Below are 72,089 nucleotides of genomic sequence, written 5' to 3'. Positions count from 1 at the left end.
CATATCATATTGACCCATCTATATATCTATCTTGGAACAACCATAGACACTCTATATGCAAATGACGGAATTAGCTATACAAGGTTGAGGTTGATCCCAAAATATATATAGTTTGAGTTGTGAGCAATACTGAGACCGGTACACGGGTCACGATACGTATTAATTAATTCGAATGTTATATATTAAACTATATATGAACTATTGGACTGTTAACTGTGGACTATCAATTGTGGACTATCAAGATTGGACAGTAAAAAAAATGAATTAAAATATTAATTATAACATATGAAACTAAACAATTCTTCAAGTTTGCCACTTGATTTTATCTTAAACCTCATTTGAATCTTGACGATTCCAATCCATGTTCAAATCTTTCATGATTCTTGAAAATACCTCGATCGAGAGGATGAAACAATCGCACTTCATCTATGGGAGAAAAGATCTATGCATATAGTTATGCACCCGAAAAGCTCTCGGAATCTGAGTAAATGTTTAACACATATCTGTGCTAGCTCCTTTGGCGTTATTATTACCCAAAATAACTTTGCAATTCCTTTCCAAATTAGCCAAATTTTATCACAGCTCCAGCAAGTTGATTTCGATATTTCGTTCAAAACAACCTTATTATAACCTCGGAATATATACGTGCTTATTTATTGTTACCAGAGAACCTTTTATATTCCACTATATTACCATTAGCGTTTAAACATCTAAAAAAAACAAAATTCTCTTAAAACCCCTCGGTTTGATAACCGATAACCCAGATCCGTTAACTTTGAAAATGCTGATGACGCAGCATGTTGTAGATGGTCTTAATGGCCAAAATTTGATGATAAAGAAGGAAGTGTTAGGAACGCTCGATAGAAAAATTGGTACTGAAAATCGGATTGAGCACACCATGAAGGAGACTAAGAACAAATACAAGGACCGAACTCTATAGTCAAAGAAACCAGGTAATTCTGGATCCGATGAAATCTTTAGAGAATATCTTGCTCCAAAGTTATGTTAAAATCTTGCGGAAAATTTTCTTCATCATCCTTTGATCTTAGAAATTCTAAGATATCATTGTATCTTTCGTTATAAACATCTTTGATATTTTTGAAGATACCTTCATAGATATCTTCGTCTGAAATTATCTATCTCCTCGTACTATCTATGCTACATCATAAAAGAAACTATTTTAGTTTCTATTCTTCTGTAAAAATGTGAGTTAAAATTATGAATGTTTTTGGAGAAGTGTAGGGAATTGAAGCATGAGTTAGTATAATATAATGACGCCAGGCCAACGTGGTTATATTACAGTAAGTCATGCTAAATTTCTAATGAAACGTGATGATGGTTCACAGATCTTACCCTCATTATGTGCCATGTTACACGACTCTTTCATTCTACTTAATTTCTAAGTATATCACGAAAATATTTCCTTGATATTTATGTTCTTTCGTAACTCTGACAATCTGCTAATAGATCGTGCGATTACATTTTCTTTCTGATTAGAAGATTTCTTGAAATTCCATGAATTCCGAAAATCTACCATGACTACGTCAAAAGTTAAGACGAAACTTTTCACTCTTTTGTAATAACTTCACTCGTGCGCTTCATTTAAGCAAATTGTTTTATCTATATTACTCGCTGATGATAAAACTCTATTTTTCAGCTTGTATACGTCATGAAAACATTCTTATGGTTATCCATGACAACCTCGATCAAATTTCGGGGACGAAATTTCTTTAACGGGTAGGTACTGTCACGACCCGGAAAATTTCAACTAATTTTAAACCAAACTCTCGATACGATAGTGTAATTTCAACACGATAAGCAAAGTCTGTTAGGTTGAATCTCAAAAAGTTGAACTGATTCATATATTCAATTACCCTTTGACTGTTCTCGACGATTCACGAACAACTATTTGTAAATAGATAACATATATATTTAAATAAGTATTTATAATTTGAAATATAATTTTGAATATTATATAATTTAATTATAAGAATTTATATTGTAAAATAAAATGAGATGTGATGAAAACTATATTTAAGAATATATAGATATAAATAAACATGTGTATAAATATTACTTGTAAATATATAAAGTTATATTAAAACTATTTGTTCAAAAATATATAATATATTTGTTTTGGTAATTAAACTTGCTATTTTTAAAACTGTTTATATATAGAAAGGGAATAAAGGATTTCGAGCTTAATTAGTAAACGTCAGTAACACGTAGTTGACGTTTTGTTAGTTTTAATATAGAGATAATACATGTTCATGAATGATTAAAATAAAAGTTGAACTGTAAATTAATTAAGAAGATTTTAGTTTTGACAAAAATATTTTTACCTTTTTAGTTTAAATTTTAGTACTCCGTACATAATAATTGGAACAGAAAAAAAATATAATTATAGAACCTTTTGATCAGGTTTCAAATAGTTAATGGGTGGAATAATTAATTATATTTAATCTAAAAGTTTGGAATTTTTAGGAACACTTTTATATTTTAATTGTTTAGCAATGGACACAATATAATATTTCGGGTTAAAAGTGTCGGTAAGGGACATAGTAGTTGAATCCCGTGATTTAATAACAGGATTACTGTATTTTAAAGTTTCCTTTTTACGTATTTTATTATGATTTTTTTTTTGGCACCATCTATCTTATCTCCATCTCATTCTTTATATATGTATTCTTTATGTATATCATATGCAGAGAATTAATCCATCACAAAACCCATCACCACCTTCACTCTTCTTCTACCCCTTCCATCATCACCAATCACCATGTGAGACCACCACCAATCCTCACCATGGTTCACTAGCTTCGTTTGTTGCAACTAGAGTCGACTACCATCACCTTGAAACCTTTCTTCAACCATCTTTCTCCACCGCCACCCTACAACTCAAACCGTCATCACCTATTACCACCATCAAGAACCATCGATAATCACCATCCTTCACCTTCCTCTCTCACCCGTCACCTTTTAATCACTACTCTCATTCTCGTTGATCACCTAGCCACCAATACCACCTTACTTCTTCTTCTGTTTGTCGAGTTACAATCACACACACACACACACACAATTTTCCTTCACCCCTTTGATCACCACTTTTGCACTCTCGAGCCACTCACAACAAAGTTCATCAAACAACACCAACCTTGAATAATTTCAGCTGCTACAGTCGAGTTTTCTGTTCAGAAACAACCCTTCTCCTTCACCATCTTCATAATTCATCATCTCTCTCTCGTCATACCTCTCTCCTTTCAATATCTTTCCAAAGATTATATATATATACGATACATATGCATATAGCAATATGTACACAAAACCCAATTCACAATCGTCATCACAAACCACCATATTATCGATGGGTGCTTTAACCTTATCACTGTTCCTGTTAAAGTGCAACCACCAATCGCCATTTCAAAAACAAAATCCACCTGCAACCCGCTTTATTTTTTTTTCTTTCCTGGTCGAATACAGCATATACTGCTGTGAAGGTTTCTGTTTCTTTTCGCTATTTTTATCAATCAAAATAACCTACAACTGAAAACCACTTAGATGAAGATGAATTGTGTTTAGTGATTATAATGTCAAGCAAGAGTGATACGTGGATAATGAGGCGTACAGTGTAACAAGAGGATGATGATGATATTAATTTAAACTACTTGCATGTTCCTCTTTGTATTGGTGGCCGACCACCCCCACTAAACACCCTACTTGTTGATCATTAAAGACAAAGAAATCGATATACAATTCCCTAGTTTATTTGAGCTGTTAAACGGGTCCCGATATTTAGCTGGCATTTGTTTTTGGTTGAGCTAACAAACACAAACAGCCAAAATTTTTATTAGACCTATATAATTGGAATTTGCAAGTTGAGCCGTGATTGTTGATGGGCCATTTAGTTTTTTTTAGGACTACTTGAAATTTTGGGCCGTGTTTTCTTATGTTGTTGGGCTGAATTAAATGCATATGGATAACGGGTTATGGAGTAAAAATGATGAAGGTAGATGTTAGGACGATATGATTATAATTATGATCATGGATTATGATAATCATGATGGTGATGTTAATGACTGAATGATGATAAATTAATGATGTTGTTATGATGATGGTGATATAATGATAAAAAGATTGATGATGAAGATATATTTGGGTTTTGTGATATAAAGATGAAAGCAGAAATATACGGGTTATATAGAATTTAGGATTATTATCGGGTTAGTGGGACGTCGCGGGTTCAAACCCGGACTTGGGCATTATTTTTAGGACAACTACCTTGAGGTAGTTATTTATTTATTTATTCTTATTATCATTATTATCATTATTATTAGTATTATTAAAATTATTATTAATAATATCATTAATATTATTATTAGTATCATTTTTATTAAAAACTATCAATTGTATTAAAAGTATCATTTTTATTATCATTATTAGAAAATTTTCATTTTTATCAAAATTATTATTAATATCATTATCAATATTATTATTATTATTCTGACATTAATATTATAAATTTTATATTATAATAATTAATATTATTATTATTATTAATACTAGTATCAATATTATTTTATCAAATAACTATTAGATATATAAAACCATATTTACTACATATAACATAATTTTATTAATACTTTTATAATAAATAATAATGAAAATAACTAATTTAGGTTATTAATAAAACACCTAATTAAAATAACAATTAAATCACTAATAATATATATAATTGTTTGATTATAAGTATATGTATTGATATATATATATATATATATATATATATATATATATATATATATATATATATATATATATATATATATATATATATATATATATATATATATATATATAATGATATAGGATCTTGGATCCGAGACCAACCCTATACTTATTCAATGGCTTCATATGTATTTTTACTACAAAATACAGTATGGTGAGTTTCATTTGCTCCCTTTTTAATTGCTTTTGCAATATATATTTTTGGGCTGAGAATACATGCGCTGCTTTTATAAATGTTTACGAAATAGACACAAGTACTTAAAAATATATTCTACGTTGAGTTGTACCACTGGCATACTTCCCTGTAGCTTGGTAACTACTATTTACATAGGTATTGTAAACGCGAATCCTGTTGATAGATCTATCGGGCCTGACAACCCCAACCGGACTGGACGACCAGTATTCAACGGTTGCACAGTACTTCGTTTTGTAGGCTACACTTGGTACGGTGTAGTAAGATTTCATAATAAAGGGAATATGCAACGTTGATTAATAGTTAAGTATGGTTACCAAGTGCTCAACCACTTAGAATGCTTTACATACACTTGCGAGTGTATTATGTTTATAATTATGAAATCTTGTGGTCTATTAATGTATTGAAATGATTGTTATGATAAACCTATGAACTCACCAACCTTTTGGTTGACACTTTAAAGCATGTTTATTCTCAGGTACGAATTAAGTCTTCCGCTGTGCATTTGCTCATTTTAAGGACATTACTTGGAGTCGATCATCGCAATGGAACCAAATGTTGATGACTTCGTCCAGGTGGATAAGGACGGGTTGTTTCAGGTGGTATCAGAGCGGTGGTCTTAGCGAACCAAGTCTTGCATTAGTGTGTCTAACTGATAGTTGTTTAGATGCATTAGTGGGTCTGGACTTTGACCGTGTCTGCATGTCAAAAGTTTTGCTTATCATTTAGTGTCGAAAATTATTTGCTTATCATCCTTAAAGTCTAGACACATCTTACTGCCTCTATTGTCTAGATAGTGTATAGACAAACTCATATCTTAGCATATCTGCTAATTCATATCTTAGCATATCTGTTACTGTTACCTTTGCCTGACAGCTTCCGTAGATTCCTCCGTAACTTATGGGATTTTAGTATTATATATGCATATGTAAATTATGTATTGCAGGGTACTAATCTACATCCTATAACCTATTTCTTATCGAAAATCCTTCATCTGATCGTACGAGATGAATCCCTCAACCAGTTCGAATTCCTCAGATTCCGACAGCTATTTCGATATGGATTTCCACTCGAACTCCGAAAGCAGTGTAACCGGAATGGAGCAACCAATCAGCCATCCCCAATTCATCTGACGAGTTCGTAGTCGACTAAATCAATGGAGACGAGAAGAAGGCGATCCTTTTCATCAACCAAATTTCCCTCTTGGTGAAGAACCTGAAGCACTTACCGGTGAACCTGTTCGAGATACTATTTTCTCACTCATTTCCAGAATATCTCGCCACGATTATATACTATTTCAAAATTTTAAAACTTTATTCATTCGCTCGTTCCTACCGACAATCATTCTGGAGTAATAATTCAACGAGCTTCGAGCCCGAGTTGTAGTCTTGGAAAATATGGTGCAAAACGTACTAGCTTCAGCAACATCACCGGCACCAGTAGTACCATCAATAATAGCATCAGTACCATCAACAATCCATACCTCAACATCTCATTCTGTACCTCGAGTATAATCATCGTTCTACGTATCGTTCTACATCGATTATCTTCGTTCTTCATGACAATTAAGTAACCTCTAAATGTTTTAGAGATTATGTATTCTAGTTCTAACGGTAAACCAAATGAGTTTAATATTATATTAATCCAATGAATCCATGATTACATCTGAAGAAAATATATATGTATATATGTTTTCATAAAGATTGTAATTAAAAAAAATTCTTTTGTACAAACTGTTAATGGTGAAAATATTTTAACGGGTAGGTAATACCCGAGGAATATTCAGATTTCACATTAATAAGTATACTGTACATTCTTCCAAATCTAATTCAATAGTCATTTATTATCTTACTTACATCCACAGATATACGTATCCGTTCACCGCAGAACAACCATTTTCATTCAATTTCATATTTGGATTTTGATCTATTAGAATCCAACAAGTGGCATAATGAAAAAAAAAACATCGGACAAAGTAAAATTTGTAAGAAACAAACGAACTAACTAATTGAAATATTGTTAAGAATCCACGCTAACTGTTCCAGCTAACTGTTCCTAGCTAACTGATTACATTTTATTTATCGCAATTTAATTATCGCAATTTATATTATCGCAATTTTATTTATTGTCATTTAATTTCTGTTATTTATTTTACGTACTTTAAATAACGGGACACGTATACAAGGTTTCGACATATCATATTGACCCATCTATATATCTATCTTGGAACAATCATAGAGACTCTATATGTAAATGACGGAGTTAGCTATACATGGTTGAGGTTGATCCCAAAATATATATATAGTTTGAGTTGTGAGCAATACTGAGACCGGTACACGGGTCACGATACGTATTAATTAATTCGAATGTTATATATTAAACTATATATGAACTATTGGACTGTTAACTGTGGACTATCGATTGTGGACTATCAAGATTGGACAGTAAAAAAATGAATTAAAATATTAATTATAACATATGAAACTAAACAATTCTTCAAGTTTGCCACTTGATTTTATCTTAAACCTCATTTGAATCTTGGCGATTCCAATCCATGTTCAAATCTTTCATGATTCTTGAAAATACCTCGATCGAGAGGATGAAACAACCGCACTTCATCTATGGGAGAAAAGATCTATGCATATAGTTATGCACCCGAAAAGCTCTCGGAACCTGAGTAAATGTTTAACACATATCTGTGCTAGCTCCTTTGGCGTTATTATTACCCAAATTAACTTTGCAATTCATTTCCAAATTAGCCAAATTTTATCACAGCTCCAGCAAGTTGATTTCGATATTTCGTTCAAAACAACCTTATTATAACCTCGGAATATATACGTGCTTATTTATTGTTACCAGAGAACCTTTTATATTCCACTATATTACCATTAGCGTTTAAACATCTAAAAAAACACAATTCTCTTAAAACCCCTCGGTTTGATAACCGATAAACCAGATCCGTTAACTTTGAAAATGCTGATGACGCAGCATGTTGTAGATGGTCTTAATGGCCAAAATTTGATGATAAAGAAGGAAGTTAGGAACGCTCGATAGAAAAATTGGTACTGAAAATCGGATTGTGCACACCATGAAGGAGACTAAGAACAAATACAAGGACCGAACTCTATAGTCAAAGAAACCAGGTAATTCTGGATCCGATGAAATCTTTAGAGAATATCTTGCTCCAAAGTTATGTTAAAATCTTGCGGAAAATTTTCTTCATCATCCTTTGATCTTAGAAATTCTAAGATATCATTGTATCTTTCGTTATAAACATCTTTGATATTTTTGAAGATACCTTCATAGATATCTTCGTCTGAAATTATCTATCTCCTCGTACTATCTATGCTACATCATAAAAGAAACTATTTTAGTTTCTATTCTTCTGTAAAAATGTGAGTTAAAATTATGAATGTTTTTGGAGAAGTGTAGGGAATTGAAGCATGAGTTAGTATAATATAATGACGCCAGGCCAACGTGGTTATATTACAGTAAGTCATGCTAAATTTCTAATGAAACATGATGATGGTTCACAGATCTTACCCTCATTATGTGCCATGTTACACGAATCTTTCATTCTACTTAATTTCTAAGTATATCACGAAAATATTTCCTTGATATTTATGTTCTTTCGTAACTCTGACAATCTGCTAATAGATCGTGCGATTACATTTTCTTTCTGATTAGAAGATTTCTTGAAATTCCATGAATTCCGAAAATCTACCATGACTACGTCAAAAGTTAAGACGAAACTTTTCACTCTTTTGTAATAACTTCACTCGTGCGCTTCATTTAAGCAAATTGTTTTATCTATATTACTCGCTGATGATAAAACTCTATTTTTCAGCTTGTATACGTCATGAAAACATTCTTATGGTTATCCATGACAACCTCGATCAAATTTCGGGGACGAAATTTCTTTAACGGGTAGGTACTGTCACGACCCGGAAAATTTCAACTAATTTTAAACCAAACTCTCGATACGATAGTGTAATTTCAACACGATAAGCAAAGTCTGTTAGGTTGAATCTCAAAAAGTTGAACTGATTCATATATTCAATTACCCTTTGACTGTTCTCGACGATTCACGAACAACTATTTGTAAATAGATAACATATATATTTAAATAAGTATTTATAATTTGAAATATAATTTTGAATATTATATAATTTAATTATAAGAATTTATATTGTAAAATAAAATGAGATGTGATGAAAACTATATTTAAGAATATATAGATATAAATAAACATGTGTATAAATATTACTTGTAAATATATAAAGTTATATTAAAACTATTTGTTCAAAAATATATAATATATTTGTTTTGGTAATTAAACTTGCTATTTTTAAAACTGTTTATATATAGAAAGGGAATAAAGGATTTCGAGCTTAATTAGTAAACGTCAGTAACACGTAGTTGACGTTTTGTTAGTTTTAATATAGAGATAATACATGTTCATGAATGATTAAAATAAAAGTTGAACTGTAAATTAATTAAGAAGATTTTAGTTTTGACAAAAATATTTTTACCTTTTTAGTTTAAATTTTAGTACTCCGTACATAATAATTGGAACAGAAAAAAAATATAATTATAGAACCTTTTGATCAGGTTTCAAATAGTTAATGGGTGGAATAATTAATTATATTTAATCTAAAAGTTTGGGATTTTTAGGAACACTTTTATATTTTAATTGTTTAGCAATGGACACAATATAATATTTCGGGTTAAAAGTGTCGGTAAGGGACATAGTAGTTGAATCCCGTGATTTAATAACAGGATTACTGTATTTTAAAGTTTCCTTTTTACGTATTTTATTATGATTTTTTTTTGGCACCATCTATCTTATCTCCATCTCATTCTTTATATATGTATTCTTTATGTATATCATATGCAGAGAATTAATCCATCACAAAACCCATCACCACCTTCACTCTTCTTCTACCCCTTCCATCATCACCAATCACCATGTGAGACCACCACCAATCCTCACCATGGTTCACTAGCTTCGTTTATTGCAACTAGAGTCGACTACCATCACCTTGAAACCTTTCTTCAACCATCTTTCTCCACCGCCACCCTACAACTCAAACCGTCATCACCTATTACCACCATCAAGAACCATCGATAATCACCATCCTTCACCTTCCTCTCTCACCCGTCACCTTTTAATCACTACTCTCATTCTCGTTGATCACCTAGCCACCAATACCACCTTACTTCTTCTTCTGTTTGTCGAGTTACAATCACACACACACACACAATTTTCCTTCACCCCTTTGATCACCACTTTTGCACTCTCGAGCCACTCACAACAAAGTTCATCAAACAACACCAACCTTGAATAATTTCAGCTGCTACAGTCGAGTTTTCTGTTCAGAAACAACCCTTCTCCTTCACCATCTTCATAATTCATCATCTCTCTCTCGTCATACCTCTCTCCTTTCGATATCTCTCCAAAGATTATATATATATATACGATACATATGCATATAGCAATATGTACACAAAACCCAATTCACAATCGTCATCACAAACCACCATATTATCGATGGGTGCTTTAACCTTATCACTGTTCCTGTTAAAGTGCAACCACCAATCGCCATTTCAAAAACAAAATCCACCTGCAACCCGCTTTATTTTTTTTTCTTTCCTGGTCGAATACAGCATCTACTGCTGTGAAGGTTTCTGTTTCTTTTCGCTATTTTTATCAATCAAAATAACCTACAACTGAAAACCACTTAGATGAAGATGAATTGTGTTTAGTGATTATAATGTCAAGCAAGAGTGATACGTGGATAATGAGGCGTACAGTGTAACAAGAGGATGATGATGATATTAATTTAAACTACTAGCATGTTCCTTTTTGTATTGGTGGCCGACCACCCCCACTAAACACGCCACTTGTTGATCATTAAAGACAAAGAAATCGATATACAATTCCCTAGTTTATTTGAGCTGTTAAACGGGTCCCGACATTTAGCTGGCATTTGTTTTCGGTTGAGCTAACAAACACAAACAGCCAAAATTTTTATTGGACCTATATAATTGGAATTTGCAAGTGGAGCCGTGATTGTTGATGGGCCATTTAGTTTTTTTTAGGACTACTTGAAATTTTGGGCCGGGTTTTCTTATGTTGTTGGGCTGAATTAAATGCATATGGATAACGGGTTATGGAGTAAAAATGATGAAGGTAGATGTTAGGACGATATGATTATAATTATGATCATGGATTATGATAATCATGATGGTGATGTTAATGACTGAATGATGATAAATTAATGATGTTGTTATGATGATGGTGATATAATGATAAAAAGATTGATGATGAAGATATATTTGGGTTTTGTGATATAAAGATGAAAGCAGAAATATACGGGTTATATAGAATTTAAGATTATTATCGGGTTAGTGGGACGTCGCGGGTTCAAACCCGGACTTGGGCATTATTTTTAGGACAACTTCCTTGAGGTAGTTATTTATTTATTTATTCTTATTATCATTATTATCATTATTATTAGTATTATTAAAATTATTATTAATAATATCATTAATATTATTATTAGTATCATTTTTATTAAAAACTATCAATTGTATTAAAAGTATCATTTTTATTATCATTATTAGAAAATTTTAATTTTTATCAAAATTATTATTAATATTATTATCAATATTATTATTATTATTCTGACATTAATATTATAAATTTTATATTATAATAATTAATATTATTATTATTATTATTAATACTAGTATCAATATTATTTTATCAAATAACTATTAGATATATAAAACCATATTTACTACATATAACATAATTTTATTAATACTTTTATAATAAATAATAATGAAAATAACTAATTTAGGTTATTTATAAAACACCTAATTAAAATAACAATTAAATCACTAATAATATATATAATTGTTTGATTACAAGTATATGTATTGATATATATATAAATGATATAGGATCTTGGATCCGAGACCAACCCTATACTTATTCAATGGCGTCATATGTATTTTTACTACAAAATACAGTATGGTGAGTTTCATTTGCTCCCTTTTTAATTGCTTTTGCAATATATATTTTTGGGCTGAGAATACATGCGCTGCTTTTATAAATGTTTACGAAATAGATACAAGTACTTAAAAATATATTCTACGTTGAGTTGTACCACTGGCATACTTCCCTGTAGTTTGGTAACTACTATTTACATAGGTATTGTAAACGCGAATCCTGTTGATAGATCTATCGGCCTAACAACCCCAACCGGACTGGACGACCAGTATTCAACGGTTACACAGTACTTCGTTTTGTAGGCTACACTTGGTACGGTGTAGTAAGATTTCATAATAAAGGGAATATGCGACGTTGATTAATAGTTAAGTATGGTTACCAAGTGCTCAACCACTTAGAATGCTTTACATACACTTACGAGTGTATTATGTTTATAATTATGAAATCTTGTGGTCTATTAATGTATTGAAATGATTGTTATGATAAACCTATGAACTCACCAACCTTTTGGTTGACACTTTAAAGCATGTTTATTCTCAGGTACGAATTAAGTCTTCCGCTGTGCATTTGCTCATTTTAAGGACATTACTTGGAGTCGATCATCGCAATGGAACCAAATGTTGATGACTTCGTCCAGGTGGATAAGGACGGGTCGTTTCATAGATGTACAGAAATAAAGCAATATATATTATCTCGAATCAATCCACGACCTCGTGTATACAAGTCTCAGGCTAGATCACAACTCAAAGTTTATATAATATTTTGGAATCAACCTCAACCCTGTATAGCTAACTCCAACATTACTGCATATAGAGTGTCTATGGTTGTTCCGAAATATATATATAGATGGGTCGATATGATATGTCAAAACATTGTTTTCGTGTCTATGGTATCCCAAGATTACATAATATATGTTAGAATACATGTATAATACAATATAAGTTAGTTAAGTTAGGATTTGTATAGATTTGTTACAAATTTCACGTAGCTACAACAAGCAAAATTATCCAATCTTGTTTTACCCATAATTTCTTCTTTTTAAATCTGTTTTGAGTGATTTAAGTTGCTATGGTTTCATATTGAACTTAAGTTTATGAATCTAAACAGAAAAAGTATAAGTTTATAGTTGGAAATACAGATTACAAGTCGTTTTTGTAAAGGTAGTCATTTCAGTCGAAAGAACGACGTCTAGATGACCATTTTGGAAACATACTTCCACTTTGAGTTTAACCATGATTTTTGGATATAGTTTCATGTTCATAAGAAAAATCATTTTTCTAGAAGAACAACTTTTAAATCAAAGTTTATCCTAGTTTTTAATTATCAAACCCAAAACAGCCCGCGGTGTTACTACAACGGCGTATGTCCGGTTTTACGGTGTTTTTCGTGTTTCCAGGTTTTAAATCATTAAGTTAGAATATCATATAGATATAGAACATGTGTCTAGTTGATTTTAAAAGTCAATTTAGAAGGATTAACTTTTATTTGCGAACAAGTTTAGAATTAACTAAACTATGTTCTAGTGATTACAAGTTCAAACCTTCGAATAAGATAGTTTTATATATATGAATTAAATGATGTTATGAACATCATTACTACCTCAAGTTTTGTGGATAAACCTACTGGAAATGAGAAAAATAGATCTAGCTTCAAAGGATTCTTGGATGGCTTGAAAGTTCTTGAAGTAGAATCATGACACGAAAACAAGTTCAAGTAAGGTTTCCACTTGAAATACGATTGTTATAGTTATAGAAATTGAATCAAAGTTTGAGTATGAGTATTACCTTGAATTAGAGAGATATCTTACTGTAAATAAGAAAGATTTATTGAGGTTGGATGATTACTTAAAATGGATTTGCAAGATTGAAAGTAAGCTAGCAAACTTGAAAGTGTTGTTGGTGTGTTCTTGAGCACTTGTTTTGTAACTTGGTTTATGTATGGATTTATGAACTAGATTGAGCTATATTTTGATGAAGATGATGAAGAACACTTAGAACACCAAGAGATAACTTGAGAGAGAGTAGTTTGATGCATAAAAATTGGAATTGAAATGTGTTTATGGTTGATGAGTGTTCACGTGAATGAGGCTTGACATATAGCCTCCATTAGTTTGTAATTTTGTGAGATATTTCATACTAGATGTTAAATGATGGTTCCCACATGGTAAGGAGACTCACAAGGGCTGCTAAGAGCTGATCATTGAAGTGTATATACCAATAGTAAATACATTTAGAAGCTGGGTATTGTACGAGTACGAATACGGGTGCATACGAGTAGAATTGTTGATGAAAATCAATGAGGATGTAATTGTAAGCATTTTTGTTAAGTACAAGTACTTTGATAAGTGTCGTGAAGTATTTCAAAAGTATATGAATACATATTAAAACACTACATGTATATACATTTTAACTGAGTCGTTAAGTCATCGTTAGTCGTTACATGTAAGTGTTGTTTTGAAACCTTTAAGTTAACGATCTTGTTAAATGTTGTTAACCCATTGTTTATTATATCTAATGAGATGTTAAATTATTACATTATCATGATAATATTATGTATTAATATATCTTAATATGATATATATACATTTAAATGTCGTTACAACGATAATCATTACATATATGTCTCGTTTTGAAACCCTTAAGTTAGTAATCTTGTTTTTACATATGTAGTTCATTGTTAATACACTTAATGATATGTTTACTTATCGTTTATCATATTTAAACATGGTGTAACAATATCTTAATATGATTCATATGTATTTAGTAAGACGTTGTTATAACGATAATCGTTATATATATCGTTTCGAGTTTCTTAATTCAATAAACTCATTTTTATGTATATCACTCATTGTTAATATACTTAGTGAGATACTTACTTATCATAATCTCATGTTAACCATATATATATAGTTTTTACAAGTTTTAACGTTCGTGAATCGCCGGTCAACTTGGGTGGTTAATTATCTACATGAAACTCATTTCAATTAATCAAGTTCTAACAAGTTTGATTGCTTAACATGTTGAAAACATTTAATCATGTAAATATTAATTTCATTTAATATATAAATATATAAACATGAAAAAATTCGGGTCACTACAGCACTCCGCCCACGGCTCCGCCCAAGAAGCCGCCCAACACCCCGTCTCCCTTTTCGTGCATTCTTGTCATATTTGAGGTCGTGAGGACGAGTTTGAATTTCCCTTTTTTTCGAATTTATTAATTTATTTGAAGCAAAATCTATAAGGTTTATGTAAGTAGATCTATGGAGGTTAAGTGAATTTGTGATGGGTTGAAGATGAAGATAAAAAGTGATATTTTTAATTGTGGGTCCACAAAGTTTGTGGCTAGAATTGTTTTGCTAAGACCGCTCCTATCGGTACACTGTTGAAACCGCCCCTTGATAAAAAGTGATATTAGCACGGCCGTCGTTGGCCGCCCTCCTAGCACCACCCTTGATTTTGCTTAGTTTTGACAATTTGGATCACGAACTCAAAACAATATAACGACTATTTTTTTATACTAAATGGCTATTACAACTACGATCTTATTTAAACACATACATCTATCTCATTTAAACACCTTCATCTATCTCATTTTCACCAACATTCAACTCTCATTCTCATCTACTTCTATCACCTTCATCTTCACTTTAATCTCCATCAACCTCAACATGTCGTCCAACAAAAAAAATCAAAAACAAAAACAACAACAACAACAATAACAACTTCATCTCGTTGATGAAGATATGTGGCAGTCGGTCCTTCAAAACACGCTTCATCAAACTCATCAAAATCCCCATCAAACTCACATGAATATGCAATATCCCCAATATCATCAACTAAATAATTGTGTTGTGAATCCATATTCCATACCTCATTACCTCACTAATCCCCACTATCAAACATCTCAATATAACCAACCACAAACAAGTCAACATAACCAACCACAAACACCTCAAAACAACCAACCTCAAAGCCCTTACATACCTATGTTTGACACATCACTCGAAGAAGACGAACCCGAGGAAGTGCAAGAAACACAAACCGATATTGAGGAGGTCGAAGAAACACAAGAAACTGCCGCCTCCAAAAAAGGAAAAAGGATAAAGGTTATGTGGTCGGACGAGGAAAGTAGGATTTAGGCGGAGTGTTGGATGTGCGCTACTCTAAATCCCAATATTGGAAATTCCCAAACACATAATTCATTTTGGGGGACCGTCCGACAAGATTACAACTCTAAAATAAGGGAACAAAAGCGTATAGATCAAATATCGGGCAAGTGGACCAAGATGGCCAAAAATATCAAGCTATATGTCGCACTTTATGAAAAAACTTGTTAAGCATTGGCCTAGTGAAGCCAACGACAACGATATTATGGTGTCAGTTAATAAGGCATTTTGTGAGCAACAAAAGAAAGCCTTCGCGTACGAAGATGCGTGGAGGGTTGTTAGAGATTGCCCCCTATTTCAAGTGTATGAAACTGTGGTGACCGCCAAACGTCGTGCAACCGAGCCTGACCCTTTCAATTTAGGAGATGCCAATCAGACACCGACTTTGACTAATAGCCCAACAATCCACCAAACCGCCGTCCACCGGGTCGTGCAAAGAGTCAAAAGAGTTCTTGTTCGTTGGATGCGGCATCTCGTTGTTCTTCGGAGGATGCTAGAGCCGCGGTTTATGAAACTGCAAATGCTACACGTGAAACCATGAGGGCGATCAAGGAGGAAGCTGAAAAATGGACGAGAAAGTCAGAGGAGCAAGTCGACACTCATGTGATGTTGGAGAGTTTGAAGCTTCTAACGCAACCGGTGTCTTCCAACATTCCACCCGACCAATACGACTTGTTGTTGCGAGCTAGGAGTGACATAACGAAGAAGTATTCGGCAAGTTTCCGAGTCAAAATTAGTGTTTATTGTTTGTAATGTTTATTTTATTACTTTTAGGAATTTGTAATGGTTTTTTTATTTTTAGGAATTTGTAATTTTTTTTTCTATTTTTAGGAATTTGTTTTTTTTTTTTTAGGAATTTGTAATGGTTTTTTTTTTGGAGTTTGTAATTATTTTTTTTATTAATAAAATTTTAATTTTTAGGATTTTAAATGTCATATATAAGTTAATAATATATAAGTTTAATATTAAAAAATAGAGGTGGGACCAAGTGATGAGTACGTCATGGATGTTAGCAGTTTAGTAGTTGGTTAGTGATGGGAAGTAAGTGCTGATGTAACGCTAATGTGGCAGTCAGTGATCCCATGACGGACCGTCATGGTTAAGAGTGGTCTAAGTAGATGAATTTTATTTTTAACTTTTAATTTTAATTTTAATTTTAATTTTAATCTGCATTTTTATTTATTTGTTTAATTAAATTGTTATTTTATTGTATCTAATCAAATTAATTTTAAGTTTTAATTAAAAGTAATACAGTAATTAATAATTCTTTTAATATTATTAATAATAAAAATATTTTTAGTTTAATTAAAACAATTAAATGTGGGTCCCAATTGTTGTGTGGAAGGAGTGTCATTGTTGGAAGTATTTAATCATGAGTTTAGTGTAGTGACCCAAACTTTTCCATGATTATTTATTAAATGAAAACTATATTTGCATGATTAAATGTTTCCAACATGTTAAGCAATCAAACTTGTTAAGACTTGATTATTTAAAATGAGTTTCATATAGACAATTGACCACCCAAGTTGACCAGCGATTCACGAACGTTAAAAACTTGTAAAAACTACATGATGTTATATAAATGGATATATATATGGTTAACATGAGATTATGATAAGTAAGTATCTCCATAAATATGTTAACAATGAGTTATATATAAACAAATGAGATTATTGATTTAAGAAACTCGAAAATGATATATATAACGATTATCGTTATAACAACGTCTTACTAAATACATATGTATCATATTAAGATATTGTTACACTATATTTAACTTAAGTAAATCATTAAGTGTGTTAACAATGAATTACATATGTAAAAACAAGACAACTAACTTAAGGATTTCGAAACGAGACATATATGTAACGATTATCGTTGTAATAGTATTTTAACATATATATATATATATGATGTTAAGATATATTTATACACCATGTTATTATGATAACATAACAATTTAACATCTTATTTAAGTATTATAACAATGGATTAATTATATTTAACAAGATCGTTAACTTAAAAGTTTCAAAACAACACTTACATGTAACGACTAACGGTGACTTAACGACTCAGTTAAAATGTATATACATGTAGTGTATTAATATGTATTAGTACACTTTTGAAAGACTTCAAGACACATATCAAAGTACTTCTACTTATCAAAAATGCTCACAATTACATTCTCATTCATTTTCATCAACAATTCTACTCGTATGTACCTGTATTCGTACTCGTACAATACACAACTTCTAGATGTATATACTATTGGTATATACACTTCAATGATCAGCTCCTTAGCAGCCCATGTGAGTCATTAAATATGTGAGAACCATCATTTGGCAACTAGCATGAAATATCTCACAAATTACAAAAAATATTATAAATCATTCATGAATTATTTACATGAAAACAAACTTACACATCCTTTATATCTAATCCATATACCAACGACCAAAAACACCTGCAAACACTTTCATTCTTCAATTTTATTCATCTAATTGATCTCTTTCAAGTTCTATCTTTAAGTTCTAAGTGTTCTTCATAAATTCTATAAGTTCTAGTTTCATAAAATCAAGAACACTTTCAAGTTTGCAAGTCTACTACCAAGCTTTCTAATCCATTCCAAGTAATCATCTAAGATCAAGAAACCTTTGTTACTTACAGTAGGTTATCTTTCTAATTCAAGGTAATACTCATATTCAAACTTTGATTCAATTTCTATAACTATAAACTATCTTAATTCGAGTAAAAATCTTACTTGAACTTGTTTTCGTGTCATGATTCTACTTCAAGAACTTTCAAGCCATCCAAGATCCTTTAAAGCTAGATCATTTCTTGTCACTTCCAGTAGGTTTACCTACTAAACTTGAGGTAGTAATGATATTCATAACATCATTCGATTCATATATATATATATATATATATATATATATATATATATATATATATATATATATATATATATATATATATATATATATATATAACTATCTTATTCGAAGATTTTAACTTGTAATCACTAGAACATAGTTTAGTTAATTCTAAACTTGTTTGCAAACAAAGTTAATCCTTCTAACTTGACTTTTAAAATCAACTAAACACATATTCTATATCTATATGATATGCTAACTTAATGATTTAAAACCTGAAAACACGAAGAACACCGTAAAACCAGACATACGCCGTCGTAGTGAAACCGGGGGCTGTTTTGGGTTAGAAAAATAAAAACTATCTTAATCTTTGAATTGGAAGTTTGTTTTCTGGAAAAATTTTATTACATATGAACATGATACTATATCCAAAAATCATGGTTAAACACAAAGTGGAAGTATGTTTTTCAAAATGGTCATCAAGATGTCGTTCTTTCGACGGAAATGACTACCTCTTTAAAAAATGACTTGTAACCTGTATTTTTGACTATAAACTTATACTTTTTCTGTTTAGTTTCATAAATTTCAGTTCATTATGAAACCATAGCAACTTGAATCACTCAAAACGGATTTGAAACGAAGAAATGACGGGTAAAACAAAATTGGATAAATTTGCTAGTTTTAGCTACGAAAATTTTGTAACAAATCTAGACTAAACATATCCTAACTAATTTATATTGTATTATACATATTATGTAATATTGGGATACCATAGACACGTATGCAATGTTTTGACATATCATATTGACCCATCTATATATATATTTCGGAACAACCATAGACACTCTATATGCAGTAATGTTTGAGTTAGCTATACAGGGTTGAGGTTGATTCCAAAATAATATATATACTTTGAGTTGTGATCTAGCCTGAGACTTGAATACACTGGGTCGTGGATTGATTCGAGATAATATATATTGATTTGTCTAACTGTGGACAACTAGTTGTAGGTTACTAACGAGGACTGCTAACTTAACAAACTTAAATCATAAAAACGTAATAAAAAATATTGTGAATATATTTAAATCATACTTTGATATATATATGTACATATTTGTTATAGGTTCGTGAATCGACCAGTGGCCAAGTCTTATTTCCAACGAAGGAAAAATCTGTGAAAGTGAGTTATAGTCCCACTTTTAAAATCTATTATTTTTGGGATGAGAATACATGCAGTTTTATAAATGTTTTACAAAATAGACACAAGTGATCAAAATTACATTCTATGTTGAATTATCGAACTGAATATGCCCCTTTTTAGCTTGGTAGCCTAAGAATTGGTGTTTATTATAATTGCCACCAATTGACGCGAATCCTAAAGATAGATCTATTTGGTCCAACAAGCCTCATCCGAGTTACGGATGCTTTAGTACTTCAATTTATCATGTCCGATGAGAGTCTCGGAATGAAGGGGATATTCTATATGCATCCTGTTAGGGTCGGTTACTAGGTGTTCATCATATGAATGATTTTTATGCAGATTGCATGTTGTTTATGAGAAATGAAAATATGAAATCTTGTGGTCTATTATTACGATTTGATAAATATATAGGTTAAACCTATAACTCACCAACATTTTTATTGACGTTCAACGCATGTTTATTCTCAGATGATTATTAAGAGCTTCCGCTTGAAATGTCCCGTTCATATTGATTATAAACGTTCCATATTAATTGATTTCGTCGCGAGGTTTTGACCTCTATATGAGACTTTTTCAAAGACTGCATTCATTTTTAAAACAACCATAACCTTTATTTTATCGATAAAGGTTTAAAAAGCATTACGTAGATTATCAAATAATGATAATCTAAAATATACCGTTTACACACGACCATTACATAATGGTTTACAATAAGAATATATTACATCAAAAATAAGTTTCTTGAATGCAGATTTTACATAATATCATACAAGCATGGACTCCAAATCTTGTCCTTATTTTAGTATGCAACAGCGGAAGCTCTTAATAATCACCTGAGAATAAACATGCTTAAAACGTCAACAAAAATGTTGGTGAGTTATAGGTTTAACCTATATATTATCAAATCATAATAATAGACCACAAGATTTCATATTTCAATATACATCCCATACATAAGAGATAAAATTCATTCATATGGTGAACACCTGGTAACCGACATTAACAAGATGCATATAAGAATATCCCCTATCATTCCGGGAAATCCTTCGGACATGATAAAAACTAATTCGAAGTACTAAAGCATCCGGTACTTTGGATGGGGTTCGTTAGGCCCAATAGATCTATCTTTAGGATTCGCGTTAATTAGTAGATCGGTTTACTAATTCTTAGGCTACCAAGCAAAAAGGGGCATATTCGGCTTCGATCATTCACCCATATAATGTAGTTTCATTTACTTGTGTCTATTTCGTAAAACATTTATAAAACTGCATGTATTCTCATCCCAAAATATTAGATTTTAAAAGTGGGACTATAACTCACTTTCACAGATTTTTACTTTGTCGGGAAGTAAGACTTGGCCACTGGTCGATTCACGAACCTATAACAAATATGTACATATATATATCAAAGTATGTTCAAAATATATTTACAACATTTTTAATACGTTTTACTGTTTTAAGTTCATTAAGTCAGCTGTCCTTGTTAGTAACCTACAACTAGTTGTCCATAATTAGATGTACAGAAATAAATCGATATATATTATCTTGAATCAATCCACGACCCAGTGTATACACGTCTCAGGCTAGATCACAACTCAAACTATATATATTTTTGGAATCAACCTCAACCCTGTATAGCTAACTCCAACATTACTGCATATAGAGTATCTATGGTTGTTCCAAATAATATATATAGATGGGTCGATATGATATGTCAAAACATTTGCATACATGTCTATGATATCCCAAGATTACATAATATATTAGAATACATGTATAATACAATATAAGTTAGCTAGGATATGATTAATATAGATTTGTTACCAATTTTCACGTAGCTACAACAAGCAAAAATAACCAATCTTGTTTTACCCATAACTTCTTCGTTTTAAATCCGTTTTGAGTGAATCCAATTGCTATGGTTTCATATTGAACTTAACTTTATGAATCTATACAGAAAAAAGTTTATAGTCGGAATTATAGGTTACAAGTCGTTTTTGTAAAGGTAGTCATTTCAGTCGAAAGAACGACGTCTAGATGACCATTTTGGAAAACATACTTCCACTTTGAGTTTAACTATGATTTTTGGATATAGTTTCATGTTCATAAGAAAAATCATTTTCCCAGAAGAACAACTTTTAAATCAAAGTTTATCATAGTTTTTAATTAACTAACCCAAAACAGCCCGCGGTGTTACTACAACGGCGTATATCCGATTTTACGGTGTTTTTCGTGTTTTTCGATTTTAAATCATTAAGTTAGCATATCATATAGATATAGAACATGTGTTTAGTTGATTTTAAAAGTCAAGTTAGAAGGATTAACTTTTATTTGCGAACAAGTTTAGAATTAACTAAACTATGTTCTAGTGATTTCAAGTTTAAACCTTCGAATAAGGTAGTTTTATATATATGAATCGAATGATGTTATGAACATCATTACTACCTCAGATTTTGTGGATAAACCTACTGGAAATGAGAAAAATAGATCTAGCTTCAAAGGATCCTTGGATGGCTTGAAAGTTCTTGAAGCAGAATCATGACACGAAAACAAGTTTAAGTAAGATTTTCACTCGAAATAAGATTGTTATAGTTATAGAAATTGAATCAAAGTTTGAATATGAGTATTACCTTGTATTAGAAAGATATCTTACTGTAAATAAGAAATATTTCTTGAAGTTGGATGATCAATTTACAAGATTGGAAGTAAGCTAGCAAACTTGGAAGTATTCTTGATTTTATGAAACTAGAACTTATAGAATTTATGAAGAACACTTAGAACTTGAAGATATAACTTGAGAGAGATCACTTAGATGAAGAAAATTGAAGAATGAAAGTGTTTGTAGGTGTTTTTGGTCGTTGGTATATGGATTAGATATATAGGATGTGTAATTTTGTTTTCATGTAAATAAGTCATGAATGATTACTCATATTTTTGTAATTTTATGAGATATTTCATGCTAGTTGCCAAATGATGGTTCCCACATGTGTTAGGTGACTCACATAGGCTGCTAAGAGCTGATCATTGGAGTGTATATACCAATAGTACATACATCTAAAAGCTGTGTATTGTACGAGTACGAATACGGGTGCATACGAGTAGAATTGTTGATGAAACTGGATGAGGATGTAATTGTAAGCATTTTTATTAAGTAGAAGTATTTTGATAAGTGTCTTGAAGTCTTTCAAAAGTGTATGAATACATATTAAAACACTACATGTATATACATTTTAACTGAGTCGTTAAGTCATCGTTAGTCGTTACATGTAAATGTTGATTTGAAACCTTTAAGTTAACGATCTTGTTAAATGTTGTTAACCCAATGTTTATTATATCTAATGAGATGTTAAATTATTATATTATCATGATATTATGATATATTAATATATCTTCATATGATATATATATATATATATATATATATATATATATATATATATATATATATATATATATATATATATATATATATATATATATATATACATTTAAATGTCGTTACAACGATAATCGTTACATATATGTCTCGTTTCGAAATCCTTAAGTTAGTAGTCTTATTTTTACATATGTAGTTCATTGTTAATATACATAATGAGATGTTTACTTATCATTTATCATGATTAAACATAGTGTAACAATATCTTAATATGATTCATATGTAATTAGTAAGACGTTGTTATAACGATAATCGTTATATATATCGTTTCGAGTTTCTTAATTCAATAAACACAATTTTATGTATATAACCCATTGTTAAAATACCTAATGAGATACTTAATTATCATAATATCATGTTAACTATATATATAATCATATATATGTCATCATATAGTTTTTACAAGTTTTAACGTTCATGAATCACCGATCAACTTGGGTGGTCAATTGTCTATATGAAACCTATTTCAATTAATCAAGTCTTAACAAGTTTGATTGCTTAACATGTTGGAAACACTTAATCATGTAAATATCAATTTCATTTAATATATATAAACATGGAAAAGTTCGGGTCACTACACCGCTGTTGCATGCTAATTTATGGACAAGAGTTGGAGTCAGCATGCTTGTATAATATTGTTTAAAAACTGCATTCGAAGACTTAAATTGATGTGTAATATTATTGTAAACCATTATGTAATAATCGTGTGAAAACGCTATATTTTAGATTATCATTATTTGATAATCGCCGTAATATTTTTAAACCTTTATCGATAAAATAAAGGTTATGGTTTGTTTTAAAATCGAATGCAGTCTTTGAAAAACGTCTCATATAGAGGTCAAAACCGCGCAACGAAATCAATTAATATGGAACGTTTATAAATCGATATGAACGGGACATTTCATTTAGTCTTGGAAAAGAAGTGCTGATGTGATTGATGTGGCAGGTAGTCCCGGAAGACTAAGTTGTCACCATTGAGAGCACTATAATATAATACATAACACAAAATTACATAACAAATGAGTATATGATCGTTGTTTTCGTCAATCATCCAATAATACATAACACACGAAATATTGTAAGCCAAATTTGAGAAAAAAAATTCATAAGTAAAACTGAACCATTATTTTTGGGCTAGAGGTACGTTTCTAAAATACAATTTTATTAGATTGATGATATCGGAACGATAACATCTATGTTTCTTCAAATTCAAAGAAAAGAGATTTGTTTGATCACATTAGACTTTATTCTTTTTCTTGGTTAGATGTTAGATATAATCAAACCTTTCATTGTAATCGGATTTTATGACTAAGCCATTGCTTGTAATTTTTTACTAGCTCCTCGTTAATCCTTTCTATAAAATTTTAGTCGTTAAAAAAACGATGTAATAGTTCAATGTGATAAATAAAATTTTTTATTAACGACAACTTTAAGGATTATCGTTAGTAAAATCCTAAATTGTTAATTTATAACCACTATAAAGTCGATATGTATTTATTTACAATTTTTTAATGCACATTAATAGTAATGCAGTTTTATGGCTCTCATTAGATCATTACAATCCATGACATCCTTCATCACATGACATAAAATCACATTAACGTCACATCAGCTTTCTCTCTCTATATTTCCTTCTCATTTTCTCTCCATCACACACCACTAACATAAATGACATACTCCACATACATCTCATACCTCACAAAATTAATTAAATAAATTAAAGTACAAGTTTTTAAGCTATAAATACAATATAAACAAACTTTTTATCTCTCCTAGCTCGTCCTCACTTGTGCGTATATATGAAATTTTTCGAGGCGAAGTTGGAGAAAGAGTTTGAGAGCTAGGTGGGGTACATGAATGATATCGGCGCCCTCGAGGGCTAAGGTGAGAACACATCTCTGAGAGCGTATCGATAGAAATGGTCTTAGTAAAATTCTAAATTGTTTATATATTTTTTTTTATCTCCCGAATGTAATTTTTGCAAGTGTGAAAGCATATATATTGAGTGACCCCACCAACCCAACACAAAAACCACCGTAGCCGTTAATGATGGCCTAGACCCGTAATTTACTCGGTATTACAAAAGACGAGATTACAAAATCATCCCAAAACACCATAAGTCCAAAAAACCACATCAAACACTTAAACGCCACTTATTACACCAAAATCTACTTCACCTAATTATTCATTATATCAACCGCTCATTTTTTTAATTATTACCCAAATAGCAACAAAGTTCCAATATTTTCAGCACCCATTTATTTATCCTTTTTAATTACAGTATATTTCTATTTCTATTTCTATTTCTATTTTTCTTTACTTTTTAGTTGAAAAGCAAAATTATACTATTTCTATTTCTACCCCCATATCACAAGAAAGATATTACTATTAAATAAATAAATTAATTTTCTTTTTTTCCCTTTTTCTTCTCCGACCATCAGTTTCTTCAATTTGTTGATCTGCTTTTTGTTTTTGGTGAGAAACAGCAAGCCACTGTTGATCATCGGTCACTGATGTATAAGCTCACGTGTTCCAATTTTTCATTTTTCAATAAAATTTAGGAAAAAGATTCAATCTTTGTATAATTTTGTATGTACAGAACACGATATTAAAAGGGTATATAAACCCATTAGATATAATTTGTGGGTTTGTTTTATTTTTGGCATGGGTGGGTGTTTTCCATGCTTTGGTTCATCAAACAAAGATGGAAATGGTGTAAAAGAAGTGTCCAAGAAAGATATTGGGAAAGATGGTTCAGCTACTCATCAACCTCATCATGTCAGTAGGGTTAGTTCAGGTAATTTACACTTTTTACATCTTAAATTTCAAATTTTTATTCTGAATTTTATATGGGTATGTAAGTTACTTCAATTTTTAGTCTGATCTGTTAAGAAAGATAGTTTCTTGATTTGATGAAGTGGGTGTGTGCAAATTTGTGAATTTGTTTGAAATAATGTGGTGGGTTAAGAATGTAGCTTGAAGATCTATTTTGAGTTTTGACACGAGAATTTTACATTTGCTATGATATTGTTTTTAGGTTTTTGTGTGGTTTATTAAACTTTGATAATTTTTATAGGGAAATCGAAATCTCGTGTTAGTTTGGATCCTAAGAAAGAACAGATGGCTGCAAAAGATGGACAAACTGCAAACATTGCAGCGCAGACGTTTACGTTTCGTGAGCTCGCTGCTGCAACCAAGAATTTTCGGCCTGAATGTTTGTTAGGTGAAGGTGGTTTTGGGCGTGTTTATAAAGGTCGGCTGGAAAGCACGGGACAGGTGATTACATTTGATCATTCATGTATTTTTTTTTTTTTTTCATGCTGAAATGTCGATAATTGATAATGCTACATTAGCAGTGAACTTTTTTTTTTTTGAAAAGCAAACAATATATTAAACTCGAAACATATACAAGGTTTGAGCCAAAACGGCCCAAGCAATTTACAATCCCGACAAGTTGCAAAGTGAGCAACCAAAATCTAAACTAAGCACATTCTACGTTCACGACAAAACCAACTAATTAAGATAAGTGTTGGGATTACATAACCAAGTCAACCAATCTATTTTCCGACCTCTAACTCGATGGGAAATCCACTCAAAAGCCTTTACTTGAATCTCGTTTATTGCCACCGGAATGCACCAACCTTTTCCTCGAAAAACAACATTATTCCTATTTACCCAAATAAGATAAGCACAAACCCACACTACCGCTTGCCACATCCGCTTCCCATTCTCTGTCAAATTATTCGGACAATCCCCACTTAGAATTTCGTTCATACTAAGGTTAGGTATTGAGCCGAAACCCCACCATGAGAAGATCCGATTCCAAATATCCAGAGATTTATTGCATCTAAGTAAGGAATGGTCAACGGTCTCGATATCGCCATCACATAACGGACAACGAACGGTGTCTAAGTCTATACCTCGCTTATCTAGTTCATTCCTAACGGGGAGACGTTTTTGAAAAGCCCTCCAAACAAATATTCCAATTTTCTTCGGTAATAAATTATTCCGCATAGTAACGAACGAGGAGGAACCCGTATAAAAATGAACATAAATAATTGAAGTAAGACTTTTAACCGTAAAGTTACCGTTAGATGTGAGTGTCCATTTCCACTCATCTTGTTTGTCTCGATCAAAGTCATAGTCCCCGATTATTTTTTCCAATTCTGTCAGCTCATCCGTACAACGCCCCCTTGGCTCGCGAGTCCATTCTGCCTTTAGTTTCGGCCCATCAGCAGCCCAGTCAATTCTGTCCCGAACCAGTACCTGATCATCCATATCGAGTGTGTAATCTTGGAAAGAGTGTGCATAATCGTCCTTTGCCCGACCAATTCTCGTTCCAGAATTTTGTTGAAGATCCATCGCCAACTTTCTTGTAAAAAGAGTCCCGGAATGGAATTCCTAACTCAGTAATCTCGGTACCTGCCAAAAGGATATCACGCCAAACACTCGGACTTAGGGATCGAATTTCTTCAATCCCTAGATCCAAGCCACTGTTATGCCCATAAATACTACGAATAATATTGCACCAAAGGGAGTTGGTTTCGGTTAAAAACCTCCACCACCATTTCCCCAAGAGAGCCAAATTTTTGTGTTTTAGAAGACCCAAATTTAGCCCGCCCGAATCAAAAGGTGAAACAACTTTTTCCCATTTAACCCACGAGATTTTATGACTCGTATCCGACCCGCCCCAAAAGAACACTCTTCTCAAATTTTCTAATATTTTTAACACACATTTCGGAGCACGAAAGAGAGAGAAGAAATACAATGGAAGACTATTTAGGATCGATTTGATTAGCACAATTCTTCCTCCGGATGACAACGATCTCATTTTCCAACTCGAAAGCCTTGCTTTAATTTTCTCCACCACAATATCCCAATTTCTTTGTTTAGACATTTTCTCACCAATAGGTAGCCCTAAATATGTAAAAGGGAAACTACCAACTTTGCACCCTAGACAACATGCCACATGGTTAATTTCTTCCGAACTAACTCCAATACCATAAAGGCAACTTTTATTGAAATTCACTTTTAACCCGGACGCCAATTCAAAGCAATTTAGAAGATTTTGGAGGCTATAAGCATTCGATCTACTCCATTCCCCAATAAAGATAGTATCGTCGGCGTATTGTAAATGGGAAATCGGAACTCTATTATCCCCAATTTCAACACCTTTGAAGAGTCCCTTTTCGGTAGCCATTTTCGACATAATGTTCAATCCTTCACCGGCTAGGATAAAGAGAAAAGGTGACAACGGGTCACCTTGCGTAATTCCCCTACCAAGTGAAAATTCACTAGTAGGAGAACCATTAACTAACACCGAGATAGATGCGGATTTTAGGCATGATCGAATACAATTTATCCACTTAGAACCAAACCCCATGCATTTCATAACATCCAACAAGAACTCCCAATTGAGGCAATCGAAAGCCTTCTGTGTTGTGATTTTGAATAACAAGAATTTTAGTTGTGATGCGATTATGAATAATAAGAATTTTAGTTGTGATGTGATTATGAATAACAAGATTAAGAAATTTTCGCTTTAACAATACTGGACGTAGAAGATAGTGTTGTGTACTCGACGGTTTGAACGTATAGTAATCATTTTTTTTATTACATAAGAGATTTATAGGTAGATAAACATTTTTGGTAAAGAATTAGGTTAAAAAAAAAATTATGGAAATATAATTTTACCCTTAAAAGGTTAAATTTTGCACTAGTGTTGAAATGGGTTAGACAAACTTATTATGAAAGCAGATAATCAGAGTAGTATTTGCATATGCAAACACTGATTACTGATGACTACGGCTGCTGCCAGTCACAATAATCAGATAAATCAATTTCAAAATGCATAACAAAATTGGTTTCATTATGGTATGCTGACATGGCGTTGTTTGCAGGTAGTTGCAGTGAAGCAACTTGATCGAAACGGTCTTCAAGGAAATCGAGAGTTTTTAGTGGAGGTTCTCATGCTTAGCCTTTTACATCATCCAAATCTCGTCAATTTAATCGGTTATTGTGCAGATGGAGACCAACGTCTCCTTGTTTATGAGTTTATGCCTTTGGGATCACTTGAGGATCACTTACACGGTCAGATATTTTTTCTACCTCCTATTTAACGTTCTAAAATTTGTTATTCATGTTAGAGAGTTTACTGGTAGTTAGAGCTTAATGTTTTTTTTTTTTTTTTTACTTTCGTAATTAGTAGTTAGACTTTTACCCTTTTACGGAGTCTACTCACTAGTGAACTAGTTTTACTGGCTTACGGTCCCTTAAGTAGGCAAAATCAGTTTTATCTCAGTAGTTGTTTCTGGCTTAATTCCTAATTTATAGATTTTTTGCACATTTGTTTGGCTGTTTCCGTCAATTAATTATGCTCCCCATGGTTCATTGGAATTATGTTCATTATTACCGGGACCTGAAATTTCCACATCCTTGTCTTATTGTTAATACCACCTTTTTCATATGTATAATATGTTCCAGCCTCATCATATCCAAAACAGTTCCAAAACTTCTAAAATCTACCACATAAAATTAATATCAATATCAATATCAATATAAATATGTGAATTAAAGAACACCTAACATCAAGGTTGTAAAAGTCGCGAGTCGTGGACGCATCGGTCGAGATCTAAAAAGGACGCGTCGGCCGAGTCGGGGACGCGTCGGGGACGCATCGGTCGTTGACCAACGTTGACTTTATTTATAATTTCTTAAATATATTTATATATGTATAAAATAGTTGATTCTGTACCATAAATTTCTTAAATAAGAACTTGAATTTATGTACAATCAAACTTCAAACTCAATTAATGTACAACACTGCCTAACATTATGTAGGATTGAAGTACAGTTGGTCTATAATGAAGCACATCTGGAGAGATTACCGTTTTACATCATTTTACTTATGAAAAGGCAATATATATTATTTATGCTGAAAAAGGATTGATCTTTAATGTTTCTAACTTCATTAACTGGTTTTGCATGCATGACAAAATGGTCTGATTGACTAGATAGTTTGTGTGTGTGTGTGTGTGTGTGTGTGTGTGACATGGTGAATAAACAATGAAGCATCACATACTCATTAATTTATTTCACTCTTTCGGATCATTTTTTCCTGCCCTATTATTGCCTTCTTTTTCCAAAAACAATACTTTGTATGTCAAGAAGGAGTCGCTATATCGTGTAGTGTTAAGTTAAAGTTTGTCTTTAATATGCTAGTCCAAAGATTAAACCGTGTATCAATAGGGATGCTCAGAAAAACTGAATGGCATTTAAAAAGTCAAAATAATTAAACAGAATTAACTTAATAGACGACGAAACCTATGGTTTGATTTCTAATCATGCAATAACCGATATATTTAGGTTCATTTCGGAATTCGGGGTTTCGAGGTGGACAAATAAATCGAAATATTTATATTTAATAATCGAAATAACTTTTAGTTAATAATTAGTTGTATATCTTCTATATATACGTTTTATACAAGATAATATATAATTATTTTTTTTATATTCTATTTTACAACTTCTAAGACCACAAATATCTATCACTAAACTTTCTCCTAAACTTTCTCCTAGAACTGACTGCACAATTGCACATAAGCACCACATCAGCACTTTCTTCCTAGCACTTAATGAGAACTAAACCTGACATCAATAACACCCTTTTTGCACGGTTAGATTTCTCCCTCGTATCTAACGTTGTGTTAGAGACTCTACCGGTAGTTAGAGCTTAAAAAGATGGTTTTTCCTTTTTACTTTTTTAAATATAGTTGGACTTTTACGGAATCTTCTCACTAGTGAACCAGTTCCACCGGCTTACTACCCTTAATTAGGCAATATCAATTTTATCTCAGTAGTTATTTCTGGCTCAATTCCGAATTATGCTTCCCATGGTTCATTGGATAGCCCTTTCTCTTTATGCATTTACAATATGATCCAAGTTCATCGTGTTGTTAAATGATGTCGTTTCTAGGTGTATAACCATAAGTCCATGAGTGAATTGAACAATATTCAATACCGATCAGTGTTTTTGCTACTAGTGCTCGTGTTTCTTTTTACACTTTTTCGAGTATGCCGATTGTTCAAAAATGAAGTGCAAACTACAAGTTTACAGTGTTAAACCCTCATTGTGGTCGTACTTAATATTCTCTCTTTTTTGTTTTATAATTTTGACCCCTTAGACAATTGGTGCTCCATATGTTTTACTTTGATTCCTTAGCAGCACCTCAGGGTGCATCCTTTATTTTGCCAGCCAAGGTTGTAAAAGTCACTAGTGTGGGACTAGTCGGTGGGGACCTAGAGACTAATTGGCCAAGTTGCCAACTAGTCGGGGGCTAATCGGACTTTGACCAACTTTGACCTTGACTGTATCTGACCGATTTTTACTGAATAAATCCGACTTCGATCTCTAAATCTGAATTTGACTGATTAAATTGAACTTTTGAATGTGTGTGAGGTTCGCTCCTTATAATAACTTAGAAAAAGAGTGGGTCGCCTCTTTAATTTCATGATATACTCAAGCTTTATTAAGAATTGTTATTTATATATTTATCCGTCGAACATAGAGAGGAAGGACTTTCTCTACTCTTGTGAGTGTTTCACTCGGGGTGGTGAAATGACATATCTTTGTCCTAGGGTAGAGGAAGGATTGTCTACGTCTCACCTCCCCCATACCCTACAAGTGTGGGATTGGGTATTGTTGTTGTTGTTGTTGTTGTTGTGTTATTTATATATTTATGTTGTATTAAAGCCTAAAGCTTTGAGAGTAAAATGAGAGACCCTTATTACAATCACATCTTTTGCAATTGTTACGGGTATACTTGGCAATTGAGATCCATACTCATTAATTTATGTCAATTGAGTCATGCTTTTTGGTCAATCGGGTCTTGAGAAAAATTAGGCTTTACAAGGTAAGAAAAAGGTCCAATGGGTATTCCTCCAACCTATACAAAATATAAAAGAACAAGTCTAATGGGTATCAATTCCTAAAACTCAATAAATAGAGATAGATCTAATGGGTCTTGTGAATAGGTAAAATGGGTTGAGCATAACAAGTGTCATCCGTCAAACATTAATGAAAGCATTCATGGTTATATCAATTATTATGTATTTTAATATTTTTTTTATATATAAAAATATAAATAATGAATAATAATAAACAAAATAATAAAATAAATGTAACAAAATCAAATGTAAATAATATGACCCGTTTGGACCCATGACCCGTTTTGACCAGTTACCCAACCCGGCCCATTTGGATCACGTTTAAAAATTTGACCCGTTTAACCCATGACCCATTTCAACTCGACCATTTTGACCCGTTACCCAAACCGACCTAACCTCTGACCCGTTTGCCAGGTATAGTTACAGGAAACTTCTAGCTATATACCATATTTACTTTACACTTCTGCAACACGTATTATATTGGGCAAAAATATCCATTAAATGAGTAATTATTGTCGACTGTATATGATTTATTGACCATACATATGTGTTTCCAATACAATATGGATTTGTTTTTGTGATTAGATAGTATTAGGCTACCGGGTACACGGTATATATGATTCGGTTCGGCTACTTGTGAAACCTTGTATTAGGATACCTAATAGATGATTCGGTTAGGCTATTTGGTTTTGATAATTTTGTAATTTCTGCCCTTCATAGCCTTATGTAGAATTTTGAACCTGAAATTATCGGATTTCCTCAAGTTTTAGTAATTTCAGTTTTCAATTATCATGAATTTTCTTTAATATATTATTCGGTTTTGTTTACTTGGATAGTAAAGCTATGAAAGAAACTAGATTTTGAATTATGATTCTGTCAGGTTGCAACTATACTTCTATTGAAACCTTAGGACTGTTTAGTTATCATCCATGCACAATTTATTATCTTTGAATTTGACTCATGTTTAGGATCTCCTTTAGTTTACGGTCGATTTCTCGTCTTATTAGTTTTTTATTTATTTTAAGGTACCTTAAGATTGTTGATTTTGGTCATTGGCGTTTTTAATAATTATGGTGCGTTTTTTCTCAGATCTTCAACCAGATAAAGAACCTTTGGACTGGAACACAAGGATGAAAATTGCAGCTGGTGCAGCCAAGGGTTTAGAGTATTTGCACGACAAAGCGAACCCTCCGGTCATTTATCGAGACTTAAAATCATCCAACATTCTTCTCGATGAAGATTTCCACCCTAAACTTTCAGATTTCGGGCTTGCAAAATTGGGTCCCGTTGGTGATAAAACACACGTGTCCACCAGGGTGATGGGTACATATGGTTACTGTGCTCCTGAATATGCTATGACTGGTCAACTCACGTTAAAGTCTGATGTTTATAGTTTCGGGGTCGTTTTTCTTGAACTTATTACTGGACGAAAGGCCATTGACAACACCCGTGCTCCTGGAGAACATAACCTTGTTGCTTGGGTAAGTCTATGCAATTAACTAAGATTTAATTAGACGTGTCAACTTTGACCCGTTTACCAAAACGTTGTCAATTTTGACCTGTTTACAGAAAAGGTGTCAAATTTTGACCCGTTTACCGAAAATGTGTAATTTTGACCCGTTTAGCAAAAAGTGTCAATTTTGACCCGTTTACAGAAAAGGTGTCAACTTTTGACCTGTTTACCGAAAATGTGTCAATTTTGACCCGTTTACCAAAATGGTGTCAATTTTGACCCGTTTACCGAAATGGCGTCAATGAAACAGGTAGTATCAACCAATTCCAACTTCCTTTGACTCCTAAAAGATACATGCCCGTTTCAGTCTGGATTCGTTTTTGACCCGTTATAAACAATCAATGGTTGATACTACTTGTTTCATTATTATAATCTAATTATCTTTTGTGTGCAATTTAGGCCCGGCCACTTTTTAAGGACCGGAGAAAGTTCCCGAAAATGGCCGATCCATTGTTGCAAGGGCGTTATCCCGTAAGAGGACTTTACCAAGCACTTGCGGTTGCAGCCATGTGTCTGCAAGAACAAGCCGCAACACGACCTCTAATCGGTGACGTTGTGACAGCTTTAACCTATTTAGCCTCTCAAACCTACGACCCCGAAGCGGCTCGAGCCGAGCGAGCTAGCCGAGGCAGTGGGTCAGGTACACCCAGGAGCCGAACAGACCGTAGGAACCCGAGTGACGGTGGTGGTTTAGACAGTTTTGATGACTCCATGCGTGAGCAACGTCCCCTCGGTTCACCTTCTACTTACAAAAACTCCCCTGATTATAGAAAGCGAGAATCTTTGACTCGTTCTGATGTTGGGGATGGTGAGAGTAGTAACGGAGGTGGCGGGTCGGGTCGAAATTGGGGTCCGGTAGATGACCCGGATTCGCAGATGGATAATCCTGGGAATATGAGGGTTAGAGAGACGGCACGGAATCGGGATCTTGAACGAGAACGGGCTGTGGCGGAAGCTAAAGTTTGGGGTGAAAATTGGAGAGACAGAAAGAGAACAAACACAACGGGTGGTAGTTTCGATGATGGTACAAATGAGTAATGGAATTAAATATGTGTGTGTGGTTTTTTTAATGAGCAAATAAGAGCGAGTTGTATCGACTATAAAGCTCTATTTGCTGATTGTTATGGTGTATGCTGGTTTCAGCAGATAAAAGAGGGGAAGTGCAGTTGAGGGGTTTCGACTTTTTGTAAAAAAAAATTGAGATTTGTTTCTATTGTTTATCGAAACTTTTCGTAATTATATTATGGATTTGAGTCTAATTGTTTTGTTTTGCATATTAGCTTGAATCTGTTGTAGGTTTTTTAATCAATTCAACCTAAAGTTTGTTTGTATATTGTCTGGTTTGTAAATTGTAATGCTTCTCTTAAGGGCTTTCAGGAATCAGGATTTGCAGGTGTACGATGTAAATGATTGAAGAATATTGTCATTTGTTTTGTATGATGAAGATGATGAATGATTGTTTATATGGTTGCTAGGACCAATGTTGAATGAATAACAATTGTATGTTAAAAGAACAATATGAATGTATATTGGTGAATTTGATAGCAACATCATGTGTACAAAGACCATTGTTTTCAAATCTACATTAACATGACAAATTCTAAATGCATGCCATCAATATAAGATCGTAGAAGTCACGAATCGGGGGTGGACTTTGGAGGGACGAGTCGTTGGAGATGGGGGGCGAGTTAGATCTAACGTTGACTTTTAGTAATAAATAAATTAAACATAAATATATGAAACATAAAACGTAAATATCTCAAAATACGGATATAAGGCACAAAATCCAACTTAAAAAATATCGGAGTAAATTTTGACTAACTTTGACTGGCTCAAACCCGACTTTTTAAGGTTGACCAACTTTTTAGGGTTGACCGATTTTTCAGGCGTTATTGAGCGAAACGGAAAGGTTAGTTCGTAAACTGACGCATCGGCCGAGTTTTACAACAGTGCATCGATAACAATAGAAACAGAAATAAAATAAAAAATTCATTAATGGAGCAGAACAAAATTTCAATAGATAAACACTTGGAATGGTGACGAAACATGTCTTAAAAAACCTAAGTAGGCGACAAAACATGTCTTAAAAGAACATAAGTTAGCAAGGTAGACGAAAAAGATAACTAATCTGGCCAAAAGTTTCAGATAAAGAATCTGCTCAAAACATATAGCAACTCTATTCCACTGACAACGGTTTAAACAGTAATTGGCATTGGCGGTGTATATTCTTCCACCTCTTTAGGCGGTAAAGCAATAACATCATCCTTAGGCATATGGATCACCACATTATCAGGCAACGGCGTTTTCGGGCCAAGTTTTCCAGTAGGATCCCAATCGAGCATGATCTTCACTTTGATACCAAGAACACCCTAAACAGAGACAAACAAATATTAAAAAATTGAATATTTTAATGTAACTAGTATCAAATTGACTATTTGCATATATAAACAATAAGAAAACTAGAAGTAAATGATGTGTATGCAAACAATGGTGTTACCTGTCTTAGAAGAACGTGTCTTACGGCAGAGTCAATGTACTCCTTCACGAGTTGACCAGATGAGACCATGTAGCCATCTTTGAATTTCATTGACTTTGCACGCTGAGCCCTAAGCTTTCCACTGACAATCACCTGAAAACAACCCCTTGTGTTAAGTAATCGTCAACTCTGGGATTAATCAGATTGGGCTTTTTATACATTTATATAATAAAGTTCAAAAAAATATGTGTAAAACAGTAAACTTTAACAGAATTGTCAAGAAACATAAACATAATCGTTCAGTTGTTCAAAATCTTTAAAATTTTAGTTTAAATTCATATTTAAATGTTGACCCGTTTTGACTTTAACCGACAAATTTGATTTTGACCTGTTAACCGACATTGCCCGATTAATAAATCAAATTTTGGAAAATCAGATTGGTCTATTCTTAAAAGGAGTAATCGGGAAGTTTTACAACAATTATCATAATCATAAGAATTAAAAAATGAACATATATTCACATATACCTCACACCCTTTGGCACCGTTCTCCATGACAAATCTTAGAACACCATAACAAGCCCTAAAAACAGTTAAATAAGATTAAAGTTCACTAAATCACATCAAATTGAAATTGAATTTGTTCACTTTAACAAATAGTAAAAACTACTTTATGAGTACAAACCTGCGAACAGCAAGCCCTCCAAGAAGCTTGTAACGCAAAGACTCAGCTTGGGCAATAGCACAAAGCCCTCTGTTGTTAACACGTTCAGCGTAAAGCTCAACACTGTTTTCAGGGAACTTAAAACGCTTCTGAACAAGAGACGTCAGTTCCCTTATTCTTCTCCCCTTCTCACCTGGTAATAAATCAGGTTCAATAAGCATATAACCATAATATTAAAATATTTGATGACCATTTAATCCAAGAAAACAATCAGTAAAAACAGATCAACAAAACAAACATACTGAAACTTCATATATATCAAGTTAACAGTTGAATTCATCATCTTGATGCACGAAATATTCTGCTTAAGCGCACGCGCGCGCGCACACACACACAAAACAGAATTCACACAATAAAAAGCTCAATATAAGCATAAACTAATGTTCATTTCATTTTAACCCCATCAATTAACTGGAAACTTATTACAATAAATTTTTTTTTTAAACCAAAAAATAAGGTTTGTTTAGTGTTTACCCCTGCTGACAATAAAAATTTATTAAATTTTTACACTTGCCCCATCTATATTCAGGTTCAAGTTCAAGTTACGCCACTGAACACAGCCAAACTTGGTCAAACTCGTCCAAAACTCGGGACTAATTGGAAAACAGTCAAAAGTTGGTCAAACTAATAAAATCAATCAAAATCAGTCAAAACTTGGTCAAAGTCAAACTTGGTCAAAATGCGAATAGTTCCCGAGTTGCCGAGTAGCAATTTTGCAACCTTAACTATGTGCACAAAAATCTTACTAAATCAAATTTACCATAACGAATTGAATACCTAGAACATTTTGGGTGCGGGTGGCCCTGACGATGATCTCAGTACGTACAGGCGTAACCCTAACTTCAACACCGGAGTAACCATCCTCCGCAAGCTCTCTAGTAAGAAACTCATTCAATTCAGCAGAGAACACTCCATCAGCTACAAACTGATTCATCATAACAAATCACATTAACATTTACGTTACGTACATGTAGCATTCATTATTAACAGTAATTAATGACAATTAACCTTTCGTTTCTTGCTCAATTGAGTCGCCATTTTCAACAATCGCGTATAGTCTATACAAACCACCAGCAACAGATGCTATATACTGTATATCTGTTTGTGTAATATAATAATAATAATAATAACATTAAGAATAACAATAACATATGCAACTTATTTTAATATTTAACTACTATTTCTTATTCCAATTAAAAAATCGTGATCATAAATACGTCTATATACTGATCATGAATGTATATACATAACATAATACACAAGTGATGAATAAATAGTATAGAATTATATTCAAATAATCAGTATAAACCAAAATTAATAAGTTACAGCAATTAGTTATTAGAAAGAGGCACTAAAAAAAAACCCTAAATCGTAACGTAACAATGAAATATATTGTTATAGGAGTTTACTGACCACAATCGCTGTTCAGCCGTGCTGCGTTTCACGAAGAAATTGCATTGCGATACATAAACAGATGTATAATATAAAGATGTAATAATAGGGTATTCATAGGACCAGTCTTGAAGCCCAAATAAATTGGGTTGGGCCGGGCCTGTTTCCAGCTCGTTTTCTTTTCCTTAGAAGGTGGACATGGAATAATTTATGATTTCAGGGATTATCACCAAAATGCCCATTTTTTTTAAGCATGTTGACTGACAGCCCTTAAAAAAAAGTTGACAATTTGCCCTCGCAAGGCGCAAGATGATTTGCGTCCTTGCGACCTTGCGTCTTTGCGACCTTGCGACCTTGCGTGTTTCCTTAAAAGAACTAGTTAAATGATCACTTTGCGTTCACTGTTCACCTCACAACCACACGCATACACAAGCTGCTCTCTGGTGCCCTTTCGCTCGTCACTCGCAAGATCGTCATCAAGCTTCCTTACATTCTCACAAACACTCGCAAATCACTCGCAAAATCTTCATCATCATCCTCACATCATCCTCCTAACATCTTCATCCTTACTAGATCATCTTCATCCTTCCAACTTCGATCTTCCCGAGTACAAGTGAGCTTCTACGCCACCATCATCATCGAATCACCATCATCGTTCACTATGTCTCAAGAACAGGTTAGATTTCTTAGATCTATGTTATATTATTCGATCTACGTTAGATTTCTTAGATCTATGTGCTAAAACAAAGTTTTTGCACGCCAACTATTCGCTAAAATGTGTCAACGAAATGTGTTTGTATTTTGTATTTTTGTTTGTATATTATTGAGATTGCGTACGATACCCAGGACTTTTTGCTAGATTTAAGTTGTAAAAGTCTGTTGATATATAGACGCAAGGTTATCCTTGCGTCTTTGCGTATGCCTCATAATGTATGCAAGGTTATATTTGCGTCTTTGCGTATGACATAAGGTTAACCTTGCATGTGCACGCATGGTTTTTTTTGCGTCCTTGCGTCTCGAACCTAGGTTACGCAAGGTCAACCTTGCGTCCTTACGTCCGTCGTTATTGGCACGCAAGCTTTGTCTTGCGTCTTGCGTCTTGCGTCTATGTGATTTTCTTCTGATGTTCTTCTGACTTTTACAGGGCTATGTGGAAGGTAAATTGACCATGAAGAATATGTTGACCGTGATACCTCAGGTCAAGAAAATGTTGACTGAACAACAAGAAAAATTATTTAGAAGTACATGCTTGATTATATACTCTGGGATAGACTGTAGTGACCCGAACTTTTCCATGATTATATATATTAAATGAAAACTATATTTGCATGATTGAATGTTTCCAACATGTTAAGCAATCAAACTTGTTAAGACTTGATTAATTGAAATAGGTTTCATGTAGACAATTGACCACCCAAATTGACCGGCGATTCACGAACGTTAAAACTTGTAAAAACTATATATATATATATATAGTTAACATGATATTATGATAAGTAAGTATCTCATTAGGTATATTAACAATGAGTTATATACATAAAAATGAGACTACTAAGTTAAGAAACTCGAAACGATATATGTAACGATTATCGTTATAACAACGTCTTACTAAATACATATGTATCATATTAAGATATTGTTACACTATATTTAACATGATAAAATGATAATTATATATATCATTAAGTATGTTAACAATGAACTACATATGTAAAACAAGACTACTAACTTAAGAATTTCGAAACGAGGCATATATGTAACGATTATCGTTGTAACGACATTTTAATGTATATATATCATATTAAAATATATTCATAAACCATAATATCATGATAATATAATAATTTAACATCTTATTATATATAATAAACAATGGGTTAACAACCTTAAATGAGATCGTTAACTTAAAGGTTTCAAAACAACACTTACATGTAACGACTAACGATGACTTAACAACTCAGTTAAAATGTATATATATGTAGTGTATTAAGATGTATTAATATACTTTTGAAAGACTTCAAGACCCATATCAAAATACTTGTACTTAACAAAATTGGTTACAATTGCATTCTCATACATTTTCATCAAGAATTCTACTCGTATTCGTTCGGTACTCGTACTCGTACAATACCAAGCATCTAATTGTATATAATATTGGTATATACATTCAATGATCAGCTCTTAGCAGCCCTTAATGAGTCATCAAACATGTGAGAACCATTATTTGGCAACTAGCATGAAATATCTCACAAAATTACAAAAGTATTATAAATCATTCATGAATTTTTTACAAGAAAACAAACTTACACATCCTTTATATCTAATCCATATACCAACGACCAAAAACACATACAAACACTTTCATTCTTCAATTTTCTTCATCTAATTAATCTCTCTCAAGTTCTATCTTCAAGTTCTAAGTGTTCTTCATAAATTCTATAAGTTCTAGTTTCATAAAATCAAGAATACTTTCAAGTTTGCAAGTCTACTTCCAAGCTTTCAAACCCATTCCAAGTAATCATCTAAGATCAAGAAATCTTTGTTATTTACAGTAGGTTATCTTTCTTATTTAAGGTAATAATCATATTTAAACTTTGATTCAATTTCTATAACTATAAACTATCTTAATTCGAGTAAAAATCTTACTTGGACTTGTTTTCGTGTCGTGATTCTACTTCAAGAACTTTCAAGCCATCCAAGATCCTTTGAAGCTAGATCATTTCTTATCACTTCCAGTAGGTTTACCTACTAAACTTGAGGTAGTAATGATGTTCGTAACATCATTCGATTCATATATACATAACTATCTTATTCGATGATTTAAACTTGTAATCACTAGAACATAGTTTAGTTAATTCTAAACTTGTTCGCAAATAAAGTTAATCCTTCTAACTTGAATTTTAAAATCAACTAAACACATGTTCTATATCTATATGATATGCTAACTTAATGATTTAAAACCTGGAAACACGATGAACACCGTAAAACCGGACATACGCCGTCATAGTAAAACTGCGGGCTGTTTTGGGTTTGATAATTAAAAACTATGATAAACTTTGATTTAAAAGTTGTTCTTCTGGGAAAATAATTTTTATTATTAACATGAAACTATATCCAAAAATCATGGTTAAACTCAAAGTGAAAATATGTTTTTCAAAATGGTCATCAAGACGTCGTTCTTTCGACTGAAATGACTACCTCTTACAATATTGACTTGTAACCTGTATTTTCAACTATAAACTTATACTTTTTCTGTTTAGTTTCATAAATTTCAGTTCATTATGAAACATAGCAACTTGAATCACTCAAAACGGATTTAAAACGAAGAAGTTATGGGTAAAATACGATTGAATAATTTTGCTTGTTGTAGCTACGTGAAATTTGTAACAAATCTATACAAATCATAACTTAACTAACTTATATTGTATTATACATGTATTCTAACATATATTATGTAATCTTGGGATACCATAGACACGTATACAATGTTTTAACATATCATATCGACCCATCTATATATATTATTTGGGAACAACCATAGACACTCTATATGCAGTAATACTTGAGTTAGCTATACATGGTTGAGGTTGATTCCAAAATAATATATATACTTTGAGTTGTGATCTAGCCTGAGACTTGTATACACTGGGTCGTGGATTGATTCGAGATAATTTATATTGATTTATTTCTGTACATCTAACTGTGGATAACTAGTTATAGATTACTAACATTGGACTGCTAACTTAACAAACTTAAATCGTTAAAACGTAATAAAAAATGTTGTGAATATATTTCGATCATACTTTGATATATATATGTATATATACGTTATAGGTTCGTGAATCGACCCGTGGCCAAGTCTTATTTTCCCGGCGAAGGAAAAATCTGTGAAAGTGAGTTATAGTCCCATTTTTACTATCTAATATTTTTGGGATGAGAATACATGCAGTTTTGAAAATGATTTACAAAATAGACACAAGTATTGAAACTACATTCTATGTTGAATCGTTATACCGGATATCGCCCTTGTTGAACTTGGTAGCCTAAGAATTGGTGTTTATTATAATTATAATTGGCACCAATTGACGCGAATCCTAAAGATAGATCTATGGGCTTTGACACGCCTCAGTCAGAGAATTTGAACTGATTTAGTACTTCGATATTTATATGTGGGGATATTCTAGATGCATTTTGTTAATGTCGGTTACCAGGTGTTCAACCATATGAATGATTTTTATGCAGATTGCATGTTATTGAAAGATGAAATCTTGTGGTCTATTATTACAATTTGATATATAGGTTAAACCTATAACTCACCAACATTTTTGTTGACGTTTAAAGCATGTTTATTCTCAGGTGATTATTAAGAGCTTCCGCTGTTGCATGCTAATTTATGGACAAGAGTTGGAGTCAGCATGCTTGTATTATATTGTTTTAAAACTGCATTCGAAGACATATATTGTTGCGTAATATGATTGTAAACCATTATGTAATGGTCGTGTGAAAACACTATATTTTAGATTATCATTATTTGATAATCGTCGTAATATTTTAAAGGTTAGGGTTTGTTTTAGATATCGAATGCAGTCTTTGAAAAACGTCTCATATAGAGGTCAAAAACCTCGCAAAGAAATCAATTAATATGAAACATTTATAATCAATATGAACGGGACATTTCAGTTGGTATCCGAGCGTTGGTCTTAGAGAACCAGAAAATTGCATTAGTGTGTCTTACTGAGTTTGTTAGGATGCATTAGTGAGTCTGGACTTCGACCGTGTTTTCTTAAAAAAAAAAAACGATTGCTTAACACTTTTTGTTGGAAACTATATATTATTAACATGTAAATATTATGTGATATATTAATCTCTTAATGTATTTGATATTGTGTGATAGATGTCTACCTCTAGTATAAATCCCATCGACTCACCTAATAATAATGAAGAGTCGAATATATTTTGGGAAGATTCACAAATTCCCGAGAAAGAACCGGAAGAGGAGGAATCGGAAGAGTGTGACGACTCGGAAATTTTCTACCAAATTTAAAATTGATCTTTATATGTTTCTGACATGATAAGCAAAGTCTATAATGTTGAGTCTCGAAAATTTTGAAACTATGTTCATGAATTCAATTACCTTCGACTAGTTTCGACGATTCACGAACCATTAATTGTAAATAGATATGTGTGTATATATATATAAATGGTAATTGAAAATATAATTTGAAATATTATATGTTATTGCTATTAAAATTTAATTATGTAAAATAAAATAAAAATAGGATATTATAATAATTATTATTTAAAATATATATCTATATATATAAACAAATGATATTAAAAATAAATATTAACTGATTGTAATACTCATTTGATGTCCCGATCGATATTAAGTAAGTAAACTCAAACTTATATAATTTTAAAATAAACGGTGATACGAAAATGAGTTCTATAAATTTTAGGCTTATTAAAAATGTATTTAGGAACTATTTGTTAAGTTTTAACACTTTTTATATTTTACCCAGAATTGAGAGGGACAGTTGATGTAATTTTTATTTAATAAATTAATGATAGAATTTTATACCATAATGACTGAAATAAATAAAGGAAATTAATTTAAAAGTTTGGTATTTTTCTGAGAACTTTTATTCGCCACTGATTATCAACGAAGTACGAAATCCGGTCCGTGAAGGAAAATAATTGAAGGCGGCTAAATAATTTTAGAATGTGCACGTTTTATTTTTATATTATATTTAATTAATACTTTTTATAAATCATTGAAGTAAGATACAGTTTTTTTTTTTTTTTTGATTCCATCTATCTATGTCTATCCTCTTATATATATTTAAGTATACTAGTTATTTATTGAAAGATATTGAGAGGTAGAAGATGGAGATTATCTCACCACTATCACCACCCTTGACGTCCGCCACCACCACTCCACAAACATCACTTCTGGCCATTGCTACAGCTGATGTATACGTTCCTGTTTCAGCTTCACTACTATTTTACACCACCATTACAACCGCCATTATCAACCTTGAAACCACCTCGCTGCTACTTGTACTTTCCTGTGTTGATCACAACCCATATCAACATAACATGTTGCTGTTTTCTTCCTTTTTCACTACTCGAAACCAACTAAGTACACCATGATTATTGCTTCTGTGATCGTGATGCTGCTGTTCTGTTACAGTGACTAGTATATCGATGAACGAATGATGATGATGATTAGTCTATGTTTAAGATGGTAACAATATATATAATGAAGATGAAGAGTGATATACGGGATGATGATCAAACAGAGATGATAATTCGACAATGATGATACAAGAGATCATGATGATGTGAAGCTTGATAATGTCTCGATGATGTATGGTTGTTTCTGTTTCTTTTTTTTCCTCTGACGTCAGGAACCACCACGACAAGAGAAGCTAACCGATTTTATTTTAAATCTTAAATTTAATGAATCACTAAATGGGTTGGTCATATTGGGCTTATGAAAAACTGGGCCTGCTAAATAGAATTGGGCCGTAGGATTTTCTATATCCTTGGGCCGTATCACCACTTGTGTGGTTCCTCCATTAATCGACTGCAACTGCAGTTCTTTTTTGGTTTTTACGATACCAAGAACGAAGGGAATAAGGATGATGATGATGATAGTGATGACAACGGTAGTGAGTTAATAAAAATATGATGATGATAAGTTTATGTAAATTATGATATTAGTAATGATGATGAACGAATTATGATAACCGGGTACATTAAGATGATGATGACGGTGTTACATGTTATTCATAGAATGATGATGAATATGAACACGAATGATGATGGTTGTATGATGATAGCGAGTTAATGATAATGATATCATAAGAAATTGTGATGTGATGATAATGATATCGATCATAATGATAAAGGGTACGATGATGATGATGTTATGATCATGTTAATGATCATGGTGTTAATAACCGAAGGCGTATGAGGATGATGGTAACAAGGACAATGCATTATAAATACGGGTTATAACAAATTAAATGTTGTAATTAAAACAGAAAGCATAGACAGTGGAATGGTTAAGGGTGTTTTCGGGTTAGCGGGAGGTCGCGGGTTCAAATCCGGACTTGGGCATTTTTTTTAAAGGGCTACTTCTTTGAGGTAGTATTATTATTATTATTATTATTATTATTATTATTATTATTATTATTATTATTATTATTATTATTATTACTATTACTATTACTATTACTATTACTATTACTATTACTATTACTATTACTATTACTATTACTATTACTATTACTATTACTATTACTATTACTATTACTATTATTACTATTACTATTACTATTATTATTATTATTATTATTATTATTATTATTATTATTATTATTATTATTATTATTATTATTATTATTATTATTATTTAACTAACACAAAATATTAAAATTTTGATTATTATTATTATTATTATCATTAGTATTAATAGGATTATCAAGATTATTACTTTTATTATTATTATTATTATTATTATTATTATTATTATTATTATTATTATTATTATTATTATTATTATTATTATTATTATCATAAGTATAAAGTATTATTATTAGTAGTATTATTATCATTATAGTTATTAATATAAATATTAGTATCATTATTATTATTAGTAAAATTATTATTTATTTTTTTTGTTTGTTATTATTATTAGTATTCATTATTATTAAAATTAACATTTTTATTAAAAAGTATCATTTTTATTAAAGTTAACATTTTACCATTTATATTAAAATTATCACTTTAACCATATTATCATTATTATTATTTTTATCATTACTAATATTATTTTAATATTATTATAATTTTAACAAAACAAACGATATATATACAAAAATATATTTAATACATATAACATAAAAAAATTTATATTTTTATTTATTTTAAATATACAAAATGAATATATGAAACATATAGGTTATTAATATAAAAATAATATAACTAATATATATATATATATATATATATATATATATATATATATATATATATATATATATATATATATATATATATAAAGTTGTTCAATTACAATTATGTATGTTAATATATATATAAATGATATAGGTTCGTGAATCTGAGGCCAACCTTGCATTGTTCAGTATCATCGTATGCATATTTTTACTACAAAATATTGTATTGTGAGTTTCATTTGCTCCCTTTTTAAATGCTTTGCAATATATATTTTTGGGACTGAGAATACATGCGCTGTTTTATAAATGTTTTACAATATAGGCACAAGTACGCGAAACTACATTCTATGGTTGGATTATTAAACCGAATATTGTTGTAACACCCTACGCAAATCCCACATCGCCCACATACATGAGTGATTATGGGATTATAAGGTAATACTCACGCTTAAATGACACAACGCGTTTTGGGATCACAGTCTGAGTAGAAGTGCGAGTACGTTATGGTTAAGCGTGCTCGGGCGAGAGCACTACCAGGATGGGTGACCTCCTGGGAAAGTGCTTCTCGTGTGTGGTCGCCAAGAAAAAGCCGTGCGCCTACGGGCAAAGCGGACAATATTTTGCTCATGTTAAGCTGGGGTGTTACATAATGGTATCAGAGCCACTAATGTGCCGTTGGGGGTGGTGGGGCAAACCTCATCGAGGACGATGAGTCCCTAGGGGGGGGTGAATGTAACACCCTAGGCAAATCCCACATCGCCCACATACATGAGTGATTATGGGATTATAAGGTAATACTCACGCTTAAGCTGGGGTGTTACAATTGCCCCTTCAAGTCTGGTAACCTAAGAATTAAGGAAATGGCCCCTAATTGACGCGAATCCTAAAGATAGATCTATTGACCTAATAAACCCCATTCTGGAATTTGGAATGCTTTAGTACTTCGATTTAAATGGTGATTGCGATTGCCAATATTTATGGCATACTTGCGAGTATACGGGGGATATTCTATATGCATTGCGTTAATGTCGGTTACCAGGTGTTCATCATATGAATGATTTTTATACACTTGCGAGTGTAAGGTTATTTATGAAAAATAAAAATCTTGTGGTCTATTAAAATGATGGAAATGAATATTGATGATAAACTAATTAACTCACCAACCTTTTGGTTGACACTTTAAAGCATGTTTATTCTCAGGTATGAAAGAAATCTTCCGCTATGCATTTGCTCATATTAGAGATATTACTTGGAGTTATTCATGACATATTTCAAAAGACGTTGCATTCGAGTCGTCGAGTTCATTAAGATTATTACTAAGTCAATTATAGTTGGATATATTATGAAATGGTATGCATGCCGTCAACTTTCGATGTAATGAAAGTTTGTCTTTTAAAAACGAATGCAATATTTGTAAAATGTATCATATAGAGGTCAAGTACCTCGCGATGTAACCAAATGTAATGTATTCGTCCAGATGGATTAGGACGGGTCCATTTCAGTTGGTATCAGAGCGGTGGTCTTAGCGAACCAGGTCTTGCATTAGTGTGTCTAACTGATAGTTGCTTAGATGCATTAGTGAGTCTGGACTTCGACCGTGTCTGCATGTTAAAAGTTTTGCTTATCATTTAGTGTCGAAAATTATTTGCTTATCATCCTTAGAGTCTAGACACATCTGACTGCCTCTATTGCATAGACAGTGTATAGATAAATTCATATCTTAGTGTATCTGTTATTATTACCTTTGCCTGACAGCTACCGTAGATTCCTCCGTAACTTATGGGATTTTAGTATTATATATGCATATGTAAATTATGTATTGCAGGGTACTAATCTACATCCTATAATCTATTTCTTATCAAAAATCCTTCATTTGATCGTACGAGATGAATCCCTCAACCAGTTCGAATTTCTCGGATTCCGACAGCTATTCCGATATGGAGTTTCACCTATGCTCTGAAAGCAGTGTCACTAGAATGAATCAACCAATCATCCATCCCCAATTCATCTGATGGGTTCGTAGCCTACTTAATCATTGGAGAGAAAAAAGAAGGTGATCCTTTCCATCAACCAAATTCACCTCTTGGCGAAGAACCTGAAGCACTTACCGGTGAACCAGTCCGAAATACCATTTTCACCCTCATTTCCCGAATATCTCGTCATGATTACATACTATCTCAGATTCTAAACCTTATTCATTCGCTCGTTCTTACCGACAATCATCCCGGAGTAATTGAAGAAATCAACGAGCTTCGCGCTTGAGTAATGATTTTTGGAGAATATGGTGCAAAATTTACCAGTTTCAGCAACATCACCAGCATCAACAGTACCACCAACAACCCAAGTTTCAACATCACATGCCTCAACATCTCATTCTGTATCTCAAGTATAATTATCGTTCTACATGACGTTCTACATCATTTATCTTTGTTCGACATGGCGATTATGTAATCTCTAATATTTTAGAGATTATATATTTTTGTTCTAACGGTATATCAAATGAGTTTAATATCATAATTGACTCATTAAATCCATGATTACATCTGAAGAAAATATATATGTATATATGTTTTCATAAAGATTGTAATTAAAAATTATTTTGTACAAACTGTTAATGGTAAAAATATTTTAACGGGTAGGTAATACCACGAGGAATATTTAGATTTCACATTAATAAGTTACACTGTACATTCTTCTAATCTGATTCAACAGTCATTTACTATTCTACTTGCATCCACAGATATACGAATCCGTTCACCACAGAATAACCATTTTCATTCAATTTCATATTTGGATTTTGACTTATCAGAATCCAACAAGTGTCATAATGAAGAAAACATTGGACAAAATAAAAATTGTTAGAAACAAACAAATTAACTATGAGAATTTTGTTAAGAATCCACGCTAACTGTTCCTAGCTAACTGATTAATTTCGCATTACATTTTATTTATCTCAATTTATTTATCGCAATTTAATTATCGCAATTTATTTATCGCAATTTAAATTCTCGTAATTTTATTTATCGTCATTTAATTTCTGTTATTTATTTTACGCACTTTAAATATCGGGACACGTATACAAGGTTTTGACATATCATATCGACGCATCTATATATATTATTTGGAATAACCATAGACACTCTATATGCAGTAATCCTTGAGTTAGCTATACAGGGTTGAGGTTGATTCTTAAATAATATATATACTTTGAGTTGTGATCGAGTCTGAGACATGTATACAATGGGTCACGATACGTATTAATTAATTCGAATATTAAATATGAATTATTGAATTACTAACTGTGGACTGCTAACAGTGGACTACCAACATTGGACAATTAAAATGAATTAAAATATTGACTATAACATATGAAACTAAATATTTCTTCAAGTTTGCCACTTGATTTCATCTTAAACCTCATTTGTATCTTGACGATTACAATCCGCATTCAAACCTTTCATGATTCTTGAAGACACCTCAATCAAGAGGATGAACCAACCGCACTTCATCTACGGAAGGAAAGATTGATACATATAGTTATGCACCTGAAAACACTCGGAACCTGAGTAAACGTTTAACACGTATCTGTGCTAGCTCTTTTAGCATTATTATTACTGAAAATAACTTTGTAACTCCTGTTCGAGATAGCCAGTTTTGTCACAGCTCCAGCAAATAAACTTCAACTTTTCATACGAATAAGCCTTATTATAACTTTGATATATAAGGTTGCCTTTCGTCATCGTTACCGGGGAATCTTTTATATCTCACCGCATTAGCAGTAAACTTATCAGCAACTTCATAGATCTTTGTCTTTCCGAAAAATCATTATATTCATTGAAACCATATCATGTATTCACTCGCATCTTGTAATGAGAATTACCATACCAACAACCGGGAATCATCAATCATCAATCTCGAATCTGGCAAGCGTTTTCACTTCAACAATTATATGTATATATATAACGTGTAACTTCTGGAAATTTTTACCTTCAATTCTGAAATTCTGAACAGCACCCAGTCTACGAATCAATACCCTGAAATTTTGAAAGCTGAATGAAGCAGCAGAAACTATAGACAACCGTAACTGTCAAAAGTTTGATGAAAAAGAATAGTATGTTGGCAAAGCTCAGAAAAATAGACTGTTTGGAACTGGAAAACGGATTGAGCAAACCATGAAGGTGGCTGTGGACAAATCACAAAGACTAAACCTGCCTTCAAAGAATTCAAATGATTCAGTAACTACTGAAGTCATTAACGAATACCTTGCTCCTGACTCTACACTTTTACGTACAAATCTTCATCATCATCCATCGATATTAGAAATTCTAAGTATCTTTCATTATAAATATCCTCGATATTTCTGAAGATATTTTCATAACTATTCTTATCTGAAATAATTTATCTCTTAGCACTATCTGCGTTACATCATAAAAGAAACTGTTTTAGTTTCTAAATTCTGAAAAATTCGAATTTAAAATATGAATATTTTTTTTTTATTGAAATAGTGTTGGGAACTGAAGCATGAGTTAGTATAATATAATGACACTTGATCAACGTAATTATATTACAGTAAGTCATGCTGAGTTTCTAAATGGAACGTGATGATTCACAGATCATAACGTCATCATGTGCCATGTTACACGACTCTTACATTCTATCTCATATGTGTCATGAAAACATACTTATTGTCAGCCATGACCATCCCAATCAAATTTCGGGACGAAATTTCTTTAACGGGTAGGTACTGTGACCAAGGTTGCAGAAATCGATTCTCGGGGAGTTCTCGACAGGGTCTCCAAAACGAGAACTCGGAGAACTCGGGGAGAACTCGGGGAGTTATCGGCGGTTGACTTTCGTTGACTTTTGGGATTTTATCGAGTTTTTTTCGAGATTTGACCGATTTTACCGAGATTTGACCGATTTTTTTTAGATTTGACCGATTTTTCTGAGAATTGACCAATTTTTCCGAGATTTGACCGATTTTTTGGAGATTTGACCGATTTTTGGTCATTGACCGATTTTTTGACCGATTTCAAAACGAGTTCTCGCCAGGAATGAAATTCCAAGTTCTCGCCGAGTTCTCCCGATTTTTGCAACCATGACTGTGACGACCCGAAAATTTTCGACCAAATGTAAACTTGATCTTTATATGTTTCTGACACGATAAGCAAAGTCTATAATGTTGAGTCTCAAAAATTTTGAAACTATGTTCATGAATTCAATTACCTTCGACCAGTTTCGACGATTCACGAACCATTAATTGTAAATAGATATGTGTGTATATATATATATATAAATGGTAATTGAAAATATAATTTGAAATATTATATGTTATTGCTATTAAAATTTAATTATGCAAAATAAAATAAAAATAGGATATTATAATAATTATTATTTAAAATATATCTATATATAAATAAATGATATTAAAAATAAATATTAACTGATTGTAATACTCATTTGATGTCCCGATTGATATTAAGTAAGTAAACTCAAACTTATATAATTTTAAAATAAATGGTGATACGAAAATGAGTTATATAAATTTTAGGCTTATTAAAAATGTATTTAGGAACTATTTGCTAAGTTTTAACACTTTTTTTATTTTACCCAGAATTGAGAGGGACAGTTGATGTAATTTTTATTTAATAAATTAATGATCGAATTTTATACCATAATGATTGAAATAAATAAAGGAAATTAATTTAAAAGTTTGGTATTTTTCTAAGAACTTTTATTCGCCACTGATTATCAACGAAGTACGAAATCCGGTCCGTGAAGGAAAATAATTGAAGGCGGCTAAATAATTTTAGAATGTGCACATTTTATTTTTATATTATATTTAATTAATACTTTTTATAAATCATTGAAGTAAGATACAGTTTTTTTTTTTTTTGATTCCATCTATCTATGTCTATCCTCTTATATATATTTAAGTATACTAGTTATTTATTGAAAGATATTGAGAGGTAGAAGATGGAGATGATCTCACCACTATCACCACCCTTGACGTCCGCCACCACCACTCTACAAACATCACTTCTGGCCATCGCTACAGCCGATGTATACGTTCCTGTTTCAGCTTCACTACTATTTTACGCCACCATTACAACCGCCATTATCAACCTTGAAACCACCTCGCTGCTACTTGTACTTTCCTGTGTTGATCACAACCCATATCAACATAACATGTTGCTGTTTTCTTCCTTTTTCACTACTCGAAACCAACTAAGTACACCATGATTATTGCTTCTGTGATCGTGATGCTGCTGTTCTGTTACAGTGACTAGTGTATCGATGAACGAATGATGATGATGATTAGTCTATGTTGAAGATGGTAACAATATATATAATGAAGATGAAGAGTGATATACGGGATGATAATCAAACAGAGATGATAATTCGACAACGATGATACAAGAGATCATGATGATGTGAAGCTTGATAATGTCTCGATGATGTATGGTTGTTTCTGTTTCTTTTTTTTCCTCTGACGTCAGGAACCACCACGACAAGAGAAGCTAACCGATTTTATTTTAAATCTTAAATTTAATGAATCACTAAATGGGTTGGTCATATTGGGCTTATGAAAAACTGGGCCTGCTCAATAGAATTGGGCCGTAGGATTTTCTATATCCTTGGGCCGTATCACCACTTGTGTGGTTCCTCCATTAATCGACTGCAACTGCAGTTCTTTTTTTGTTTTTACGACACCAAGAACGAAGGGAATAAGGATGATAATGATAGTGATGACAACAGTAGTGAGTTAATAAAAATATGATGATGGTAAGTTTATGTAAATTATGATATTAGTAATGATGATGAACGAATTATGATAACCGGGTACATTAAGATGATGATGATGGTGTTACATGTTATTCATAGAATAATGATGAATATGAACACGAATGATGATGGTTGTATGATGATAGCGAGTTAATGATAATGATATCGTAAGAAATTATGATGTGATGAAAATGATATCGATCATAATGATAAAGGGTACGATGATAATGATGTTATGATCATGTTAATGATCATGGTGTTAATAACCGAAGGCGTATGAGGATGATGGTAACAAGGATAATGCATTTTAAATACGGGTTATAATAAATTAAATGTTTTAATTAAAGCATAAACAGTGGAATGGTTAAGGGTGTTTTCGGGTAAGCGGGAGGTCGCGGGATCAAACCCGGACTTGGGCATTTTTTTTTAAAGGGCTACTTCTTTGAGGTAGTATTACTATTACCATTATTATTATTTTTATTATTATTATTACGATTATTATTATTATTATTATTATTATTATTATTATTATTATTATTATTATTATTATTATTATTATTATTATTATTATTATTATTTTTACTTAACTAACACAAAATATTAAAATTTTGATTATTATTATTATTATTATCATTAGTATTAATAGGATTATCAAGATTATTACTTTTATTATTATTATTTTTATTATTATTATCATAAGTATAAAGTATTATTATTAGTAGTATTATTATCATTATAGTTATTAATATAAATATTATTATCATTATTATTATTAGTAAAATCATTATTTTTTTTGTTTGTTATTATTATTAGTATTCATTATTATTAAAATTAACATTTTTATTAAAAAGTATCATTTTAACCCTATTATCATTATTATTATTTTTATCATTACTAATATTATTTTAGTATTATTATAATTTTAACAAAACAAACGATATATATATATACAAAAATATATTTAATACATATAACATAACAAAATTTATATTTTTATTTATTTTAAATATACAAAATGAATATATGAAACATATAGGTTATTAATATAAAAATGATCTAACTAATAAATTTATATATATATATATATATATATATATATATATATATATATATATATATATATATATATATATATATATATATATGTAAAGTTGTTCGATTACAATTATGTATGTTAATATATATATATATATATATATATATATATATATATATATATATATATATATATATATATATATATATATATATATATATATATATATATATATATATATATATATATATATATAAATGATATAGGTTCGTGAATCTGAGGCCAACCCTGCATTGTTCAGTATCGTCGTATGCATATTTTTACTACAAAATATCGTATTGTGAGTTTCATTTGCTCACTTTTTAAATGCTTTGCAATATATATTTTTGAGACTGAGAATACATGCACTGTTTTATAAATGTTTTACAAAATAGGCACAAATACGCGAAACTACATTCTATGGTTGGATTATTAAACCAAATATTGCCCCTTCAAGTCTGGTAACCTAAGAATTAGGGAAATGGCCCCTAATTGACCTGAATCCTAAAGATAGATCTATGGGCCTAACAAACCCCATTCTGGAATTTGGAATGCTTTAGTACTTCGATTTAAATGGTGATTGCGATTGCCAATATTTATGGCATACTTGCGAGTATGCGGGGGATATTCTATATGCATTACATTAATGTTAGTTACCAGGTGTTCATCATATGAATGATTTTTATATACTTGCGAGTGTAAGGTTATTTATGAAAAATGAAAATCTTGTGGTCTATTAAAATGATGGAAATGAATATTGATGATAAACTAATTAACTCACCAACCTTTTGGTTGACACTTTAAAGCATGTTTATTCTCCGGTATGAAAGAAATCTTCCGCTGTGTATTTGCTCATATTAGAGATATTACTTGGAGTCATTCATGACATATTTCAAAAGACGTTGCATTCGAGTCGTCGAGTTCATCAAGATTATTACTAAGTCAATTATAGTTGGATCTATTATGAATGGTATGCAAGCAGTCAACTTTCGATGTAATGAAAGTTTGTCTTTTAAAAACGAATGCAATGTTTGTAAAATGTATCATATAGATGTCAAGTACCTCGCGATGTAACCAAATGTAATGTATTCGTCCAGATGGATTAGGACGGGTCCATTTCAAAGAGGAGGAACCGGAAGAGGAGGAACCGGAAGAAGAGGAACCGGAAGAAGAAGAGGTTCCGAAGGAAGAAATATTAATAACTACAGAAAAACGGTTAAATAAAAGAAAATCCTCAACCAATGGACCAAAGTTAAAAATGGTCAATGGTGTTTCCGCCGAGGAAGCAAAATATTGGGAAAATTACCAATTTTCTGATGAATCGGATCCCGATGAGGATTCTGATGATGTTATAAAAATTACCTCGACCCAGTTTGAAAAAGCAAAAGAAAATAATAAGGGAAAAGACATCAAAATAGAGAAACCTAATTCCAACCCCGATGAACTCTACGTTAACATGAAATACCCTGATGGGGTGTACCGTAAACACCCGTATTTCTTAAACTTTCACTATAACCCGGGAACATCTAAGCCACTAGGTTTTTCTAAACCATTTGTGAAAACGACGGCTCACATTAGAGGAGCACCATATATCCCTAGGAAGTTAGCAAAACGAATCAAGTCCGAGGAGGAAGAAACGAGTGAGTCGGAATAAAGAGTTGTAATCATGTTGTGTAATATATGTATTGTAGCATGCTTGTATTTTTATGTTATATGTAAAAATTGCTTGTATTGTTTGTTAATTATCTTTTACAAATCTAATACTTGTCTATTTTACAGTATAAAACACACAATGGACGTTAAGGATAGACAACCAAAAATTTTAGAAGACCTACCAGGGGATATGATTGATGAAATCTTGTCTAGAGTCGGTTAGAATTCATCGGCACAATTATTTATGGCGAAATTAGTTTGCCGAACATTTGAAAGATGTTCCAGGAATGCCTTAGTTAATAAAAGGCTTTCCTTTGATAGATGGGGTATATCACATTGGGGAGACCATAAGTTACGCCGTGTTTTCTTTAAAGCATTGAATGCAGGGAACCCAGATGCAATTTTACGCTATAGGTTGAGAGCCTATTTTGACTCTACCTATCCCAACATAGGACTTCGTTCTTTAGAAAGAGCTTCAAACATGCAACATAAAGAAGCATGTTATGTCTACGGGTTAGTAATGTTCGCTTCTCACCAAATTGAGAAAAAGAACATAGAATTGCAACTACTAAATAAAACATTCCCACAAGTGACGGATTCGGTAGTTGGGGTAAGAAACAAGGTTTTTAGATTGGTACGGGGCTGTTGGGCATTACGTAACCCCTGTCCTTTTGACGACGTTATAACATGCTGCCTAGCCAACGGCCACAACGGTTATTTTCCACAAGACCAAGGATGGGAAATAATACTAGTAAAACCCGAATACATGACTTGTTTTTGGACTTATGAATTACGTGTCTTTATTGCCTTTGCTGAATGACTTGCATATTTACTAGAACTATCTTCACAACTACCTTGTATTAAAGTTATTGTGTACTATATTTCATGCTATATGTATAATAGCGGTATTGTAAGTTTGTAAAAATTGTATAAAAGTTTGAACGTGAAATATTATGATCAGTTTTTCATATAGAATTGTAGTAGTTGAATGGTATATTAGCTACTAAGTATGAACTTAACGGGTAGGTAGTACCCGAATTAAAACTTATAAAACGCTAATATGAAGAATAAGCTTTTATAAATAAGTTCATATTATGCTACGAAATACTATTAACTACTCTTAATATTCTATATGATTAACTTAATTCTTTTGGCTATTATTGAAGGAAATGACACCAACTACTCGACACACCATGAATATGAGCGAAGAAGAATTCCGTACCTTTCTTGCTGCGAACATTGCCGCAGTGCAGGCCGCAATGAAAAATAACAACAATAACTTCGGATCTAGCAGTGGAACTAATTCCACAAGAAATCGTGTAGGATGCTCCTACAAAGAATTCACTGCCTGTAAACCTTTAGAATTTGATGGAACCGAAGGACCAATCGGATTGAAACGGTGGATCGAGAAGGTGGAATCGGTGTTTGCCATAAGTAAATGTACTGAAGAAGACAAAGTAAAGTACGCTACGCATACCTTCACGGGTACTGCATTAACATGGTGGAACACCTACCTCGAGCAGGTGGGACAAGATGCTGCTTACACACTACCATGGTCAGCATTCAAGCACTTGATGAATGAGCAGTATCGTCCCAGAAACGAGGTCAATAAGCTTAAGGTAGAGCTTAGAGGGTTACAAACACAAGGATTTGATATTACCACGTACGAACGACGATTCACAGAGTTGTGCCTATTGTGTCCGGGAGCGTTCGAAGATGAAGAAGAGAAAATCAACGCATTTGTAAAAGGGTTACCAGAAAGGATTCAAGAAGATGTGAGTTCACACGAGCCCGCCTCCATACAAAAGGCAAGTCGAATGGCTCATAAACTCATAAATCAGATTGAGGGAAGAATTGAAGAGCAGGCGGCCGAAGAAGCCAACATGAAACAAGTCAAGAGGAAGTGGGAAGAAAATAGTGACAAGAGTCACCAACAAAACAACAGTAACTATCGTTTCAACAACCAACACAGCAATCACAACTACAATCGCCCCATTTTTTGCAAAAACAAATGCAACAACAACTATCCCAACAACAACAACAACAACAACCACAATAACCGTCCAAACAACAATAACAATCGCAACAACAACCAAATCAATAACAACAATTGCAACAACAACCAGAACAATAAATGTCTAAGGTGTGGAGGCTATCATCTAGATAAGTTCTGTGTAGTAGTGTGTGCCAAGTGTAACAGAACCGGACATAGTGTAACGAAGTGTGATGTCTATAGACCAAAGGCATATAAAAATAACAGAACAAATAATTCCATTATTTGTTACGGATGCGGAAAGCCAGGCCATTTCAGCAAAGCATGCCCTAATCAAAGGAATAATAATGGGCAAGGCCGTGGACGAGTCTTCAACATTAATTCGACAGAAGCGCAGGAAGACCCGGAGCTTGTTACGGGTACGTTTCTTATTGACGATAAATCTGCTTATGTTTTATTTGATTCGGGTGCAGATAGAAGCTATATGATTAGAGATTTTTGTGCCAAATTAAATTGTCCATTAATGCCTTTGGATAATAAATTTTTACTCTAATTAGCAAACGGTAAATTAATTACAGCAGATAAAGTATGTCGGGATAGAGAAATTAAACTGGTTGACGAAACGTTTAAGATTGACTTAATAACAGTCGAATTAGGGATTTTTTACGTAATAATTTTCATGGAATGGTTGAAAAAGGTGAGAGCAGAGGTCGTTTGTTCCAAAAATGCGATTCGCATTATGCGCGAAAAAGGAAAACCTTTAATGGTGTACGGAGAAAAGAACAACGCGAAGTTAAATCTTATTAGTAGTTTGAAGGCGCAAAAACTAATAAAAAAAGGTTGCTATGTCATTCTAGCACACATCGAAGAAGTCAAACCTGAAGAAAAGAACATCAGTGATGTTCCCGTCGCAAAAGAATTTACCGACGTATTTCTGAAAGAATTACCGGGACTACCCCCATATCGATCCGTTGAATTCCAAATAGATCTTGTACTGGGAGCTGCACCAATAGCTCATGCTCCTTACAGAATTGAACCCAGCGAAATGAAGGAATTACAAAGTCAAGTACAAGAACTATTAGAACGTGGTTTCATTCGACCAAGCACATCACCGTGGGGAGCTCCTATTTTGTTTGTCAAACAGAAGGATGGTACATTCAGATTGTGTATCGACTACCGAGAGTTGAACAAACTTACCATCAAGAACCGTTATCCACTACCGAGAATTGACGATTTATTTGATCAACTACAAGGCTCGTCAGTTTATTCGAAGATCGATTTACATTCCAGGTATCATCAAATGCGGGTGAAGGAGGATGATATTCCAAAGACTGCTTTCAGAACGCGTTACGGTCATTACGAGTTTATGGTTATGCTGTTTGGATTGACTAACACACCAGCTATGTTCATGGACCTCATGAACCGAGTGTGTGGGCCATATCTTGACAAGTTTGTCATTGTTTTCATCGATGACATACTCATTTACTCACAGAATGATCAAGAGCACGAAGAACATTTGAGAAAAGTGCTAGAATTATTGAGGAAGGAACAACTGTACGCAAAATTTTCAAAGTGTGCATTTTGGTTGGAAGAAGTTCAATTCCTCGGTCACATAGTGAACAAAGAAGGTATTCAGGTAGATCCGGCAAAGATTGAAACCGTTGAAAAGTGGGAAACCCCGAAAACTCCGAAGCATATACGCCAATTTTTAGGACTGGCTGGTTACTACAGAAGGTTCATCCAAGATTTTTCCAAAATAGCAAAACCCTTGACTGCATTAATGCATAAAGGGAAGAAATTTGAATGGAAGGATGAGCAGGAGAAAGCATTTCAATTGTTGAAGAAAAATTTAACTACGACACCTATATTGTCATTGCCTGAAGGGAATGATGATTTTGTGATATATTGTGACGCCTCAAAGCAAGGCCTCGGTTGTGTATTAATGCAACGAACGAAGGTAATTGCTTATGCGTATAGACAATTGAAGATTCATGAGCAGAATTATACGACACATGATTTAGAATTAGGCGCGGCTGTTTTTGCATTAAAGACTTGGAGGCACTACTTATATGGGGTCAAAAGTATTATATATACCGACCACAAAAGTCTCCAACACATATTTGATCAGAAACAACTGAACATGAGGCAGCGTAGGTGGGTTGAACTATTGAACGATTACGATTTTGAGATTCGTTACCACCTGGGGAAGGCGAATGTGGTAGCCGACGCTCTGAGTAGAAAGGACAGAGAACCTATGCGGGTAAAAGCTATGAATATAGTTATTCGTACTAACCTTACTACTCAAATAAAGGAGGCGCAGTAGGGAGTTTTAAAAGAAGGAAAGTTGAGGAATGAAATACCCAAAGGATTGGAGAAACATCTAAATATTCGGGAAGGCAGAACCCGGTATAGGGCTGAAAGAATTTGGGCACCAAAGTTTGGAGATGTGAGAGAAATGGTACTTAAGGAAGCACATAAAACCAGATACTCAATACATCCCAGAGCGGGAAAGATGTACAAAGATCTCAAGAAACACTTTTGGTGGCTGGGTATGAAAGACGATATTGCTAGATACTTAGGAGAATGTTTGACGTGTTCTAAGGTCAAAGCTGAACATCAGAAACCATCAGGTCTACTTCAATAACCCGAAATCCCGAAATGGAAATGGGAAAACATTACCATGGATTTCATTACTAATTTGCCAAGGACTGCAAGTGGTTATGATACTATTTAGGTAATAGTCGATCATCTCACCAAGTCAGCACACTTTCTGCCAATAAGAGAAGATGATAAAATGGAAAAATTGGCACGTTTATACTTGAAGGTGTAACATCCCGTCTTTTTCTGTTTACTTTCTGTTATACTAATTTAAAGTCCGTTATATAATTATAACATCCTCCGTTAATACGCGTTTTACATTATCTCGTTTAGGTAATCCACGCACTCGATTCAAACTTGAGGGACTAAACTCGCCAAGATGCCAAACATTTGACTAGGTCAAATGGTCAAGCCTCTCTCATCCATTCAATCTTCACCTCCCTCCCTAATACTTCCATTCCTTTTTCTCTCAAACAACCAAACAAAGAATCATCATCTATTTTGAATTGAGCAAGCACCAACTCAAACAAATTACATATTCGGAATCCTTGCATCTTCCTCTTCAAATCCATACCAATCTCATTGCATTTGGGTAACTTTCTAAAATCACTAGATTTTGTATTCTTGCTAATTTTGACTTATAAAATTGTTAATTAGTGTCTATGGCTCAAGTCTAACATGAATATGTGTTTGGTTTGCTCGAATTCTTGTTTTGAGTAACTAGCTTGAATATGAAAAATGGGTGTGCTTAATCTTGAATTTTGTATGATTAAACGTTGTTTAAATGTTAAAGTTCATGAATTAAATGTGTTACTAGCATCATTAGCTTCAATTTGATGTGTAGGTTGATTTAGAAAAGCTTCATTTACAAAATAGTTGAATTCATGATTTTGGTTAGGGTTTGATGAACTTTAAAATGAACTTTTGATGCATTGAATGCTTGTTAATGTTGTTAGTAAGTGTTTAGTTGCAATTTATGTTTAAGAACCTTCGAAAAGGCATATCGTATGTGTAAATTGGATTCCCGAATCATAAAATACGTTTTACGAACTTGAAACCTTGATAATGAACCTTTAATGATCACTTGACGAGGATTTGGTTATTTTAAATGATATTTTTGTGTGATGAAAAGTGTTTAGTTGTATTCATCATTAAATTACCTTTCCAACGATGTATCGTATGCGTTTTAGGTGTTTACGGTTCATTAGTTATGATAAATTGAAGTTGGGTCCGAGACTAGTAAAATTTTTAAGCAGTTTCACTGAATCAGGTAGGGATGCGGTGCATCTGCCTTGGATGCGGCGCATCTGCTACTGATGCGGCGCATCACTTGCAGATGCGACGCATCTGAGGGCTGCTGTCCAAATTTTTTTATTTTTTTTCGTTTAATTCCCGCTATGTTATACATGTCCGATTAACATGAAACTTGGCCCACATAATTATATATGCTTATCTTTCATAGAAAAATTGTCGGATACCCGATCTGACCCCGTTGACTTTGACTTTGACCAAGTTTTACCAAGTTTGACTTTTAATCAAACTTAACCGAATACTTATGGGATCGTTTCTAACATGCTTTTATACTTGAATCTTGCATGAAACTTGACAATTTGATTCACATGCTACATTAATCGAGTCGTAACAAGCCATAGGACTAATTGAACATCTTTGAACAATCGTGTTTACCGTTATTGTTACAACCTACTTGTTTAGGTCAAGACTAGCACTCGTTCTTGCACACGTTACTTGTGAAGTACTTTATTTACTCGTGCACTCAAGGTGAGATCATAGTCCCACTTTTACTCTTTTAAACTTACATTTGGGATGAGAAAAACATAAACGTTCCGATTAACAAACTGAACACAAGTACAAAAACAAACATTCTACGTACGAGTTAGAACAAAATCCTCAATTCGATTATCATTAGTTACACTTGCCGGGTGTAAGCGAGAACTTATGTTGTATGGCCATATGGGTTTGACAAACCCTCATTCGGATGGTTCGCTACCGTTATGCGGATGAAATATATTTTCGAGAAACAGTGTATGTTCTAACACTATTGTGATGGGGTAATGTTAGTTAAGCATTGATAATTGGGTGCTCGTGATAACAACTTTTAGAATGTTCTTACTATTACTTCAACGCTATAAATCTTGTGGTTCAACTTACTTACGTACTCACTTACTAAACCTATGATTTCACCAACGTTTTCGTTGACAGATTTTCTATGTTTTTCTCAGGTCCTTGAACGATATGTGTTACATGCTTCCGCTCACTATTTTGATACTTGCTTGGATGTCGAGTATACATGCATACATGGAGCATCTTTTGACTTTACATTTAAACTGTGTCGCATAGGTTTCATTTGTACGTAAAACGTTGTAACGTCACTAGTTGTTGAACTACTTTTGTAAACTTGAAACATCTTTACATTTGAAATGAATGCGACATATTTTGGTCAAACGTCATATTAATGACTTATGATCACGTAATGGGACCCAAGTAGACGGCGCCGTCAATGACGATTTTGTTGGGTCGCTACAGATGGTATCAGAGCATTGGTTGTAGGGATTTAGAGTTCATTGGTGTCAACCCCGAGTCATAGGGTACATTAGTGAGTCTATACTACAACCGGCATATAGACTTGAAGTAGGAATTACTTGACTACTTGTGCATTTATACTCAAACGTTTCTACTCATATCTACTCTTATTTCATCTTAATCTCACATTGTTTAATTTGATTGACATGCCACCTTGACTTAGTGAAATAATGTCGAATGCACATATGAATTAGGGTAATATAATTTTCGAGATTATATTACGGTGACTTATATGAACGTTTCGACATTATGACATAGAGAATTTAAGGCGAGTCAAGGAAAATTTTCTCTTTATCCTCATTCCATATCACGGTTAGTATTATTAAGAATACTAATCAACGATATTCTTGTGTTTTAAAGGAACAATGCCTCCTCGCCGTGTACCACGCCATGAAACACCCGAACAAGCTCTACAACGAATGATAGCCACCGCCGTGGATGCGGCCATGGCCGGTCACTCATCCAACAACAACAACAATAACAATAACCACAACAACAACAACAATGGAGCCGGTAACTCAAATGAGGGATGCTCCTACAAAGCTTTCATGGGGTGCAAACCTCATACTTTTGATGGGACCGGGGGACCGGTTATGCTTACCCGATGGTTTGAACAATCGGAAGCCGTCTTTAGCATAAGCGGTTGTCGGGACCAAGACAAGGTCAAATATTCCACCCACACTTTCACCGGTATCGCTCTCACGTGGTGGAACACGTATGTACAATCGGTAGGTACCGATGAAGCCCACGCACTCTCTTGGTCCGACTTAAAGGAAAATATGATCATCGAATACTTCTCACGTGAAGAGACTCGCAAGCTCGAACAAGAGCTAAGGACTCTAAAAGCGTTCGGAAACGACCTCAAGGCTTATAATCAACGATTCGCTGAGCTATCCTTGATGTGCCCAAACCTCGTGAACCCCGAGTCTTTAAGGGTTGAACTTTTCATGGATGGTCTTCCAAAGAGCATCAAACACGGGGTAATGTCATCCAAACCCACCAATCATCAAGAAGCTTTGAATATGGCCCGCAAATTAATAGAAACGGTGGACGAAATCGATATACCGGCACCTAAAGTCGAGGATAAGTCGGGTAACAACAAAAGAAAATGGGAAGCCCCCAAATCAAGCAACAACAACTTCACCAAAAAGCCTCTCACCTCCGATAGCAAGAAAAGTTATGCCGGAACCAAACCTTTTTGTAACAAATGCCATAAGCATCATTTTGGAGAATGTGGCACGCTATTTTGCCACCGTTGCCAAGGAATTGGTCACATGGCCAAAGATTGTAGAAACGCCACCCCCGTCGCTCAAAAGGGACCCAATGCACCAAAGGCGGTCACTTGTTACGGATGTGGCCAACAAGATCATTATAGAAATGCATGCCCAAAAAAGAAAGATAACCCCAATACACGCGGCCGAGCTTTCAACATTAACACCGAGGAAGCCCGAGATGACAATGAACTATTCACCAGTACATTTCTTCTCAACAACACGTATGTTACTTGTTTATTCGATTCGGGTGCCGACAAGAGTTTTGTATCCAAGACTTTGACTCATTCTTTTAGCACTCCACCACTTCCACTAGATACCACTTATACCATTGAAGTGGCCAACGGGAAACTATTGAGTGCCGACAAATTTTATCGGGGGTGTACGTTAAACTTAATGGGTAAAGAGTTTGAAATTGACTTGATACCTATAGAACTAGGGAGCTTTGATGTAATCATTGGTATGGATTGGCTAGCCAATACGAAATCTCACATTCTTTGCGATCTTAAAGCGATTCAAATCCCTATCAAGAATGGTGAACCCTTGATTGTCTATGGCGATAAGAGTTGCACCGAACTCAACCTCTTCTCGTGCCTTAAAGTTGAAAAATACCTTCGTAAAGGTTGTTTCGCGATTCTAGCCCATGTTAAGAAAGTCGAGATCGACGAGAAGCATATCGATGATGTGCCAATTGTTAGTGACTTTTCTGATGTATTTCCCGACGAATTGTCGGGTCTTCCATCTCATCGGCCGGTAGAATTCCAAATCGATCTTATTCCGGGAGCCGCACCCGTAGCACGTGCACCGTATAGACTTGCTCCATCCGAAATGCAAGTATTGCAAAGTCAAATCCAAGAACTACTTGACCGTGGTTTTATCCAACCTAGCCATTCACCATGGGGCGCTCCAATTTTATTTGTTAAGAAGAAAGATGGATCCCTACGAATATGTATCGACTATCGTGAACTAAACAAATTGACGGTTAAGAACCGATATCCTCTTCCACACATCGATGACCTCTTTGATCAATTACAAGGATCTCGTGTATATTCGAAAATCGATCTCCGCTCGGGTTATCATCAATTAAGGGTTAAGGGGGAAGATGTATCCAAAACCGCTTTCCGGACTCGTTATGGTAGTTATGAATTTCTTGTAATGCCATTTGGTCTCACTAACGCACCGGCGGTGTTCATGGACCTTATGAACCGCGTGTGCGAATTTATCTCGATAAATTCGTTATTGTGTTCATCGATGACATCTTGGTCTATTCTAAAAGCGAAAAAGAGCACGAACAACACCTTCGACTCATGCTCGAACTCTTGAGACAAGAACGACTCTATGCCAAATTCTCCAAGTGCGAATTTTGGTTGAAGGAAGTTCAATTTCTTGGTCATGTTTTAAGTGATCAAGGTATTAAAGTCGATCCCTCAAAAATCGAAGCCATTAGAAAATGGGAGACCCCTACTACTCCTACCCACATTCGTCAATTCTTGGGTCTCGCCGGGTACTATCGTAGATTCATCGAAAACTTCTCTTTAGTTGCACGTCCTCTAACTGCGTTAACCCACAAGGGAAAGAAATTCATTTGGGCGACCGAGCAAGAATTCACGTTTCAAATCTTGAAGACAAAACTAACCACCACTCCCATCTTGTCACTTCCCGAAGGCAATAATGATTTTGTTGTATATTGTGATGCCTCAAAACATGGTTTTGGGTGTGTATTGATGCAATGAAAGAAAGTCATTGCTTATGCCTCTCGACAATTGAAAATTCATGAACGGAACTACACGACACATGATCTCGAACTCGGAGCCGTTGTCTTTCCACTCAAAATGTGGAGACACTATCTTTATGGAACCAAGAGTACTATCTTCACCGATCACAAAAGCCTTCAACACATCTTTGATCAAAATCAACTAAACATGAGACAATGACGGTGGATTGAAACTTTGAACGATTACGATTTCGAGCTTCGTTACCACCCAAACGTAGTAGCCGATGCCTTAAGTCAAAAGGAAAGAGCGGTGCCTCTTCGTGTCCGAGCTTTAAACATCACCATTCACACTGTAGTGAGCCGAACTTTTCCATGTTTATATATATTAAATGAAATTTTTATTTACATGATTAAGTGTTTCCAACATGTTAAGCAATCAAACTTGTTAAGACATGATTAATTTAAATAGGTTTCATATAGACAATTGACCACCCAAGTTGACCGGTGATTCACGAACGTTAAAACTTGTAAAAACTATATGATGACATATATATGATTATATATATATATATATATATATATATATATATATATATATATATATATTTAACATGATATTATGATAAGTAAGTATCTCATTAGGTATTTTAACAATGAGTTATATACATAAAATTGAGTTTATTGAATTAAGAAACTCGAAACGATATATATAACGATTATCGTTATAACAACGTCTTACTAAATACATATGAATCATATTAAGATATTAATACACTATGTTTAATCATTATAAATGATAAGTAAACATGTCATTAAGTGTATTAACAATGAACTACATATGTAAAAACAAGACTACTAACTTATTGATTTCGAAACGAAACATATATGTAACGATTATCGTTGTAACAACATTTAACTGTATATATATCATACTAAGATATATTAATATATCATAATATCATGATAATGTAATAATTTAACATATCTTTAGATATAATAAACAATGGGTTAACAACATTTAACAAGATCGTTAACCTAATGGTTTCAAAACAACATTTACATGTAACGACTAACGATGACTTAATGACTCAGTTAAAATGTATATACATGTAGTGTTTTAATATGTATTCATACACATTTGAAAGAATTCAAGACACTTATCAAAATACTTCTACTTAACAAAAATTCTTACAATTACATCCTCGTTCTGTTTCATCAACAATTCTACTCGTATGCACCCGTATTCGTACTCGTACAATACACAGCTTTTAGATGTATGTGCTATTGGTATATACACTCTAATAATCAGCTCTTAGAAGCCCATGTGAGTCACCTAACACATGTGGGAATCATCATTTGGCAACTAGCATGAAATATCTCATAAAATTACAAAAATATTAGTAATCATTCATGACTTATTTACATGTAAACAAAATTACACATCCTTTATATCTAATCCATATACCAACGATTAAAAACACCTACAAAAACTTTCATTCTTCAATTTTTTTCATCAAATTGATCTCTATCAAGTTTTATCTTCAAGTTCTAAGTGTTCTTCATAAATTCTATAAGTTCTAGTTTCATAAAATCAAGAATACTTCCAAGTTTGCTAGCTTACTTCCAATCTTGTAAAGTGATCATCTAACCTTAAGAAACTTTGATTCAAACTTTGATTCAATTTCTATAACTATAACAATCTTATTTCGAGTGGAAATCTTACTTGAACTTGTTTTCGTGTCATGATTCTGCTTCAAGAACTTTCAAGCCATCCAAGGATCCTTTGAAGCTAGATCTATTTTTATCATTTTCAGTAGGTTTATCCACAAAACCTGAGATAGTAATGATGTTCATAACATCATTCGATTCATATATATAAAACTACCTTATTCGAAGATTTAAACTTGAAATCACTAAAACATAGTTTAGTTAATTCTAAACTTGTTCGAAAACAAAAGTTAATCCTTCTAACTTGACTTTTAAAATCAACTAAACACATGTTCTATATCTATATGATATGCTAACTTAATGATTTAAAACCTGAAAACACGAAAAACACCGTAACACTGGACAAACGCCGTCGTAGTAACACCGCGGGCTGTTTTGGGTTTGATAATTAAAAACTATAATAAACTTTGATTTAAAAGTTGTTCTTCTGAGAAAATGATTTTTCTTATGAACATGAAACTATATCCAAAAATCATGGTTAAACTCAAAGAGGAAGTATGTTTTTCAAAATGGTCATCAAGACGTCGTTCTTTCGACTGAAATGACTACCTCTTACAAAAACAACTTGTAACTTATATTTCTGACTATAAACCTATACTTTTTTTCTTTATATTCATAAAATAGAGTTTAATATGAAACCATATCAATTTGATTCACTCAAAACGGATTTAAAACGAAGAAGTTATGGGTTAAACAAGATTGGATATTTTTTGATTGTTGTAGCTACGGGAAATATTGTAACAATTCTATACAAATCATATCCTAGCTAACTTATATTGTATTATACATGTATTGTAATATATTATGTAATCTTGGGATACCATAGACACGTATGCAAATGTTTTGACATATCATATCGACCCATCTATATATATTATTTGGAACAACCATAGACACTCTATATGCAGTAATGTTGGAGTTAGCTATACAGGGTTGAGGTTGATTCCAAAAATATATATACTTTGAGTTGTGATCTAGCCTGAGACGTTATACACTGGGTCGTGGATTAGGTCAAGATAATATATATCAATTTATTTCTTACATCTAACTATGGATAACTAGTTGTAGGTTATAACGAGGACAGCTGACTGAAAATATTTAAAACATTAAAACGTATTAAAAATGTTGTAAATATATTTTGAACATACTTTGATATATATGTACATATTTGTTATAGGTTCGTGAATCGACCAGTGGCCAAGTCATACTTCCCGACGAAGTAAAAATCTGTGAAAGTGAGTTATAGTCCCACTTTTAAAATCTAATATTTTTGGGATGAGAATACATGCAGCTTTATAAATGTTTTACAAAATAGACACAAGTACATGAAACTACTTTCTATGGTTGAATGATCGAAGTCGAATATACCCCTTTTGCTTGGTAGCCTAAGAATTAGAGAACATCACTAATTTTGAAAATTAGTGCACGCCTAATTGATGCGAATCCTAAAGTTAGATCTATTAGGCCTAACGAACCCCATCCAAAGTACCGGATGCTTTAGTACTTCGAGTTTTATATCATGTCTGATTGATGTCCAGGAAATGATGGGGATATTCTTATATGTATCTTGTTAATGTCGGTTACTAGGTATTCACCATATGAATGATTTTTATCTCTATGTATGGGATGTATTTTGAAATATAAAATCTTGTGGTCTATTATTACGATTTGATAAATATATAGGTTAAACCTATAACTCACCAACATTTTTGTTGACGTTTAAAGCATGTTTATTCTGAGGTGATTATTAAGAGCTTTCGCTGTTGCATGCTAATATATGGACAAGATTTGGAGTCAGCATGCTTGTATAATATTGTTTAAAACTGCATTCGAAATTTACTTGTTGTAACATATTAATATTGTAAACCAATATGTATTGGTAGTGTGTAAGTGTGATATTTTTTAGATTATCATTTCTGATAATCTAGATGGTGTCCTTTTAACCTTGTCGATAAAATAAAGGTTATGGTTGTTTTAAAAATGAATGCAGTCTTTGAAAAACGTCTCATATAGAGGTCAAAACCTCGCGACGAAATCAATTAATATGGAACGTTTATAATCAATATAAACGGGACATTTCAGTTAGTATCCGAGCGTTGGTCTTAGAGAACCAGAAATTTGCATTAGTGTGTCTTATCGAGTTTGTTTGGATACATTAGTGAGTATGGACTTCGACCGTGTTTTCTTTAAAAACGATTGCTTAACACTTTTATTGGAAACTATATATTATTAACATGTAAATATTATGTGATATATTAACCTCTTAATATGTTTGATATTGTGTGATAGATGTCTACCACTAGTACAAATCCCATTGACTCACCTGATAATAATGAAGAGTCGAATATACTTTGGGAAGATTCAAAAATTCCAGAAGAGGAATCAGAAGAGGAGGAACCGGAAGAGGAGGAACCGGAAGAGGAGGAACTGGAAGAAGAGGAACCAGAAGAGGTGGAACTGGAAGAAGAAGAGGTTCCGGAGGAAGAAATATTGATACCTACAGTAAATCGATTAAATAAAAGAAAATCCTCAACCAACGGACCAACGTTAAAAATGGTCAATGGTGTTTCCGCTAAGGAAGCAAAATATTGGGAAGATTACCAATTTTCCGATGAATCGGATCCCGATGAGGATTCCGATGATATTATAGAAATTACCTCGACCCAATTTAATAAAGCAAAAGAAAATAATAAGGGAAAAGGTATAAAAATAGAGAAACCTGATTCCAACCCCGATGAACTTTATATGTATCGACAACGTCCGTATTTCCTAAATTGTAACAATAACCCGGGAACCTCTAAACCACCAGGTTTTTCTAAACCATTGTGGAAAATGACAGCTCGTATTAGAGGAACACCATATATCCCTAGAAAATTAGGAAAACGAACCAAGTCCGAAGAAGAAGAAACCAGTGATTCAGATTAGAGGGTTTTAATCATGTTGTGTATTATGTGTATTGTAGTGTGCTTGTCCTTTTTATATTCTATGTAAAAATTGCTTGTATTGTTTGTTAATTATCTTTTACGAATCTAATCCTTGTCTATTTTACAGTATAAAAACAAAATGGACGTTAAGGGTAGACAACCGGATATTTTAGAAGACCTACCAGAGGATATGATTGAGGAAATATTGTCTAGAGTGGGTCAGAATTCATCAGCACATTTAGTTATGGTGAAATTAACTTGTCAAACAATTGAAAGACTTTCCAGAAATACCTTAGTTTATAAAAGGCTTTCCTTTGATAGGTGGGGTTTATCACATTGGGGAGACCGTAAGTTACGCCGTGTTTTCTTTAAAGCTTTAAATGCAGGGAACCCAAATGCAATTTTACGCTACGGGTTAAGAACCTATTTTGACTCAACATATCCCAACATAGGATTTCGTGAGTTAGAAAGAGCTTCTAACATGCAACATAAAGAAGCATGTTATGCTTACGGGTTAATAATGTTTGCTTCTCATCAAATTGAGAAAAAGAACATTGGGTTGCAAGTTTTAAATAAAAATTCCCACAAGTGACGGACTCGGTAGTTGAGATGAGAAACAAGGTTTTTAGATTGTTACGGGGCTGTTGGGCATTACAAAACCCTCGTCCTTTTGACGACATTACAACATGCTGCTTAGCCAATGGTCATAACGGTTACTTTCCACAAAACCAAGGATGGGAAGTCGTCTTAGTAAAACTAGAATGCATGACTTGTTTCTAGACTTATGAATTACGTGTCTTTATTTCTTTTGCTGAACAACTTGCGTATTAACTAGAATTGCCTTTATAGCTGGCGAGTAGCAATGTTATTATGTGTTATATTTCATCCTATATCTATAATAGCGGTATTGTAAGTTTGTAATATTTTGTATAAAGTTTGAACGCGAAATATTATTGTAATAAGTTTTTCATATAGAATCGTAGTAGTTGAATTGTATAATAGCTGCTAAGTATGAACTTAACGGGTAGGTACTACCTGAATTAAAACTATAAAATGCTA

At 32.8% G+C, this 72,089-nt stretch overlaps 3 protein-coding genes across 3 annotated transcripts; 1 reads left to right on the top strand and 2 right to left on the bottom strand.

Moving 5' to 3' along the window:
• Positions 1-26,073: 26,073 nt before the first annotated feature.
• On the top strand, positions 26,074-35,566 carry LOC139857785 (serine/threonine-protein kinase PBL27-like). Its single transcript, XM_071846627.1, has 5 exons — positions 26,074-26,470; positions 26,750-26,949; positions 29,574-29,763; positions 33,709-34,100; positions 34,532-35,566. Exons 1-5 carry the CDS (start codon positions 26,338-26,340, stop codon positions 35,168-35,170), a joined length of 1,554 nt encoding a protein of 517 aa, XP_071702728.1. The 5' UTR covers positions 26,074-26,337; the 3' UTR covers positions 35,171-35,566.
• A 639-nt stretch (positions 35,567-36,205) lies between these two features.
• LOC139858243 (small ribosomal subunit protein uS3z-like) lies at positions 36,206-37,625 on the bottom strand. Its single transcript, XM_071847107.1, has 5 exons — positions 37,574-37,625; positions 37,293-37,464; positions 37,136-37,190; positions 36,630-36,761; positions 36,206-36,501 (listed from the first exon to the last, which is right to left on the bottom strand). The coding sequence occupies exons 3-5, from the start codon at positions 37,160-37,162 to the stop codon at positions 36,328-36,330; spliced, it is 333 nt and encodes a 110-aa protein (XP_071703208.1). The 5' UTR covers positions 37,163-37,190; positions 37,293-37,464; positions 37,574-37,625; the 3' UTR covers positions 36,206-36,327.
• LOC139860231 (small ribosomal subunit protein uS3y-like) lies at positions 37,274-44,683 on the bottom strand. The gene is made up of 4 exons (XM_071848999.1): positions 44,626-44,683; positions 38,340-38,429; positions 38,109-38,249; positions 37,274-37,464 (listed from the first exon to the last, which is right to left on the bottom strand). Exons 1-4 carry the CDS (start codon positions 44,681-44,683, stop codon positions 37,274-37,276), a joined length of 480 nt encoding a protein of 159 aa, XP_071705100.1.
• Positions 44,684-72,089: the final 27,406 nt, after the last annotated feature.

This window comes from Rutidosis leptorrhynchoides, chromosome 7, assembly GCF_046630445.1.
Source record: "Rutidosis leptorrhynchoides isolate AG116_Rl617_1_P2 chromosome 7, CSIRO_AGI_Rlap_v1, whole genome shotgun sequence".
Taxonomy (NCBI): domain Eukaryota; kingdom Viridiplantae; phylum Streptophyta; class Magnoliopsida; order Asterales; family Asteraceae; genus Rutidosis; species Rutidosis leptorrhynchoides.
The sequence above is the reverse complement of the archived record's forward strand: the minus strand, read 5'-3'. Positions and strand labels throughout refer to the sequence as shown.

Excerpts from the sequence above, each read along its gene's own strand:
- LOC139860231 (XM_071848999.1), bottom strand. The coding sequence starts at position 44,683 with ATGGCCAGAAGTGATGTTTGTGGAGTGGTGGTGGCGGACGTCAAGGGT. Across the intron at positions 38,250-38,339 it reads AATTGAGCAAGAAACGAAAG|CTGATGGAGTGTTCTCTGCT; the intron begins GTTAATTGTCAT and ends ATCAGTTTGTAG. Across the intron at positions 37,465-38,108 it reads CCGCACCCAAAATGTTCTAG|GTGAGAAGGGGAGAAGAATA; the intron begins GTATTCAATTCG and ends ATTTATTACCAG.
- LOC139857785 (XM_071846627.1), top strand. The coding sequence starts at position 26,338 with ATGGGTGGGTGTTTTCCATGCTTTGGTTCATCAAACAAAGATGGAAAT. Across the intron at positions 26,950-29,573 it reads GGCTGGAAAGCACGGGACAG|GTAGTTGCAGTGAAGCAACT; the intron begins GTGATTACATTT and ends CGTTGTTTGCAG. Across the intron at positions 34,101-34,531 it reads AACATAACCTTGTTGCTTGG|GCCCGGCCACTTTTTAAGGA; the intron begins GTAAGTCTATGC and ends TGTGCAATTTAG.
- LOC139858243 (XM_071847107.1), bottom strand. The coding sequence starts at position 37,162 with ATGGAGAACGGTGCCAAAGGGTGTGAG. Across the intron at positions 36,762-37,135 it reads ACGGTGCCAAAGGGTGTGAG|GTGATTGTCAGTGGAAAGCT; the intron begins GTATATGTGAAT and ends GGTTGTTTTCAG. Across the intron at positions 36,502-36,629 it reads GACACGTTCTTCTAAGACAG|GGTGTTCTTGGTATCAAAGT; the intron begins GTAACACCATTG and ends GTCTCTGTTTAG.